General features: G+C 38.8%; 1 protein-coding gene across 1 annotated transcript; it reads right to left on the bottom strand.

The window, feature by feature from the left end:
* Positions 1 to 41,888: 41,888 nt before the first annotated feature.
* On the bottom strand, positions 41,889 to 66,713 carry NPEPL1 (aminopeptidase like 1). The gene is made up of 12 exons (XM_051976655.1): positions 66,406 to 66,713; positions 64,668 to 64,853; positions 63,164 to 63,331; positions 61,943 to 62,032; positions 60,811 to 60,892; positions 59,662 to 59,804; positions 58,957 to 59,034; positions 46,309 to 46,409; positions 44,982 to 45,105; positions 44,449 to 44,625; positions 43,533 to 43,643; positions 41,889 to 42,822 (listed from the first exon to the last, which is right to left on the bottom strand). The coding sequence occupies exons 1-12, from the start codon at positions 66,553 to 66,555 to the stop codon at positions 42,667 to 42,669; spliced, it is 1,566 nt and encodes a 521-aa protein (XP_051832615.1). The 5' UTR covers positions 66,556 to 66,713; the 3' UTR covers positions 41,889 to 42,666.
* Positions 66,714 to 72,089: the final 5,376 nt, after the last annotated feature.

The following is a 72,089-nucleotide window of genomic DNA, read 5'->3' as shown; positions in this document are numbered from 1 at the left end:
TAAAACAGATGATTCCAAGGGATATCTATCTTCTATAGGATCAAAAGACAGAAGTCTGGAGAAATGTGAGGAAGAAAATGGAAGCTTGCATGAACCAGGTAGATATACTGGCATCCACATGAGGGATTCTCTTTCTCATAGAAAGAGAAAAAAGATGCTTTAAGAAGAGGGTAGGTATCAGAGATAAATGTAAAGTCTGATATCCTAGGAGGTTTTCCTTCATAATTAGCTGGGCTATGTTAAATTTTACATTGACTCTCAGTACAAGTTTATGAAATACATATAATAGGGCTTTGTTACATAAATATTTGGAGCTTTGATTTGTTCTTCCCTCCTGCTTTTCTCTTCTACTTCACAGAAATTCTAATGCAGAGAATAATCAATATCATCAAATTTTCATGGGTCTTTGGCAAAGTGCTGCTGGAGGACACCACAGCAGCAGTGCACTCCCTGTACAAAGAAAGTTGGGAAATAGACACTGTGTTGAGGATGGAGCGGTGCATGCTACTGAGAAGGCTCAGTAAGGTAAAGACCCAGAGTCTCCAAAGAGGCGATTCTTGAATGATGGCAGGTTCTTTGAGTCATTCAGCTCAGACACATCATTTCACAGTCTGGCTAATGATTCATGTCTTTTGTGAGATCTCCAACAGGGTCATTGTCACTCCTCCACCTGCATGGATTTCTATATGTTCAGATCAAAAGCTTAACAAAAACCATTGCTCCCATCAGGTGCAACCAACAACCTCTGATAAGTGTCAGAGAGAAAAATGAGGTGTTCTCTTGGTGTCTTTAACTTAAATGGTCCTTTTCTTCAAGGAAAGGAATCCCCCCCCCACCCAAAGCAAATTGTTGGGACTTTTTGGATGCACTGTGAGTGTTCAAAGAGTTTGATTCAAAAAAAAACATTAAGTACTTACTAGTAAAAATCATTACATTTGATGCTAGGGACACAAAAACAAAAAAAAAATGAAACAAATTCATCCATTTAGAACTCAAAGGAACCTTCTATAGATTATCTAATTCAACCCCCTCAATTTTTCAGATAAAGATAATAATGAGTTTCAGAAGTTTTAGTTATTTGCCTGTGGTCACATAAGGCATTAAATAGAAGAGCTAAAATTAGGACCCAGATCCTTTGATCTTAAATCTAGCACCTGTTCAACCACATCACTTTAGTTAAACAAGAGTGCAGTCCCTTCCCTCAAAGAACATATAGTCTGTTAGTGCAAGGGGATTCAGGTAAGTAAAATAATGCAAAGAAAAGAGTGATGGGGTTAAAAGAAAGATCCAGATAAGGTACCCTGAGACATTATAGAAAGGATAGATTATTTTTGGTTGAGAAAATCAGGGGGGTTACATGTGGCAACTTGGTATTATAGTAGGGAAGGCACTAAACTGGAAATTAGGAAAACCTGATTAAGAATTCTGGCTCAGATATTAGCTGGTTAAGTCATTAACTTTCCTCTGCCACAGCTTCTTTCTTTGTAAAGCAAAAGAAATCTAGCATCTATCTCAAGAGTTTATGAGGATCAAATGAGATAATACATGTAAAGTACTTTTCAAATCTTAAAATACTATATACATTTTTAGCTACTATTCTTCTAATTGTTATAACATAGTTGGAAACTAGCCTTAAGAAGAGATTCTGAAGGGTGATGAGGAGGAGTTGGCATATTCATGACATAGAGAATGTCCTTTGGGAATACACCAATGTGGGAAATGGTATGTCTAATTCCTGTTAATGGAACCCAATCACCATGTTTTATTTGTAAAATGTCATTGTAGGGGGAAAAGGTTACCAAAGAGAATATTTTGAGATACTACCATTTAAAGCTTCAGGAGGAACAGAAAACCACACTTGTCAAAATAAAGGAAAGGAAGACAGGAGCAGAAGACCAGGGGTTACCTGAAGCTGGATTATCTGAGCACTATAAGGACAATGCACAGTTACCAAATGAGTCAGAAGAGGCAGTGATTCCTCCAGGAGATCATTGTAGAGATAAAGATACTTCAAGTCAACAATCACCAAGGGAAGAGTTTCAGTTACAGGTTGGAGAGGGAAAGGACCTTGCCAAGAATGACCTTGAGGGCCTGCCATCATCAATGGGGCATCCCCCAACTGGAGAAGACTTGCAATCATTTGAGGAGACCATAGTACTCAGGTGAAAAAGCTTTGATGACAGTTTAAAGTCTATTAAGGTCAAAATGTTACCTTGCAGTCAGAATAATGTTTTGATCAGCATATTTTTGCTGGAGTCATCACATTGACTCCTCAGCCAAAAAAATTTGGCTCAAATACATACAAAAATAATTTACCCTAATTTAACCTGAAACCTAGTTTTAAAAAAAAAAATTGATAGCCTGTTTTTACATTGCTTTAATTTCTGAATATATCCTTTCCCCTTCTCTTCCCAGAAAGTCATTCCATATGATGAAGAGGGGGGATGGGGAAATCAGCTCAACAAAATTAACCAATACCTCAAATAAGCTAAATAGCAATCAGTACTATAATCATGATCTTCCATCTCTGTAAAGATGGGGGCAGAGGGAGGGGGAAGTGTATTTTCTTATCTTTTCTCTGGGGTTATTTGTTTATTATCATTACATTTTCTTGTTTTTATTTCAATTTACACTGTAACCTGTCATCAGTTAAAAAAAAAACAAATTGATAATCCAAATTGATTTTAATCTGGTAATTGACAAGATTTAAATAAACTAAATTATTGGAAGGTAATTTTGTTAGTGAAAAATTATAGAAAATTCTTTATAACTTATCATAGAATATCAGAACTGGAAGGTCCTTAGAGATAGTTACCTCTAAATCCATCCTTTTACACCTGAAGGAACTGAGATCTCAAGGGAATATATGACTTGACTGTTGTCATACAATGTTTTGACTCTTAGACCCTCAATTTTCCTCCCACATTAATCAATCAACAACCATTCAGTAAATGATTATCACATGCCAAGTACTTTGACTACATCAAATTAACAAAAACCTGTCTACTAACATTTCTGGAAGACTTGCTTTAAAGAACAGAAAAAATATGGTTTATAAACAAATTGTTTAAATGAAAATGAATTCAGTTTTTACACTAACAATTTGTTCAATAAACCTTCTCTTCATAGGTAGAGCAAATATAAATCTCAGTTCAGCCCTAACCAAATGATTACAAATACCTAATGGGATTTTCTGATGCTTGAAATTTGTTCCATGTGAATTTAATATATTTATTTTAAAAAGTTTTGGTGTCTTGTGGGTTCTTTTTGGTGACATTTAGGGGACCTAGGGAACTCTTGGAGATGGATGATGACCATGCAAGTGATGATGAGGGAAATCTGAGTGAGAAAGATGACTATGAAGAGTCAGTTTCAGAACTTGTTTGTCAAGGAGCCAGCCTATCCTACAGCAGCTCAATGAGATCTCAGCAAAAAAGTTCCTTATCAGAAGGCAAAGAGTTGGTTACTGCCTCACTGGGGCAGAAGAAGAAAAGAGTCACCAGACCTATGAGAAAAACTCCATTCCCATTTTTAACAGCTGGAGAGCTACTCCTTAAAAGGCAAGAATACTTTCTTTCTTTCCTTCAATTTCCTTTTCCCGTTCCCTTCCTTTCTTTCCCTACTCCTCCTTCCTTTCTTTCTTGTTTCCCCTTCCATTGTGTGAAGTCCGGATTAGCACCCTGGATGCCTTAGAATCACCTGGAGTCAGAATAAGCAAAAGTCCTTTGGTCTTTATTCTTGGTCTTTAGGGGAGAAGTGAAGGGAATGGACACAAGTTCTCTACAACCTCCCTTCTCTTTGTCCACCACAAAAGTGACTCTGGCTTGTCTTACTCCACCCCCTAATCCCTCCTACAATTCTCTGTATATCCCAAAAGATGGAGCCAGCACAGAATAGTGGGAAGGGCCATTTTATAAACATATACTAATCGAGTATTGTCCAATAAGTAATTAGCGTTAAGTACTTAGTTGCCTGATTGCAGTGCACCTACTTAGAGTTTCAACCCTTTACACCTTCCTATTTTATTTTCTAAATAACAAGCGTTTATTTTCTCTTCTTTCTCTTTCCTTTTCATCTGCTGCCTCCAAAATGGAAAAACAAAACAAAACCTTTGTTAAAAATATATATAGTAAAGCAAAATAAAATTTCACATTGTTTATATCTGAAAATGGATATCTCATTCTCCATCTTGAATCCATCACTGCAATGTTGGGAGGTGGGGAGCGTACTTCATTTTCAGAACACTGCAATTATGGTTGGTTATAGCATGGAGCAGAGTTCTTAAGGAAAATGCAAGAGCTATTTATAATCCATTATCAATGAGATTATCTGCTCTTATTCAGTGAGGGCAGTCCAAACCACTCTATTTGGGTTAAAGAGGTAAACTATATGCCCCAAGAAACCAGAGGCAAGTAGTCTTTGTCAGGGACTGGAACTATGATTTCATTGGTTCAGACAACTCCCCAGTGAAGAAATTCTTACTACCATCAGAACTTTGAAAGATTAAGTTTCTGGCCTAAGGTTACTTATATGAGTATGTCAGAGACAGGATATGAATTCAGAATCCTGGCTTTAAGGCTTGTCATTTATCTGCTATGCTGCATCTCAAATAATCATTAAATATTAAATAAAATAGCATTTTGAGCAAATAGGGTTTTTTATAAATTATGCATTTTAAATGCCTTAAGGAAGCTGAAATGGATAATTACTTCTGGGTTATTATCTTTCTTCTTTAAAAAAAGATTTTTAGATCTTAGATCTTCTTAAATCAGGGCACATCTACATCTGCAGTTAGTATAAAAAATTTTAAATTAGAATTGAAAGGGATTTTCAAAATCATCTCGTTGGATAGCCTCATTTTACAGATGAGAGGAAATGCCTTATCCAATCTTTTATGGAGAACTCACACAGGGCAAGAGCTCACAAGATGGTCAGGAAAAGTCATATAAGGACACTCCCAAAGATCTCTCTTAAGAACTTTAGAATTGGTTATATGACATGGGAGACACTGGTACAGGAATGTCCATCATGACATCCCCTCATTAGAGAAGGTGCTGTGCTCTATAAGTAAAGTAGAATTGAATTAACTCAGAAGAAACAGAAAATGCACAAAGTTAGAGAAGCTACCCCAAATGTTCATGGGGACTATTTGTGTCTAACTAGTGAAAGAGAATTCCAAGCTCATATTGGTCTGATCCGCCACGGTCAGACACACTGCAACTCAACTAATATAGTGATGCCATTTTGGTTCACTTCGACAATGAAGGACAATAACCAACTTTGCAGTAAGTAGAAAAGTTAGAATTTGAATCTAGAGCTTTTTCCTGCTTCTCAATGAAAGCAGCTTATCTGTTACTTCCAGTTTTACATGTTCCTTATGACATCTCTATGAGGTAGGCAGTAACAGCATTATTATACCTATTTCATAGATGAAGCTTGAAAATATGGAGTCACCGAGCCAAGGTCATGCAGTAAGTATTATAGTCACAATTCAAACCTATGTGTTATAACTCCAAACCTGGTACCCTTTTCTACTGCTCTGTGTCTCCTCTCTAGCAGCTACCTAGGGAATGTTCTCATTTTGTTCCAACTGGATTGGTTCTTCCTTTCAGGGTTTTTTATGACAGTGAGCTTGAGGAGGCTGATAAGTTCTACAAGAATCTCCCCCGGATGGTGAAGTTGACTTTGGAGCTGTACAAACTGATCGAGTCCAAATCTGAAATGCTCTGTTACTTCATGATCATCCTAAACCACATGGTTTCAGCTTCCATTTTGACACTGGTGCTGCCCATTCTGTGCTTCTTGTGGGCTATGCTTTCTGTTCCAAGGCCTCCTAAACGTTTCTGGATGGCTGCTATCTTTTACACAGAGGTAGGATCAACAAAAGATAGCACTCACATGTTGTTCAGTTATTCCAGTTGTGTCCGACTCTTTGTAACCCTATTTGGAATTTTCTTGGCAAAGATATTGGTGTGGTTTCCATTTCCTTCTTCAACTCATTTTATAGATGAGAAACCTGACTTAAATGACTTGCTCAGACTCACATAGCTAGTAAGTGTGAGGTTATATTTGAATTCAAGTCCTTCTGACTCCAGATGTGGCACTCTATCCATTGTGTCAGCTAGCTGGCTAGCACTCACATACCATCAGACTATCACCTGCCATATATTTTTTTCTCTAACTTCTCTTTCAGACCTTACAAATAATTCATTAGCTTTTAAAAGTCAAAATCAAATCACAAATGAATTTTTCTAGAGGATAGCTTCCCAAAGAAGCATTGTGTCATAATTGATAGGACTTTCCCCTTTCCAATTATTTTCAAATACCTTATATGTGTCTCCATAGTAACATGTCGTCACTTCCACCAGAATGTTTGTTCCTTGAGAGCACTGACTCTGTGTGTGAGAGAGAGGGGGTATTTGTGATTTTTGTATCCGGGCTCTTAGCACAATCCTGGCTCACATTAAGCACTTAATTGTTGTTTGTCCTCCATTTTTGAAGAGGGCCGGTGACATCATGGGGTGATGTATTGACTTGAGTCATCTTCCCGAGTCATCAAAGTCCAGTGGCAAGGCAAAAAGTCAGGATGACTGACAATGGCTCTGCATGCAGTGGATGACCTTGGCATCTTTGATGTCTGACTGAGCTTCAAGCTTCCCACAGCTCCCTGCTTCAGCTGCCTTCACAGCCATTGGAACAAATTGTTCCCACCACCCATTCCACTGGAGAAATTTTTCACCAGCTTAGGGTAGATATCTCACTAATTCACCAATAGGTTTGAGGCCTGTTAATTAACTTCAATCTGGTTTAACTCATCTGATGAGTGTGGACACTGTGCATACTGTACCTTTGTGAAACCACATGAGGGAGTTGGATGAATAAGGTAGACACTCAAGATGGACTTCAACAGCCTTGAAAAGGGTTTGGCAAACCCTCACCCCAAAAGTCCTAATCTTCCTGAATATTTCATACACCCCAATAAATGCTTATTGACCAACTAAATGATTGAGTGATCTTGGAATTAAAAAGACCACAGTTCCAACTGGTACATATGGCTATATGACCCTAGATAATTCATTTAACCTCTCAGTCTTTCTTTTAAAAATTATTATAGCTTTTTATTTAGAAAACATATGCATGGGTAATTTTTCAACATTGACCCTTGCAAAACCTTCTATCCTGGAAAATTTCTAATACTAATAATAAGTCAAATAGTTTTTAATCTACATCAGCCGATATAATTCTCTCACTGGAAGTTTCCTACACCAATCAAATTAGTGGGCTGGATGCCCCCCAAAAGAAAATTATAGGATCAGCATAGAGGCTTATACATAATAGGCATTGACTAGATAGATGTTTGGTGAATTAGAGGTACTTGATAAAATTTTTATGGGAATAGAGACTAAATTTGTGATCTCATTGATATAAGCAACTTCCAGTGAGAAAACTCTCTCCACCAATGCATATTGACCTCCTTTTCTGCACTTTTAAGCCATGGAAAGCAGTCTGGGGCACTGTGAAATTAAGTGTGACTTACCCAAAGTCACACATCAAATATATATCAGAGGCACAACCTGAACGCAGGTCTTTCTAGCTTTTAATCCAGTTCTCTACTACCATTTAAACATTATATAGAATTTTAATATACCTTTTAGCTGTGACATTCTTTAAGATAAAAGTAGCATCTTTGGGACTACCAAAGCAGGAAGACAGAAGATAAATGATCCAGTCTCTAAAAGAGTACACAGTCTAGTGGGAATGATAAAGTCAGTATAGAAGTAAATGGAAATCAAGTTTGAATGGAATAAGTACCATAGTAGTTTAAAAGCTAGCGTGGTCACTTTTATCTTAGGGAGAATCAGGAAAGACTTTGAGGAGAAGGTGACATTAAAGAATGGGGCAAATTTCACAGGCAGAGATGAGAAGTAGAACTCCAGGGAGAGGAAGATGTCTAGTACAGTCAGGTTGTTTGAAAAAGTATGAAGGTGACCAGGGCTAGAGCTGTGGATGACAAAGCTATTTTAAAAGCATTTTCCATATAAAAAGAGGACAATTCCTTAGTATAACTACCACAAGGAAAGGTTTGGCTTTGGAGTAGTGGACTGAGAGAACATTAGAATTTGGCTACTATTTGGGAATTTGCCAATCAACTAACAGGCAATAAATACTAGAAGAAATTTGGAACCACAGATTTTTAGAGTCCAAGCCACACACACAAAAAGGAAAAGAATAAACATCTCAAAGAAATTTTAAAAGGTTGAATGAAAGATGTGGAGATGGCAGGATCATGAGAGATTATCTAGTCCATCCTGAACCTTTTACAGATGATGATGTTGAGTCAGATATAGGAAGAAACATGTCCATTCCTTTCTCTTTTATGGTACATCAGTAGTATTAGACAGTGGTATCTAGAGAGTTCAATATTATGTGGTGTCTCTCTCTCTCTCTCTCTTTCTCTCTCTCTCTCTTTCTCTCTTTCTCTCTTTCTCTGTGTGTGTGTGTGTGTCTGTCTGTCTCTGTCTTGCTTCTTATTTCTACAGATAATACCCATTAGAGAAATCTCTGGTCTAAGAAAGGCTAATTTTAGACTAAATAAGTACTTTCAGCTGATTTTGTATGTTCTCTACTTTCCTCTTTAGGCAACAGTAGTGGTCAAATATTTTTCACAGTTTGGATTCTTTCCCTGGACCACAAAGCTCTATGCAGGCATACATGGAGAAAAGCCATTTTCTCTGCCAAATGTAGTTGGGATTGAAAAGAAGAGTGGCTATGTCCACTATGACCTTGTGCAACTGTTGGCTTTGTTCTATCATAGGTCAATCTTGAAGGTAAGTGACCCCAGAAGAGAATGTATTCTTTGGAAATGATTTCATTCACTTTATCATTTTCTGGCAACTGTTGCTTTTTAGATCTTGTTTTTAATGAAAAAAATAATTTATTAGTTTAACTTCACAACTCAAATGTTGTGGGAAAGGCTCAAATCAATCTCCCTATATTCCAGCTGAAAAAGCTGAGACACAGAATTGGCTGCTTGCCCCATCCCCAAATCCTGGAGCCTGAGACTAAAATACCTTGGAATTTCTGGTTCCTGGTCAGAATGTCTAGCCTGATGGCATTGTTGTTGCATTGGTCTGTATTAAAGATTGATTTAAATTAGTTTTTAATTTTTATTTTTAACTGTGTCATATAATCCCATTGGGCTTGATGCCAGGAATCCTTAGGAAGCCAAATTTCTCCTAAAGCTCATTTCAATGAGATTTCTTCCCAATGAAGTGCTGAGTTCTTAGTTTGATAGGAAGTAAATACAAAGAAATCCTTCCCTCTCTCCTCTTTCCTTTATTTTTTTCAGTCATGTTTCAGAGCACACTCCCTCTTTCTTTTCTAGCCATAGACTTAACCAGGAATTTTTGTATCTGAAGCATGAATGACAAACATTGCTAGAGCAAGCAAGCCTCATGAAGAGTGTTCTCGGTTAGTGGAAGAGGTAGACTACCAAAGAAGGGATACCCTTTGAGGCCGCTGATGTGGAGGTTTCCCATCCCTCTAAAACTCCAGAGGAAACAAGCCATTTGGTAGTTTCCTATTTAAACTAATTATCTCTGTAATTGTGGTCTTCTAATTTTTGGAATTGATCTCTTAGCATGAAGATATGGGATCAAGTGTTGAGCTGGACACATCTTGACTGACCACGTAATCTTGGACAAGTCACTTAATGACTTAGTACTCTAAATAACTAAGATTACTAGTTGTAGACTAAGTCTGACCTGCATCTGCAGATGGAGTTTTTGAATCTGTAATTCCCCTATATCAATGAAATCACAGATCTACTTTCTCTCCCCTTTAAGTTCCTACATAGTCCATGTGAGGTAAGATTGCTCTCAATTTACAGATGTCCTTCTGATGAGGACCTGGGTCACTAGGAGGAGTTAGCAGAAAAAGCCTGAAGTACTGATAAAATTAATCCCTGAAGCAAGCAGCAAAGGGCACTGATGGGGATCAGCTCAGCCTTACAGGCCCACTATGAAGGTCTTGGGTAACTCTACCTTTTGAATAGATAAGTAAATGAATGTCCTTGAAAACTTCAGCCTTTCTGTGACAACCCTATCCAACGACCTAGAACCTCATCATTTCTATAAAGCTTATCCCCAAATTAGTTAATGCCTGGAAGAGAGGGGAAGATGGGAATGGGGTGGAAATGGGAGTGGGAGTGGGGATCAGACTTGTGATTTCAGTGGTATTGATAATGTTCTAGAATTAGTGTCCGAGCAGGGATAAGAACTCACTTCTTCTGACTTGTGAACCAATAGTCTTTGCCATGCTGCTGAAATTTAGCTGACTTTGAGGATTTAAGAGGAAAAGCTTTCAAGGGAAAAAAAACAGGTTTGACAATGGAAGAAACAAAGGCATTCCCAGGAAGGCATAAACTTCCATCAGAGTCTCAGGAACTAGATCCCTCTCCTGCCTTGCCTTACCCCAAAATGCTGCAACCCCATTTATGACTACTTTTCAAGGACATTGATTTACTTATCCATTCAATAAACTTCATTAAGTACTTGCTATGTGCTAGGTACTGTGCTGAGTTCTAGGGATACAAAAAGAAGCAAAGGTAGCCCCTGTCCTCAGGAATTTTATAATCCAACAGGGACACAAAATGCAAACAACTATATACAAAGCCAGTTATATACTGGAAAAATAGGAAATAATTAAAAGAGGGAAAGCACTGGAATTAAGAGAGTTGAGGAAGACTTCCCGTGGAAGATAGAATTTTAGTCCTAGCTTAAGGATAATAGTTTTAGTCTTTAAAGATAGTTTTAGTCCCCCCTTCCTTAAGTACTTTAAAGGAAGCCAGGAAGAGACTGTTCTGATAGATTCTATCAGACTCAGACTTGGGGAAGTACTTCCTTATCGCCTGAGCAGCCTGGCCTCCAAAGAGGCTCTCAGATATCACAACTTCCTTTTCTCCTAAGTGGATGGCATTCCATTATATTTTCAATCCAGCCCTGCCCTACATCTGGATTTCAGATATTCTGTATAACTCTATACATCCATTTTTAGGTAAGCAGAAGTGTATCACAGGGATGGAGCTAGGGGACAGGTGTGGTGAGAGGAGTACCACAGCTTCTATTCTGGGATTCATGGGTTATTTTCTCTAGGGATCTTTCTGCCTCTGTTTTCAGGTAATGTCATCTTGGTCTCTTCACCACTCATACACAGCTTGTCCCTTTGCTCTTAGGGATGGGTATCTATTTTGGACTTGGGTGAAGGAAGGGAGGGAGGGAAATGAGCAAAATATATCTCACATATTTTCCCTTTTCCCTCCAATTCAGAGTCTAGGACTATGGGATGAGCCATCCTCTGACCAGGCTAACTGCAAAGAAAAGAAAAAGATGAAAAAATCCAAGAATCAAGGACACAGCAGCAGAAAGCAGGGGGGCTTCCCTCAGGGTTGGCAGGCAGAGCCTCCCCCTCAGCCCATCCCCTCCCTGTGGGTTTTCTGGAGAAAGAAGCAAACACCTTTGGGCACAGGTACGCTTTGGAGTTACAAAAAGCTCAAGATTTATTTTTTATTTATAATTTCCCAAATTTATTCCTTGTAGGGACTTTGTTAGGAACCTTGGTCTGACTTCCTCTCTACTAACTCCTCAGTTTCCTCCCTTCCTTCTTCCACCTCCTCATCTTCTTTCTCTTCCTTCTTCCTCCTTAGCCTCTATGAGAAATATGTAATGGAAGGATATAGAGCCAAAAGACCTACATTTCTTAGTAGGAATGAGAGGGATCTTAGAGGCCATAGACTCCCAATCCCCTAATTATATAGATGAGGGATCTGAGGCCCAAGGAATCCCCAGGTTACATCACTGCTAAGTGTCTGAAGCAAAATCTGAGTTCAGGTTTCCGTAACTACAAATTCAGTGTCCTATTCATCACACTATGATGACTCAGATTATTTCATCTAACCTAATCCCTTTGTTTTATAATTTAAAAACTGACTCTGCAATGAAACTTTTCCATGCCTTAGTTTTCACCTTCTGGTAAATGAAGAGATTGGATTAGATTTGAGGTTCTTAACCTTTTATATGTGTATTAATAGACACCCCCCCCCATCAGATAAAGCCTATGGACCTCTTCTCAGAATAATGTTTTTAAATGAATAAAACATATAGGATTACAAAAAACAAAAACACAAAAACAATTATGTTGAATTATTGTTATCAAGGACGCAGCTTTTTTCAACAATGAAGTGATTCAGGCCAGTTCCAAAGGTCTTCTGATGAAGGAAGCCATCTGCACCCAGAGAAAGGACTATGGGAACTTGAGTGTAGATCACAACATAGTATTTTTACTCTTTTTGTTGTTTGCTTGCATTTTGTTTTCTTTTTCATTTTTTCCTTTTTGATCTGATTTTTCTTGTGCAGCACGATAATTTAAAAATATGTATAGAAGAATTACCCATGTTTAACATATATTGGATTATTTGCCATCTATGGGAGGGGATGGGGGAAAGGAAGGAAAAAATTTGGAACATAAAGTTTTGCAAGGGTAAGTGTTGAAACTATCTATGCATATGTTTTGAAAATAAAAAGCTTTCATAAGAAATTCACTAAAAAAAGAAATATCGTTATCAAAATAGGTTAAGAACCCCTAGATTAGATAGTTCTTTTTTCTTCGTTGTAAATCCCATGATTCTCTCTCCCTACCACCAACCCCTCATTTTCTTCCCATTTTCAGTATCTAATTGCAAAATAATAGATAGAGCCCCTCAGAAATGTTCCTTTGCACTAGAATTTGACCTAGAAGGTTAATCTGGCCAAGATCCCTGTTCTTCTGTCCTTATCCTTCACCCTTCTCCCATCCTCCCAACTTTACTCCTTAGTGTCCTGCCTTTGTTCTGAAAGGCCTCTAAAGAGCAAGGCTAGGGCTGAAAATGTGATTTTCATTTTTAAAAAAATTTAATAGCTTTTTATTTTTTCAAATACATATAAAGATAGTTTTCAACATCTACCCTTGCAAAACCTTGTGTTCCAAATTTTTCTCCCTCCCTCCTTCCCAGCCCCTCCCATAGATAGCAACCCAATATAATATAGGTTAAACATGTGCAATTCTTCTAAACATTTCCATGTTCATCATGTGAGAAAGGTAACACAGCTGCTATTCTGGGATTCATGGGCTATTTTCTCCAGGGATCCTTCAGCTTCTGTTTCTCAGAAATGTCATCTTGGTCTCTTCACCACTCATACACAGCTTGTCCCTTTGCTCTTAGGCAGATGGATATTTATTTTGAACTTGGGTGAGGGGAGGGAGGGAGATGAGCAAAATATATCTCAGATATTTTCCCTTTTCTGCACAATAAAAATCAAATCAAAAGGGAAAGAAAAAAAAACAAGAAAACAAACAACAATAAAAAGTGAAAATATTATACTTTGATCCACATTCAGTCTCCATAGTTTGTGACTTTCATTCTAAAGGATACGATAGTCCTATAAATCAGGCATGTGCATTTCCCTCCAGTGGAAAAACAGCTAGATTATTAAATTCAAGTAAGGTAGGATTTGTGGAGAGAGGGAGATTCCCAAAGAGATCTTAGAAGAAAGATTGTTGCTTTTATGTCTTTCTCAGGAGAGTCCAAGGACAGAAAAATCAAGAAGATAAGGAGCTGGTTCCGGAAATTCCCAATCAATACAAGGATGCTGAAGAAAAAGCTGGTGAAAGCCAGAAAGCTGGCAACTGAAACGTAATTGAGAAGAGTCTTGTTAGAGAAGGGGCTAGAAAGAAAAGGAGTCAAAGACCAGAAATGGGGACATGCGTTCAAATTCCTATGTTATCACAAATCAACTGACCCTTGGGTAGTGCCCCTGAGAAATAGGAGAAATAGAGAGGACTTGGTGATTGCTAAGATTTATTTCAGTTCTGACATTTTATGGTCTGAGTCCTTCTAGCTCTGGCACTGAATGGATGGATGAATGGATGGATGGATGAGTGGGTGAATGAGTGAAAAAAACATTTGTTAAGCACTTACTTTTTGCAAAGGATACAAATAGAAAATCAATTAGACTATGCCCACTAAGAATTCATATTCTAATGGGTACAATAAGATATATAAATGGTTGCAGCTTCAAGATGGAAAAATTCATATAGTTCTTAGGGTACAGCAGCAATGCAGTTGGTAAGACATCTTCCTTGATGTCATTTTAATGAATAAAACCATATCTCTTTCTGATGTTGAACCATTTGATGGTGCCACAGACTTTAGCAACATGAACTTTTGGGATCTTTTCTGGGTCTTTAGGAGCTGCAACTGCTAAAGATGGGGCTACAGTATTCTTGAAGTGGGACTTTGAGTCAGAAAGGCTTGTGTTTGAATCCTGCCTCAGGAAATTTCCCAATTGCATGATCCTGAACATCACTTCCATTTGTATCATTTTAGGGTACATAAGGTTAATAATAGCACTTAACTGATAGGAGTGTTAGAACAATCAAATGGGTTACCAGATGTGAAGCATTAAGCAGACTTGAGGAGCCCCACATAAATGCTAATGATTATTATTGTTTTTGTAAGTAGAAAACATTGGTTGTGTCATGAGGCCCTTTCCTACTTTGACAGTCTTTGAGGAGCTATAGTGTTCAGATACAGTCATCAGTGCCTTTATCTTTGACTTCCTAGTGCCCTCCATATCTACTGGACCATTAGACAGTTCTTCTACAACATCATCCATGCAGAATTCAGCCCCGTGTGTGATGTCTATGCCTTCATGTTCCTGGTTGAGAGCATCAACTTTCTCATCATCATCTGTGGATATTGGGCCTTTGGAGTAAGCACGGTCTATCTCTGTCACCTGTACAGCTCAGTACTCGGGCATCTTCTGGGGTTCCTCAGGATCTCAGAGCTGCCTCTACTACCATACTTTTAAGGAGGGTAAACTGGGCACATTGCAAGAAGAGTCTGGAACTTGACTTGCTGAATGACAGCAGAGAATCTATTTGTTTTTTTGCTTTAAATACCAAGTTTGCAGATCCCGTTATTGAAATGGCTATTGCTTTCTGTGCTATGTCCAAGACTTACATTAAGTTGATTTGCTGCTATTGTTAATTAAAGTGAAAGCTGGGCTGCAGAACAAGTGCCCACCTGGGCATTAATGATCACTTTCCACTGTCCTGGCAGGTGTGCTTGCTTATGAATTCTTTCTTCCCTGTTAGTGTCCTTCCTCTTCAGCTGTGTACATTGTCTGGTGAGAATAAGGAAAGGAAGGAAGGGGGAAGGAAAAGGAAGGAAATGAGGGAATGAAGGAAGGAGGAAAGAAAGGAGGGAAGGAAGGAAGGAAGGAAGGAAGAAAAGAAAGAAGAAAGGAAGAAAAGAAAGAAGGAAGAAAAAAGGTAGTATAATTTGTGGTTGTAGTAGTACAGACAATTCAAATCAATTTAATCTAGTGACTAATATTAAGCACTATATTCAAGGCATTCTACTAGTACTGAGTATGCACAGTTAAAAAAAAAAAGTAATAATCCCTCTCTCAAGGAGCTTATATTCCACAGTCCAGAAAATACTATAGGAGTTTAGAGAGACAGAATCATAGATGAAGTCCACCTCAGACTGGGAGAATTTAACATATATGGTAGTTCTTGAGCTGGGCCTGGAATGATGAGGAAATTTTCAATAGGGGGAGAGGGATAAATGGCATTTTAGGCTGAGGGAATAGTATAGACATAGGCATGGCAGTGAAGGCGAGGGGACTGTGAAGAGACAAATTTGGTAGAGAGCAGAGGCTTATGTTAGGTAATAGTGGACATAGATTTGAAGAGAAAGGTTGAGAAATGATTATGAAACAGTTTGAGCATATGAAGCAGTAGAAAGTCCATTGGATTTAAAAGATAAAACTAAGGTTCAAATCCCAGCTCTGACATTTACATCCTAAATGATCTTTGATAAGTCACTTCCTGGACCTCAGTTTTCTGTTCTATAAAATGAGGTGCTTGTACTTAATGACCTCCAAGGCCCTTTCTTACTCTAAAAATCATACAATTCTGTGGTTTTGGATACAAGCCTAATGAGTTTGATGCTTACTTATATAGGAACTAGAGAGCCATTAAAACTTTTTGAGCAAAAAATTATCAAACTGGGCATACCCTTTGATTCAGCAGTGTTACTACTGGGCTTATATTCTAAAGAGATTTTAACAAAGGGAAAGGGACCTGTATGTGCAAGAATTTTTGTGGCAGCCTTTTTTGTAGTGGCCAGAAACTGGAAACTGAGTAGATGCTCATCAATTGGAGAATGGCTGAATAAATTGTGGTATGTGAATGTTATGGAATATTATTGTTCTGTAAAAAATGACCAACAGGATGATTTTAGAAAAGCCTGGAGAGACTTACATGAACTGATGCTAAATTAAATGAGCAGAACCAGGAGATCATTATACATGATAACAATAAGACTATATGATGATCAATTCTGATGGACATGGCTCTCTTCAACAATGAGATGAACCAAATCAGTTCCAATAGAGCAGTGATGAACTGAACCAGCTAAACCCAGGGAAAGAACTCTGGGAGATGACTATGAACCATTACATAGAATTCCCAATCCCTCTATTTTTGTTAGCCTGCATTTTTTATTTCCTTCACAGGCTAATTGTACACTATTTCAAACTTTGATTCTTTTTATACAGCAAAATAACTATATGGACAGGTATACATATATTGTATTTAATTTATACTTTAACATATTTAAAATGTATTGGTCGACCTGCCATCTGGGGAAGGAGAAGAAAAGTTGGAACAAAATGCTGAAAAATTACTCATGCATATATTTTGTAAATAAAAAGCTATAATTAAAAAAAAACTTTTTGAGCAAGATTGTGACAGTGGTATCCAAGGAAGACAAGGTTGGGAGGATGGTTTATGCCAGTCATTCTATATATCCTGAAGATTATGTTTTCTTATTTCTTGTTAGAAATACTCAGCTGCTGACCTTTCTGAGACACTTTCTGAGGACCAGGTTCCAGAAGCTTTTTTGGCAATGATCCTTATACAGTTTGGCAGCATGATTGTAGATCGTGCCATCTACCTGAGAAAAAACATGTATGGCAAATGCGTGTTTCAGGTTGTCCTGGTCATTGGAGTTCACTTCTGGCTGTTCTTCATTCTTCCAGGAGTAACCAAAAGGTATTTCTGATGGGGGACAAGAAAATAATCATAGAAAAAAATCTTTCTTTTCATTTCCAAGGTACAGAAAATCCAAAGCACTCAGGGTCCCATATGGTTAAGTGGCATAGTATAGACAGTCTAACTCAATTTAATCTAATTGACTATTATTAAGCATTATATGCAAGGTACTCTGCTGGGTACTGAAGATGCATAGTAAGAACAAGGAGGAGGCAAGTTCATTGAGCCATACAAATTTTTCACTGAAACGAAGGAGGTACAACCTTCTTTTCTTGCTTAAAGGAGCCTGTAAAAAGGTCGATGTCAAGAGGCTGGTAGAAATCTTCTAGACAACAGAAGGACAGGGAAGATGTCTTAATTTTTTAGCTTTAATCCTCATTCAACTGATCAATGAGCATTTATTAAGGATTTACTATATATCAAATACCACATTGAGCTTTGGGGATACAAAGAAAGGGGGGAAGTCCCTTCCCTCAAGGAGCTTACATTGTAATGGGAGGGACAATATACAAAGTTCTAGACATACAAAACGTGTGTGTGTGTGTGTGTGTGTGTGTGTGTATAAAGCATTAGCCATGGAGAAATGGGATCAGACCTCTTGCAAAAATGGGATTTTAGTGGAGTCAGGAAGGCCAAGAGATAGGAGTAAAGAAAGAGCATTCCAGGCATGGTTGGGAAATTGCCTTCAGTGGATATTTGAAGACTTAAAATCTAATATTGGTGGTGGAATAAAGCTTTGTGGCAGGACTAAGATTTTGCTAATGCCTAGTGGTAAAGATTGCTGGAGGCTGGCCATTCTTTAAGCCCCACCATGCTTGTGCTGGGGAAACCATTGGCAGTGACTACAGTTGAAGTGGAACATATTTTTCTATTTTCCCCTAGTTTCTGCTGGGAAGTTGGTAAAGGATTAGATGGTCTTTAGTGATCCAGTTAACTAAGTCAGGGAAATAATAAACTTAGCATAGAAAGTGCTTACCTGGGGAAACTATTACCATTTACTACAAAACCTTCCCTGTGTTGAGCAGCCTTTGTCAGAAATAGAAAAGAGAAGTATTTAAAGAGTCTAATATAGAGTATCATAGATTAAAGTTTAATAGTTTAACATAGGGATTTCCACATCACCATACAAAGAAAAAACTATTATTTATTTATATTCTAAGAAAAAATCTATTATTTATCTCTCTAACATCTGTCTCTCCATCATCTGTCTCTATCATCTATCTCCGTCTCTATCACCTATCTATATATCCCCCCTCTCTCCCCCTTTCCTTTCCTCCCTTCCTCCCTCCTACCTCTCCAAAAAAAAAAAAAAAAAAAAAGGAGGGGTATTCAGTATTTTTGCTGATACTGAAAAAGACTTAATAGAAGAATTGGATGGAGGCATTTAGCCTAATGCTAAAAACAGTAGGCTTTTTTATTCAGCACCTTTAAGGGAAGGTGTAAAAGGGAAGGTCATGGAACTTAGCTATTCAAGGAAGCACAGAGAAGAGAGTTAGGACAACTAGGAAAGGGGTATTAGGGCAATTCTAAAGCTGGTCTGGAACAGGAGAGGGAAGGAAAAGAATTAGAGATGATGTCAAAGAGCTTTGGCTTTATGACCCTCAGACCAGGGCAGAAGGAGGAATCTACAAATGGTCTTGGACTCCTTAGTTCATCTTCATTCTATGTTTTAAGGCAGCTCCAAGATTAGGGAAGTTTTGCTAAGAGGATTACTTTGATATTTTATGGGGGAGTGGAAGAGGGGGAAGGGCATGCCATAAATATAATTGTTCTTCCCCCTTTCCCTCCCCCCCAGGAAAGAGAAATATCTATTAGCTAGGTTTCCCAGGATCAGGATAGGGCTAAAGAGAGGTTACCAGACAGGAGGAAGGAGCATGGTTTGGGCACAGAGAGTTTATTGGATGGAGAAACACTTAAGCCAGAAAAAAACTAAAAGTTTTTCCAGACTATAATAATAGAGTAGGAATTATTCTCTCCATGATACAGATGAAAAACTGAGTCTTCAGGAACTTAATATTAACAGATTTTTCTGTTTGCTTGCAGGAGATTCACTTTAAACTACGTGGCTCAGATTTGGTACCTGGTCAAATGTATTTACTTTGGCTTGTCAGCCTATCAGATAAAATGTGGCTACCCAAATCGTATCCTGGGCAACTTTCTGACAAAAAACTTCAATTTTCTTAATCTCTTCCTATTTAAAGGGTAAATAAGAAGACTTCATACCTTCTACAAAACATCGTATTATCATGAGTAATTACAGGAAAACTTCAAGAATAATTATGTCAACTAGAGACTCAGTTATCCCATGATCTTTCCAAAAGGCTATAGGGACTAGAATGAAATTTGGGGTATCCAAGTGTAAAATTGAGCAATATCTGTTGTTTTCTGTGATTCACAACTTACTTATGGGAGGAGACTAAGGCAGCCAAGGGAATGGTAGCAAGCCAGGCAGCAGTTCAGATATGAACAAAACCTAAGGGTTTCTATGAAATGCAAACTCAATTATGAGTCAACATTATGATGTGAAAGCCCAAATTGTACAAATGTGAGTTTTGGCTGCAGGAACAAAAGTATTCTGAACAGAAGCTGGGAATGTGGGAGGGGATAATCTTGCTGTCCTCTATCCTAATAGTCCAATAGCATCTAGGATATTAGGTTCAATTCTGGATATCATATTCTAAGGACTTTGACACACAGAGATAGCCAGAGGAGAACAACTAAGACAAAGATAAGCCTTGTCACACATATGAGTTTCATTTAAAAAGATTGGGCTGTTTCATCAGGAGTAGAAGATATTGGAAATAGAGTGAGGAACATGACAGTTTTATTTTCATTATTGATGGACTGCTATGAGATATAATAATTAGATGTGTTCTTCTTAATCCCAGAGGACTGAAATAAGAACAGTGCTGCAGAAGAACAGAATTTGGCTAGATGTAAAGCAATTGGAACTGTCCCAAAGTAGAATAGTTGCTTTGGGATGTAGTGAGTTTCACATAACCCAGAAGAGATTTCAGTTCTATATAAGTTAGACAAAGTGATCTCTGAAGTTCTTGCCAACTCTGAGATTTCTGTGAAATGATTTTAAAAATAACTTTATGCCATGTGCATTCTTCTTGTTGCCCCTTTCCTCTCTGTATTTTGCATTTCATAAACATTGTCTTGGGGTGTGATTTCATCCTCCAAATATTCTTCCTACTTCACATCTGGTTGGTTTACCTGCAAATACAAGTTCCCTTTTGAGGGGTTTCAGAAGAATATAGGAAGAATAGCAATGTAAACATGATAGAATAGTTTAGAAATATCTAGAATGGAGATCAATATCTGCTTTTAAGAGTGTCAACCCTCCTCCCTTCAAGCTCTGGATAAGAGTTCATTCCTCAGGACTTTGAGGACTGAGTTGGCAGATATGGAGCAAATAATTCTGGATTTTGTTTCCTCTTCCAGTTTTCGATTTTTGCCTTTCCTTTTGGAGCTGAGAGCAGTTATGGACTGGATATGGACTGATACTGCCCTCAGCCTATCTAGTTGGATCTGCCTGGAGGACCTATATGCTGGCGTTTTCATCATGAAATGCTGGAGGGAATCTGAAAAGGTGTATGATCACATTAATTTCATTCAGTTGTATCTAACTCTTGGTGATTCCAAATGTTTTTTTTTTTTTTTTTTTTTTTTTGACAAAGATACCAAAGTGGTTCGCCATTGCCTTTTTTCAGCTCATTTTACAGATGAGGAGGGTCAAGTGATTTGTCCAAGGTTACACAACTAGTAAATGTCTGAGGCTGTATTTGAGCTCAAGTCCTCTTCATTCAAGGGACAGTGCTCTATCCACTGCTCCACCTAGCTGCTCACAGTAATTTCCTTACATGAGAGTGATTGGCTGCTTCTCTGGTTTATAGCAGAACTTGATGTGGAATGGTTGGTTACCAATTCCACCTATTCCCATCAACTGCTGTCCATCAAGTGGAGAGGTATGTAGGAGTGGTAAGAGTGCTGGATTTAGAGTCAGATTACTTACTGAAACATATCTCCTCTGTGACGTTGAGTAAAGCACTTCTTCCCTCCTGCCTCAGTTTCTTTATATATAAAATGAAAGGGGTTAGATTTTGTGATCTCTGAAGTTCCTTCTAACTATAAGTTCTGTGATCCTAGAGTGATTCCCTTCTCTTTCACTCACCCTTTATTCCTCAACCCTGACATTGAACCCCTCCTATTCCTGTCACTGAGACGTCTGCTTAACACTCTGTTGAAGAATTTGATCATTCAGACTGAATCCTTACACACTTAACTAATAGCCAGTCCTGTGCTATCTTTGCTCTCATCTTGGACTTAACAAGGCCTCAGCCTTGGGCATCATTATTATTCCTAGGCTAATGGAATTAGGGGTTATGAATTCCCAACTTTACCTTTCCCTTCCTGCCCCCACAATTTTAAACTATTAGCTAGTCCTTTCATTTACAATCTGCTTTTGTCCATCCAAAGAGAGCAACCCTTCATCTTTCTAGTGATTGTAACTATGTTCTTCCGTTTCTGTTTCCTCTCTCATCCCTATTCTTTTCTGTAGAAATATCCCCATTCACCAGGGCAGCAGAAGAAAAAGATTGTGAAATACGGACAGGGTGGTGTCATTACTTTTGCTCTAATTTTCCTCATGTGGTTCCCACTGGTTTTTATGTCTCTGTTGAAGTCAGTGGGGGGAATAACCAACCAGCCCTTGGATGTCTCCATCAAAATTTCCATCAGTGGTTATGAGGTAAGGAAATGGCGGGGGGAAAGCAAGGAAAACGGTGGCAGTGGGGACTAGGATTTAGATTGGCTTTCACAGATCTCCATTATTTGTCTCCACCCAATCTTTCCACTTTCCAACTCTTTCTTCTATAAATCAAACCTTTTCTTCCAACTAAGTGCATTTTCTCACTGTGCTGCTGTATACATACATATATACATACATTCATATATACATATCTACTGGTCCAATATAGTTTATGCCATTTACCTTCTATACTTGCAATTCTTTCACCCTCCTTATGCTTCTAATAATACTATCTATTCTTTGGGACCCATATCCATCTCTTATTACTCTCGCACACACTGATAATCCTAGTCTCTCACCACCTATGGTTTGAACCACCTAATTTCACACAAATTCATATCCAAAGACATAGAAAAAGATAGTATGGTGTGGTGGAAATCAAATGAATTTTGGAGTCAAAGAGACTTGGGTTCTGGTCCAGATTTTAACATTTCATGGATCAGAGGGATTCTAAGTAAATGACAAAACTGCTCCGGTCTTCAGTTTCCTCATTCACAAAATGAGGATGGTCATGCTGTCATTACCCACCTCACCAGATTGTTGGAGAGGAAGCATGCTGTGAACTTTAAGGCATGAAAGAAATGTAATTTATTATTAGTTTATCTTTTTCTGTTACTTAACATTTGTGTGTGTGTGTATGTGTGTGTGTTGTGTGTGTGTGTGTGTGTGTGTGTGTTGTGTTGTCTCCTCTTGAGTCTTGATATTAGGATCCTTGTGGTGTGTGTAGCCCAATGGTAGATACACAATAAGTAGGTACTTATAAACACAGTGTCTCAAAAGTCTTATTGTGGTTTTAAGCTTTAATAGCTACTAAAATATGCTAATAGGTACTAAAGCTTTTCAAAGCTATTTAAAGTTATTAAATCTTAATATTAAATATAAATTTTAAAGCTGTTAATAACTATTACAACTTAACTTTTGGGACACCATGTATGCTTAATGAATGATCACTGCCAAATTCAATGTTATTTTCTTTTCCTCTTTTTCCCCTAGAGCCTTTTTACCATGAGTTCTCAGCAGCAAAATCTTATCCCATTCTCTCAGAAAGCATTTGACAACCTGACAGCTCAATATGCTTTCCATCCAGTAAGTGTCCTTTAAAGCACCAATAAATCAACTTGCTCATGAAGATTTGTTTCTCTTCTGTTCTTTTCTCCCTTATCTTAGTTCACTTAGTGGTGGGAGGACATAGGCAGTTAAGATATGTTAGTTAACTAGGCAGTTAAGTACCAAGAAGGTACCTCAGGTTTTTGTATATTCTTTTGGAGGGCTCTTAAGGATGTTTTTTTTTTTTTTTTTTTTTTTTTTTTTTTCTGAGGCAACTATTAAGTGTCTGACTTCAGGGCTGGTGCTCTATCTACTGAGCCACTTAGCTGTCCCCCATTAAGGATGCTTAAGGAGATTAAGACCTTGTATCTTTAGATTACAAGAGAGCACTTTTATGTTTTAATTTTTTATCTTTGATTCTTCATGTGACATGATGGGCTAGAAGATCTATGGGCTAAAAGGCAAGGGATTTAGGTTCTATTATCATCCTTGCTATTAACTTGGTAGGTTGATCTTGGGCAAAGTTCTTCTGTTCTTTGAGCCTCAATTATAGTATCATCATCATCATCATCATAAGTAACATATATGCCTGGAAGGTTTACTAGGTAATTTGCATATGTTCCCTCATTATCTCATTTAATCCTCACAACAACCTTGCTAGGGAGGAACTATTATGATCTCCCATTTTACAGATGAGGAAATTTAAACCCAAGGTCACATAGCTAGTTAAGTATCTGGGGCAGGATTCAAACTCAGGTTTTGCTGACTACAAATCCAACAGTTTATCCAACACGCCACTTCTCTTCCTCTATATAATAAAAGTCTTGATTTAGAGCAGGGGTTCTTAAATTTTTTTTTTGGTATCATGGCCCACACTGTCAGTCTGGGAAGCCTTTGGAGCCTTTCTCAGAATAATGTCTTTAAAGGCATAATATATAAAAAAAAGAATTACAAAGGAAACTGATTTTATTAAAATATATTTATTAAAATACCAAAAAAAAAATTTACAATCCCCTGTTAAGGAACACCTTGCCTGTATGGTCTTTATGGCCTAGGGTCCATGTTCTACAATTACCGGTTCACATTACCTATTCTTCTTTCCCTTTCTCTCTCTTTCCTCCCCAATCTTTTGCCAGGCTGCCATGCAGTTTATATCAAACTATCACCCGGAGGACATCATTGTGGCAAAGATCAAAAGCCATGCCAGCCTGCTCTGGAACATCAGCCCCGCCAACCGAGCAGCCATGATCACTGAGCTCTCCACCGCCACCGCAATTTATGTGACTTTGATGTGGACTATTCAGAGGTACCTGGGAATATAACCCCTCTAGGATACTTTCTCCATGTCTGAGCATCTGAAGACAGACATTTCAGTGGGGTTTTAAAATAGTTGAGACCATAAAGACCATCCACTCCTACCCCTTGATTTTGTAGATGAGGAGACTGAAGACCAGGTAGAGTGACTTGCTCAAGAATACACTAGCAATAGGGAGAAGTATCTGGATTAGAAGTTAGGTCTTCTCCCTAAATCCAAAGCTTTTACCATTAATGATTATACACACACATATACAATGAGTACTGCACACACAGCACTCTTTTAGCAGTGGGAATGGTTGCACACATCCCAGCAATCATAACATACAAAGCGGAGAGGCAGCTCATTGGATCAAAGATTTTGAGGTGGAAGAGACCCTTAGACATCACTGAGTCTAACTCCTCATTCATAGGTGATGAAACGGAGATGCATGAAGGCTAAATTATCCGGGTTCACCTGGCTCATGGCAAAGAAGGAATTTGAAGCCAGGTCTTCTGGTTTGTGGGGCAGCTAGGTGGTGCAGGAGAGAGAACACCAGGCCTGGAGGAAGGTCAGAATTTGAATCTGGCTTTAGACACCTACTAGCTATGTGACCCTGGACAAGTCATTTTACCCTGTTTGCCTCAGTTTCCTCATGTGTAAAATGAGCTGGAGAAGGAAATGGCAACCATTTCAGTATCTTTATCAAGAAAACCTCAAATGGGGTCAGGAAGAGTCAGACATGACTAAACAATAACAACAACAACTTCTAGTTTGCAAGCATTCATTTTACCCACAACACCATGTTATTTCTTTTTCTGATCAGATTTGTATGCATCATCATCATAATAATTTAAATTTATGTATAGATATCTGAAGATTTACAAAGTGCAAGTGCAAAGATCTACAAAATACAAAGATTATGGAATCATATAAATTGATTCTCATAAGCCAATGAAGTTAAACACAATTAATATTCCATTTTGTAGAGGAAGAAACTGAAGCTCAGCAAGGTAAAGTGACTTTCCTATAATCACACATCTAATGTATGAAGTAGGATTCAAGCCCAATTAATAGTTTCTAATTAACTGGGGTTAAGTTTCTGAAACAAAATGTTAGGGCTAAAAGAGCACTCAAGAGATCACCTAGTACCTTCCACTTTATTTAAAGTTGATTTTTGAGAGGTATTTGGAGTTAAATGATTTGCCTAGAGTGGTCACACAGCTAGGAAGTATTAAGTATCTGAGGATGCATTTGAACTCAGATCCTCCTGATTTCAGGGTTAGTGTTCTATTCATTGAGCCATGTAGCTGCTTTCCACTTATACAGAAGATGAGATTAAGACCAGGAGAGGCAAGTCAAGTTGGCCAAAGTGACACAAATAAATAGAAAGTGGCAGGACTTAAATCCTAGCTATCATCCACTGCCAGTGCCCTCTCCTCTCTCTATGGCGCTGCCTCCTCAAATGCATCTATCACACCCTAACTTTCATGATTTAAACACTATTGTTTCTGAGAACTTGGACTGTCCCATGACCCCCATTACCATTTGGTAAGGGAAGAGTATGCTTATTTATATCTGTTCTATTCCACTCCTGGTCATACCTAGCATGAACTTGCCATGTCTGTACTGATTGGTTTGCATCTCTGATAAATAAATATAATATCTGATAAATAAATATCTTTGGGTAGATATTTACCCAAATATCTTTTGGGTACCCAAAGAGTTGAGAGTCATTGATCATAAGCCCCCCAATTCTGATATCTCAGCTATGACCACGGGCAGGCCATCTCGTTTCCTCATCTGCAAAAATGGCAATAATGAGCCTTGTATGATTATTCACAGAACTATTCTAAGGATAGTCCAATATGGGAGGGGAAGACTTTCTAGGTTTCTGGCCAAAACAGAAACAATTACTATAACATTCACTCTGAGTCATTAGAACCTAAATAATGATCAAGTGAGGTTTGAGAAGACCTATTTTTGACCAATAAAGGAGAACCAGGGTGATTTGGGTTTAAGGCTTGTGGTAAATGTCGGTTATGATTAGTTTGGTACAAATTCATGCCCACTGTTTGGAGGAAGCCAAAGGAGCCCCTTGGTCCATACACAGCATCTGAAAACTAGAGTAAGATGATTGGGTTACTTCCCCAGCCACAAAAGGAACCTCAAATTTCCTTTGTTTTGCTGATGCCCAGGCTAACAAGAAAGAGAAAGGACTGTGTTTCTCCTGCTCCAAACCCTTAAAGTTTCTTCACATAGGAACATTTACTTGCTCTGTAAAACAAAACAAAAACTTTATTCTTTGAGAAAGTTTTTATATTTTATTTTTTCCAATTACATGTGAAAACAATTTTTTAAATATTCATTTTTCAAAAATTTGAGTTCCAAATTTTTGCCTTCCCTCCCTCAATTTTTAGGAAAGCATAGGAAGGGGTTTGACGTTTGTCCTCCTGAATCTTCTAAAAATATTTTTTTAGGGAAGATCAGTTAAGATTTTAAGTTTAAGAAAAGTTCTCTCTCTCTCTCTCTGTGTGTGTGTGTGTGTGTGTGTGTGTGTGTGTGTGCGTGTGTGTGTATGTTTGAGAGAATATGTGCTAGATTGTTGGGGTTATTGCTTGCAGATGGCTCTTTACAATTTTTCTTTTCTTTCTTCTGGTGCAGTGCACTGTTCTTTTTGTCCATAATCTTATCCTTGTCTGTCCACTCGTGGCTGAACAGTAGAGAATAGTCTCTTCTTTGTGATAGCTGTATTATGGGATACAGATTCCAGGGAAAATGTGGAAGTATCCCTGAGACCAACAGGTCTTGACAAGGCTGTAATTTCTCAAATAGCACTGGCTGCCAGATACCGATCTGTTGGTCTGTGATAACAGGATTTCTAAGACAAATGGTAGTACTCTTCTGTTGCCACCTCTAAATCACAAAATATTGAGGGGCATAATAAAAATGATTATATCAGCAACATGAAACACCAGATCCCTCTATCCTTTTCCTATAAATGTATCTTCTTGCTCCTAGTTCTTTGCTAGTCCATTTGGGATTAGCCTGCTGTTGCCAGTGTAATAAATCTTTCTCCCTTAATTTTAACGACAAACTGAGTTTGCGAATTCTTTCACCATACCTGCAATATCGGCCTGGAGACCCTGACTTTGTTGGGGTTCAAATCTAGGTCTTTTTTTTTTTTTTGCAAGGCAATTGAGGTTAAATGACTTGCTCAGGGTCATACAGCCAATAGAAGGGTTAAGTGTCTGAGGCCAGATTTGAACTCAAGTCCTCCTGACTCTTCACTGTGCCATCTGGCTGCATCTGAAGCTAGGTCTTATGATTATAAATTTAGTAGGTTTTTTCTCCATTATACCACTGCCTGATATGTAAAAGTTACTCTTAAGTAGCACCTTTATTCAAATGCCTATTTAATTTGTTCAGAAGCAATTAATTATTTCTATCCTGTATAGGATTTTAGGAATGATGTCAAAGGACTTCGGTTCAAATCCCAGCCCTGTTATTTATTGAGAACTTTATTAAGTCCCCCCAGTCTCCAAACTCAGTTTCTCTATGTGTAAAGTAAGAGGGTGGTAGGTTTGAACAAGATGATCCATAAAACCCCTTTCAGCAATAATCATATCTATGATCCAAGTGGGAGTGAGGTAGCAGAAGAACAGAATGGGGAAGAGAACAGGCTTCCACCGGCACCATCCCTCCTTCTCATGGGCCACTCTCCATCTCCTCTGGCTCATGTTTCCCCAGGCAGTTTGGGTGGGATGTCCCCAAGGATGTGCTTGAGCTAGAGCAGCTCATGTTTTGAGACCACAAGCAATTAAGATTTCATTTCCCTGGTTGTGGCAGCTGGGGCCAGGATGTTGGAAGCAAAATTTGAATCCGAGCTTGGGATGGGGCAGGAAGCATCCCTTTCTATCCTGTGGACTTTAGTTGGGCCTAGCTCAGCATTCCTCACTGAACTTCATCCTCCCTTTTCAGGAATGTCTCTATAGTCAAGAATGTTGAAGCATCTGGCAAGTACACGGTGTGTTACAAAGATAAGGAAATGAGAGATCAAATTGTCCAAATGCTTACCCACATCAGGAATGAGCCCATGTAGGTATTTTCACCTTCTTTTTGTAGCTTCTTTAAGCTGTGGCCTGTTTTCTGCTGAACATTACAGAATATGTGTGGGGACTACAGAAAGCAAAAGTTATTTTTTGAATTTCCATCATCTTTCAAACTCTTAAGGACACAAATTCTATGTCTTCTGACGTGGGTTTCCCTTTAGGATTTGTTGTTTATTTTTCATTTTCAAATTGGACCATGACATCAGGAAGGAGATATTATATCTTGCAAGTGAATTGGATTTAAGTGAGGGGTGTAAAGTCACCAAACTCTCTCTTCCATCTGAGTGCAGTGGCAATAAATAGATCATATTGACTGGAGATGGTCCTGGATACAGTGGAAGGCCTTAGCCTTTTTAAACCAAATTCTTTCCCAGGTCTCTCTGTTTGTCTAAGACAAACATTCAGAGATTAAGGCTAGGGAAGAAATGAGGCAAAGAATGGCCTCTTTTACCTAATCAGAAAAAAAATCAATATGAGAGGGGAAGACCTTCAAGGTTTTTGGACAAAACAGAAACAGTTACTTTTACATTCACTCTGAGTCATCAGAATCCAAACATTGACCAAGTTAGACTTGGGCTGGGACCTATTGTTGGCCAATCAATGAAAGCCAGAGTGATTTGGATTTAAGACTTGTCCTTAAAAAAGAAATCTATCCCATTAACCCCAAAATATCTTACTAGGTTTCAGTGATCAAACCTGATATTCTTTTGAGCAGAATACCTAAAAGTAATTCCCTATATGGATGGAGGGAGAAGAAGGAAGGAAAGAAAGAAGGAAGCAAAAAAGAAAGGAATTGTGCTGCCAAACTGGCCAGTTGGGTACCCAGTGGGACAGTAACTACTACTAGAATTTAAGGTCAGGAGCAAGGTTAGGAAAGTAGCAGAGATCCAGGTTTGGGACACATTAGTAATCAGAGCTGTCCCAAAGTAAATTATGTTCCCAATGACTGGAATTATTGAAGTGGAAGAGATGGATGACTGCTTGTTAGGAATGTTGCAGAGGGCATTCATTTAAGTATGGTTTGATCAAACTGATCTCTGTGCCAGGGGTCCTCAAACTTTTTAAATAGGGGGCCAGTTCACTGTCCCTCAGACTGTTGGAGTGCCGGACTATAGTAAAACCAAAAACTTTGTTTTGTGGGCCTTTAAATAAAGAAACTTCATGGCCCTGGGTGAGGGGGAAAAACGTCCTCAGCTGCTGCATCTGGCCCACAGGCCAGTTTGAGGACCCCTGCTATGTAGACCCTTATAATTGTAAGACTTGGTGATTATAGTAGATGCATCCATTTTTCTTTAAACCAGTGTTGCTTCTTGTCCTTATTCCCTTTAAAACACATAATGAAATTCTTGTTGTAGTACAAAACACACAATGAAATTCCTGTTGTAGTACATACTTGGGACTAGATCCTATGGCCTCTTCCTCTACTCTTTGAAAATTCCAATCTCTGGCATCATTCTATTCTACGATCATTTAAAAAAATCTTTTTTGAACTTCCATTTTCTCCCCTTTGGTTTCCAAAGAATAGCAGCCAACCAATCTCCATAAAATAATCACAATAATACTAGCACCACCAATCTCACTGGGTTGTTGCAAGGAAAGTGCAAATAATTGACAAGGATCCCATGTAAGGTGAGGATGGTGTGTGGCAAACTTGTCCCCACTGCTCAAAAACTCACCTTCTCTGGTGAGGTGTGAATCTGTTACAAGGTTGGACACTGAGGGAAGACATCAAATGATTTCATCAAGAACTTCTCTTAATATCTTTCTCTCTAACCTTTGATACTCTGATATTCTGCATAGATGAATTCCTCAAAGATTAGTATATTCTCTTATACTTGCCCCATCCCAGTGAGGCTTAACTCCTAGCTGTTTATGTAAAAACCCATTCCTTCACCCTCAAAGCTGCTCTCTTACAAACTCAACTCTACCCCAATGTCCCATTTCAGATCTTCCCGTATCTTCCACAGATGGAATACCTGCTCTGTAATTAACAACTTTTCTTCATCAAATCTTTTCCTTTCTTCTTCTTCCATTTTTCTGGAACTTACTGAAAACCAGCTCCCTTCTAATAATAACTCTGCCCTAATTCCTGTACTGCCTAGATTTTTCCTTATACCTCAGGTCACAGAGAGAGAAGCAGAGTGCTTCTTTCCCCCAATTGCCATTTCTAGACTCTACTCATTATATTATCCAAATTTACCATCCATTCCATAACTTAGTAGTCATTGTCTCTTTACTCCTAGAATATTCCCCTTCCTTCCTTAATGAATTCTGTGCCTGGCTCAAAGTCTTTTCTCTTTATATCCTACTCTTACTTTACAAATGCCCTCATTTCCTAGTTCTTAAGTCTACTCAATTCTCATGACTACTCCTTGACTTCACCCCAGCTACACAAAGAGATGATCATTCCCTTGATCTTGCCATCACCCAAGGGTATGGTTTTTCTTCCACATTCCCTTACCCCAGAATTCCTTTATCTGATTTCAATCTTGAAATTCTATCTTTTCTTATACCCTGAGACCCCTTATTTTGTTCTTCATACTTACCTGGACCTTCATTCCCTCTACTTCTCAACTCTCTTCCAGACTATTACCTTTACATTGGCTACATTCTGCTTCCTTCCCTATTTCAACACCTAGATCAACCAACTCAATTCTATAATATCATCTGATGTGATTTAGGAGAGCAATTTCTAGTTCCAAATGATGAGTTTGGGGTTTAGCACAAGAAGATGAGATTAATGTAGGCATCAAATGTTGGGATTTGGTTATGTCAGGAATCTACAATGACCATTCTCTTTGGGAAAAGGTAGGCTTATTTAGGAGAAGAGGTTACAGACAAAATGAAGAGATACAATAGACACCAGGAGTGGTAATGAAATAGAGTTGGGAGAGCATATAGTTAGCAAGGAAAGGAAGGGACTTTAACAATTAACAACGGAAAAGACAAGTTTCCTAATGGAACTCACAATAAACAGGAGAAAGAGAACATCCCATGAGGTTGGAATATGCACTTCGCAGGCCAAATCCATAGAGGTGTTTAGCACCCTAAAAGAGTTAGTTAGCTACAAGAAGGAGAAAGACACTATAAGGAATGATGGGATAATGATAGCAAAGATTCCACACGGCATGAGTGGGGGGGGGGGGCGAAGACACCACAAAGTAGGTGACATAGCAGACAACCCAAAGGGATTCAGCAAAGAGCCATGGACAGATTTATAAGAGAAATTTAACCTCAGGAGTTTAACATAAACTTGGATTTGTGGCTGGACACAGCAAAGTAGAGCTACCTGCAACTTCCACAGAAAGTAAAACTATAAGACTGAACTGATCCCCATCAATGCCCTTCTCTGCTTGCCTCAGAGAATAATTTTATCAGTACTTAAGGCTCTCTCTACTAACTCCAACTAGGGACCCAGAACCCATCATTATCTGATCTTAAATCTCTTACCATTTTGTTCTATTGCCGATAGCATCTTACCAAATTCCACTCCAGGATTACTCCTGCCATCCCTCCTTTTTTGCACCTATTCCCATTCTGGAATGGGAAAGAGCTGGCAGAAATCATGAAACCATGAACCAACTACACATTTGTCATCTAATCTCCAGAATCCTCAAGAAAATCATTCTACTCATCCCTAATTGTTCTACTATCTCATTTTCCACAGTAGCCATCCCAAACCTTCTCCTCTCTTCTCAAGCCTCCTATTACAGCTCCTCTTCCCACTCTTTTTGCTGAGAACCTTTTAAAAAGAAAAATGGAAGTCATTACCTAACAGCCTCCCTGCATCTATCATCACTCAGACAACCTCTTCCACAATCTTCTCCTTCAATTCAATCTTGGATGAAGAAGTGGCTTTTTCCCTTGCCAAAGTGAACTGTTCTACATGAACCTTTGATCCTATCTCCTGTCTTCTCCAGCAGATTGACCCCACTCACTCTTTTATATGTAGTCACTATCTACTGGCTTTTCCCTGATGCTTACAAAAATGCCTGTATCTTCTACATTCTTATAAAAACAAAGCAAAAGAAATCCTTTCATTTGCTCTGAGTATCTCAGATATATAATCATAATTATCATCCTATATTTCTCTGCCTCTTCTCAATTAAACTCCTTGATAGAAGTACCTATTCTTTTTGATAGATGACTATTTTCTTTACTCTCTCTTCTAAACCCTCAGAAATCTAGGTCCACAGTGGATAGAGCACTAGCCCTGAAGTCAGGAAGAGCTGTGTTCAAATCTGGTCTCAGACACTTAACACTTCCTAGCTGTGTGACCCTGGGCAAGTCACTTAACTCCAATTGCCACAGCAAATAATAATAATAATCATCATCATCATCGTCATCTAGGTCCAGACCTATTCAACTGAAACTAAAAGTTATTAATGGTTTCTTTATAGCCAAATCTAATGGCCTTTTTTCAGTCTTTATCCTTCTTGACTCCTTGCAGCCTTTGACATCACTGATCATCTCCTGGGTATTCTCTCTTATGGGGGAATTTCAAGACACTTCTCTCCAAGTTCTCCTATCTGTTCAAATGCTCCTTTTTAATCTCTTTGGCTGGTTGTTCATATATGTCACGCTGTGACCTGTGGCTCTTCCTAAGACCAATTTGCCCTTGTCTATTCTTGGAGAATATTAATATATACTTGGAAATCTCATAGATCTCATGGATTAATTATCAAATTATTCTCAGATCTACATATACAACTCCACTTTCTCTCCTGAATTGGTTTAACATTACTTTCCCTTCCCTACCTTATCTCAAACTGGATTCACACAGGCACCCCAAACTTACCACAGTTCAAAACAGAATTCATTATCTTCTCCCCCCATATCTTCCAATCTTTCTTATCATTGTTGTATGACTATCCTCCCAGTCACCCTGGCCTATAAACTTGGTGTTATCTTCAACTCCTCACTCTTAATCATCATCATATATATATATATATATAGTCCCATATATGTCAAGTCTTTTAATTTCCACCCCTACAACATCTTATACACATTCCTTCTCTCCATGCACTCAGCCATCACCCTATTTCTGACCCTCATCTCTTTACATCTAGGCTGTTGTAATTATTTTCCAATTGGTCTTCTGACCTTAACACTCTCTCCACTCCAATCTATCTTCTACAGCTGCCAAAGTGAGTTCCAAGAGAGAAGATCTGATGATTTATTTCTTCCCTACTCAACAAACTCCAGTGTTTCCATTTCACCTGTTCGACATTTAAAGCTTTTCATAACTTAGCCCCTTCCTACTTTCTAAATGTTTTATGGTTACAGAACTAGAACTACTCTGTTGTTTTGCAGCACTTGCTGCAAAAGACAAGTATCTCAGTCTGGTTTCAGACTGATGCAGGTGGCTTCTGGTCCTCCTAGCATATCAAAATCTATGAAGCTGAATTCCAGAAGTCTTCTATCTCATAATGAATCCAGTCACCAAATTCTTGGCTTCTAAATTAAAGGATCCCTGGTTATTTTTAAATTGATGTTTAAAATCAAGTGGAGGAGGAAGTGAGCAGAATTGAAATATAAGAAGACTTTAGAAAAATTTTATTTAAGTAGCCAACAGCATTACCATCAGCTTACCAGCATATTTTGTTATGATCATAATAAGTAAAACAAAATAATGAGTAATTTTTTTCCTTCTCCCACCCCCCATCAAAGAACTCTTCCTGGTCTGATTCCCAAAGCTCTGAGGACAACAGCTGGAACAGAAGCTAAGATTGCTCATCGCTTGGAAGTTGGTAAGGCATCTAGTCCAACGATCAGCCTCATATATGGCCCCAAACTTGTTCTTACTAAGATTAAGAGAACTTCTTTTCCCAGACTGCATTTGAACCATTTGAGACCTGCCCCTAACTGAACCTGATCATATTTGTGATTTCTCCCAGCTAAAGAAGATATTTTGCTTAAAATATAAGGAATAATTTGCTTTGGCACATAAAATGACTATAATCTTGAAGGCAGAGAATAGAATGGGTGGAAGGGGAGATCAAGGAACTAGTCTGCTAATTCTGTGAGGTCATAATGAAGGTAGTTAAAAGAAAAGATGGAGAAGCATTTGGATTTAAGTGGGATGAATCCTGGCTTTTTTATTTTTCATGTGATCTTAGATGTCACTTTAGCACCAACTGTCTTTGATACTTCTGTTTAATAGGTTTCTATGACACTGAATTCCCTGAATTCCCTTTAGTCTTCCTTTTCAGTCTGTGCTGTATCTTCAGATACATTATATGCTCCATGAGTGTCCATAGCCTTGAGTGTCCTTCAAGGTTTGGCTGGACCTTCTTTTTTTCTTCTTCTTTACCATATCACTTAGTGACAACTTCCCAGGGATTCAACTGTCTCTATGTAGATGATTCTCAGGTCTGCTTCTCTAGTGCTGATTTCTCTCCCAATTATTAGTCTCCAATCTCCAGCTACCAACTGGACATCTCGAAATGCATATTAGACATTCTAAACTCTGCATGCCCCAAATTGAACTCATTAGCTTTCCTCTCAAACCCTACCTTTTTCCTAACTTGCTTATATTATCACCCTCTCAGTCACTCAGCCTTTCAAGATTTTCAACTCTTCACCCTTATCCCTGTCCCATCCTGTCCCCCACCCATCCAATCGATTATTAAGTCCTGTACTTTTTACCTTCTCTTGTCTATGTTCTTTTTGCTCCTTTGACACTGTTACCACCCTGTTAAGAGGTCCTTATCACCTCACACCCAGACTAATAGACTACTTGTTGGTTGATCTCTGTTCTGTTCTTTGTTTTTCCTTCCACTTATAGACTCTAGTCTATTTTCCACTTGGCTGTCAAATTGATCTTCCTAAAGTACAGGTTTGAATACATCACCCAGTTTTGGATAAATTCTTGTGGCATCCAGTTATCTCTTGGATCAAATATCCTAACCCTATGTTTGGTTTTTAAAGCCTTCCTTAGACCTAACTCTCCCCCGTTACTCTGAAATCCAATGACACTGGCCTTCTTTTTATCCTTTGCATTCACTCCACCTCTTGACAGAGCATTTTCACTGGCTGAGCTCCATTCCTGGAATTCTCTTCTTAAATTTGTCTTATGGTTTTCCTGGTTCCTTTCATCTGCTGGTAATGTTCTACCTTGCAAGAAACCTTTCTCTGTCCTCTTTAATCTAAGTATCTTTCTTTGAGATTATCTATAATTTATTCTCTATTTTATTTGTACATAAGTTTTTTGTTTTTCATTTTTGGTGCTGTTTCTTCCATTAGACAGTAAGTTTTCTGAAAGCAGGGACTGGTTTTTTTTGGGGGGTGAAGGTGGTAGTGGTGGAGTACCTTTGTTTGTATCCCTAGTGCTTAACACAGTTCCTGGTATATGATAGCTGCTTAATGATTGTGATTTACCTATATTTCACAATAATTTACATTTTCATAATGATTTTGAGTATTATTAAATACTGTTAATAATTTGCAATTCTTTTGGGAACCCTTTGTTTATATCCTCTGACAATATCTATTGGGGAATGGCTTTGGTTTGTGTATTTCTATTAGTCATTTATGTATCTTGGATAGCCCATTTTTATTGGAGATATCTGATATAGAGTTGCTTTTTTCCCCCCCAAATCCAGTGATCTGGATTTCCTGATTTTAGATCATAGACTACAATTTAGAAAAGACCTTAGAGATCAAGTCTAGCCCATATACAGATGAAGAAACAGACTCAGATAAGTGACTTGCCTAGGGTCAAGTCACACCTAATAAGAACCTGAGCCAAGTTTCAGATACAGTATAGTTTTCCTGATTCCAAATGCAACATTCTATTCACCATGTCACATTGTTTCTCACCTTATGGGATTCACTTTATTTGCTGTTGCCTTTTCAAAGCATTTTCTAGGCCCTAAAATGCTTCTTATAGAAACGTGACTTATTCCAAGTGCCTTCCCATTTGTTCCTCTTTCAGTTCTCACCACAACTCTGAGAGACAAGGGTTTTAAACAGCCTGAATTATGAACCCAAACCATGCAGGTCGATTGTAAACTTTGGATAACAAGCTTGGAAGCAGTGATAGGGATGATGGGTCACCTTTCTCTATCTATCACCTTATAATATTCAAAGTGCCTTCTTACAGAAAGGGCACTTCTGAGTAGGGATTGTGTCTTTTGATTTTGTAGCACCTAGCACAGTGCCCAGCACATTAAAAATGCTTAATTGATTGAAGTAGGTAGTACACATTTTTGATTCTGGTTTTATAGAATAATATCCAGTAAACTGACTCTTCACAGGAAACTAAAACGATAGATGGACTTACTAAAAATAGTAAGCTATTTTCCTTAACATAATTAGAGTGGGGCCTCAAATCCATGCTGCCCAAATACTGCATTTGTTTTTAGTGAATCATAAAATGAAGCAAAGTGGTTCCCACCCAACCAAAACCGCTGACTGAGCCACTTTTAACTAGAATACTTTTAAACTATGAGGCTTACATAGTGCCTTGCACATAATATGTTTCTTGAATGGCTGACACCATCAAAAATATACTTTGAACCAAATTAGCATTTCATTCAAATTGAGTTCCTGCTGTGATATAAGGTCAGTGGACTATTTTACAAATGAGAAAATTTGGACTCAAAAGAGAAGTAATTTGTCTAGAACAAGAGGAATATTGGTTTGGAATTTAGGACACCCTGATTCTAGTTTTCATCATTACTGGTGGCCATTTGGTGCAATGCAAATAGTGTAGAAATTCTGATCAGGAAACTTATGTTTACCTTCTAGCTTTAACACTAGCTGTTATGGGCAAGTTAACCTCACCTGTGCATTTCCATTTCTTTGTAAGACAGAATCATACTTCTACCTACTTTGTAAGCCTGTTATAGGAAAACTGATTAACTCAAAGTACTATAGAAATCTGAATTGTAAACTCTGTATCTCAATTTCTTTCTGTAAATTACATGAGATTAAAATAGGGCATATGGAATGGTCTGATGATTTCACTACCACAGGAAACTCTCAGATGAGGAAATTCCCTTTTCTGACACATTTTGGTACTTTCTCTGCAATCTCTAGAGTTGAAGAGATGTTTAGTACACTGAATGCTTATACTAAATTATTTGCCCTGGGCCAAAAAGCCCAAACAGTAAGATTTGAACCTGGATTTTCCTAGCTCTAAGACCCTTTTTCATGGCTGCCATAGACCTTGGAAATCTGTGCATGATATATAGGTATAGTCTCAGGATTTTCTTCAGGTTTAAATGAGAAAGGAAGCATTGTCCTTTAAGGATTGACTTCTTATTCAGTAAGGAGAGGTCAGTAGTCTGCTTTTGAGTAGATCCCTTTTTTCTTTCAGTTCATTCTGAAAGACCCCAGGACATCGACAAGCTGGCTTTCTACAGAAACATCACCATCCGGCTGCAGCAACTGGAAGGCAATGCCTCGTCCTCAGGTTCTGGGACTACAGAGTGGTGGGTTATCCAGGAGTGGAAACCCAGCTGTGCAAAGAACCAAGGCTGTAGTCAGGACCTCGAAATTATTATCTACAATGACAAAGTCAGCCCCCAGAGTCTGGGCTTCCTTGCTGGATATGGGTAAGAAATCAAGTATTTCCTGGGGGGGACTTCCCTATTTGGAAAGACCCAGGTTGCCTTTAGGACGTCGCAAAAGGGCTCAGCTTCACTCTATAAGATAGGTAATAGTTCTGAGACATTGAGTCTAATTTCATCCACTTTATAGATGGGGTAGGGGGGAAACCCAGAGAAAGAGACTGACTTTTCTAGTTACACAAAGAGCTAACTGAAGTAGGAAGAACCAAGAAATAAAGTCTATGATCCTTAGAACTTTAAGTTTTCAAAGTTTAAAACTGTACAGAGCTTTATGAAGAGCTTCTATATTGCAGGTATAAGTACACTCCCTACGGGCACTGTCAAAAATGTTTACTAGTGGTTAGACCTTGAGTCAAATCCTTCCTGTTATACATGTTGGTTGAGTGACCCTGGGCAGGTCATTTAAATGCTCTACTCTATAACTTCCTAAGGTTTTAAGTAGCAGAGACGGTGCTGACCTCTAATGAGATTCCTCACTAAGGAATTTTCCTACTCCAAAGAAATCACAGATCTGAACAGGAAAAAAAAAGCATCTCCAGCAATGTGCCTACAAACATTGAGTGCCTGGTGAGCACTGGGCAATGAACACAAACACAACTCAGATTAGCAGGAAGCCAATATGTAAGTGTTCGTTGTCATCTAATGGAAGGAACCCTGGACTCCAGGCCTGACTATTCTACTTCCCTGCTGGATGACTTTGGGCAAATCATTATAACTTCTCAGGGCTTCAAAATATCCATCCATAAGATAAAAAAGAGGTCCATCCCTACCTTCTAAGGATTTCATGAGCAAAAATGAGAAGAGATAGATGGACTTTTCAGAAAGATATGACAAAATTGATATTGATCACAAAACTTAGCTTCAGTGGCAAGATAAGGATTTTGTTGGGTTTGTTTTTAGAAATAACCAGATTGCTTACATTTTGATTCTTCAGAAACTGAGGTGTTCCTAGATTCATTGCCATACAGCTTCACCTTTGTGGGCCTTGTTTATAGGTTAGATTGTTGCACTAGGGCAGCTTGGGATCATGGGAAGTACTGTGCAGTTTCCCAGATGCAATCAATCCATTCCTCTTTCTATCCAATTTGGGGCCCAATTTATTCTCTTTATCAGTGCCCTTTTCATCACTATCTGCCTCCCCCAATTTTGAGAAATAGCATTGTGTGGAAAAAACTGTTGGACTTGGGAGTCAGGAGAGACCTGGGTATAAATCCTGGTTCTGAATCTTGTGGACAAGTCCGTCAACAGAGGGAGTTGTCATATATCCGAAATAAAAATAATTGTAGCAAGAGCTACATTGTTCTCCATAACATAGTAAAGGACTTTTTTTGCTTTCTCCTCATGTATTTCACAGTATTGTCGGGTTGTATGTGTCTGTGGTCATGGTTATTGCTAAGTTCATCCGGGAACACTTCAATGGCATCTCCCGTTCCATCATGTACGAGGAGCTCCCCAACGTGGACCGCATCCTCAAGCTTTGCACCGACATCTTCCTGGTCAGGGAAATGGGGGACCTTGAGCTGGAAGAACAGCTCTTCTCCAAACTCATCTTTCTGTATCGCTCCCCAGAAACCATGATCAAGTGGACTCGAGAGGCCCAGTCCCCTGCCCAGCAGCCGGTGGATCAGTGATCTTGGTCCTGGCAATCATGCAAGACCACATGTGGATACCCTCTTCTCTGCCCCCTTGCATTCCTTCCTAAAGCCTAGCTCTCAGTGCACAAAGAATGAAATGGCAGGTCACCCTGAAATCTGCCAGGTATTGTGGCTCTGCTGTCCCGCTGGCAGGACTAACCCTGACCAAAAGTTTAACTGTTAGGAGGCGGCAGGTGAAGTAGACATTTAGGAGACCAGGCAAGTCTGGCTGCATGTACTAGTGGATGGCACTGCCAGACTCCACAACAGCAGCAACCATTCCTTTCTTGAAACCCAGTCTTGCAGGTTCCCACCATTTGGCATGGCAGCTAATCAGGTAGTATTGAAATTTCTTCTATTATTTGCCTTCATGTGGATACTAGCTCAATAAGACTGTAAGCTCTATAAGGGACAGGAACTTTTTATTTCTTACTACATTATGTTACAACTGAGCAAACAGTTGTTCAATAAATTGCATGATGAACAAAGGAAGAGTCACTTCTCTCTCAGAAAAGGTAACCACTAGGAGTATCAGAAGGGACATACCACTCTAGCTCCTATGCAGTGACTACACTGCCTTGGCTACGAGGTATACTTATAAGAGGTGGCTCATTGTTCAGATCCCAGTCTGTTAAGGAAGCCTGGTCTCTCCTCTTCCTTCCCTCAGTGAGCTAGGCTAGATTCGCGTTTTATCAGTCATCTTGCAGAAGAGCTACTGGAACAACTCCATATCTGTCTCAGCAACCTGAAGAAAGAGGCTGTTCCCAGGGGATGCTCACATCACAGCTGACCTCCTCACTACTCAAGCGAACTCTCCTTTACTGACCTTCCTCAGGTGACTCCATGACCAGCCATAAATCTGAATGAGAGGAGCCAGGCTTCCAGAAGCAGAAGGAATTCCATATTAAACTTCAGGCTTGTGCCCTGCAAGCCCAAATAAGGCTGAGAAGGCTTTTACATAGGCAAAGTAATTCATAGCTCACATTTACATAGGGCTTTAAGTTTTGCAAAGTGCTGCAGATTGACAGATGAAACACTGCCTCTTTTTATCCTTCTGATGCTCACAACACTTCTGTGTGGTTGGTGCTATTACTCCTCACACAAGGGCACTGAGGTTCAGAGAGTCACAGCCATAGATTCAGAGCTAGAAAAGCTCTTGGAAGCCATCTAATCCTTTATTTTACAGATGAAGAAATTGAGATCTGGAGAAGTTAAATGACTTGAAGAGTCCTAATTAATAGGTAACAGAAATAGGACTGGCCCCTAAGCTTTCTGCCTAAATCCAAGAGCTCCCTCTACTGTGCTATATCTTCTCTTCATGTCCAGGTTCTCCAGTTTAGTATCTGGTCATGATTCAAACCCAGGTCTTCGTGACTTCAAATTCAGAAGCCTCTTATGCTATGCTGCCTCTCAAAGGCCAAGCAGACTTAGGGCACAAGAAGACTCAAATAACAAATTTAGACTAACTTCATATTGGCAGGATTCCTGAATCCTGAAAGGGTTAACTGAGCTAGGGTCCAGGGGCTTTTTGTACCTGTAATCATTACTTAGTCTCACATAACTCAAAATGAACAAATAATGTCCTCCAGTGGAAACTTTGCCACTGAAAACTCTCTGAACCAGTTATTAGAATTCGTGTTGCGAAATGAAGCTAAACAGACTAGCCCAGAACTTTCATGTTTGTTCTCCATATGCAAACTGATTAGGAAGAATCAAAGAAAGCATTGTATCAGGACTGGAGACTTCAGGGAAATTGTTGTAAGCCACTTCTCTGGGCCCAGCCCTGGATCCCTAGTTGTAAAAGCACAGGTGAGGGGTTAATCCATCATTCTCACAAGGAAACAGGGAGCTGATAGAAGATACAAATTAATTCTGAGCACTTATTTTATGTAATCAAAGATATTCTCAGAGTCTCATTTTCCAAGAGGACCTAATTCTTCTAGGACTCTTAATACTTCCATCATATGTAACTTCAGCCACATGAGCTCTCCATTCATGCAGAGGTATAATCTGTCCATATTTAGTAAATGGTTCAGCTAGTAGAATTACTTTGGACAAAAAGTCTATTCTTGATGGGGATCCTTAGGAAGACTGGTATGACAGAAACTCCATTCACCACACTCGTACATTAAGCTTTTCCATTTTGGTAGGATTTGCCAGAGCTAGTTCTCTGATAATATACAATCTTGGAGAGCTCAAGGTCACCCATACACCAATATGATAAAAAGACAAAAGTCAAAAAATCAGTCAGAGAGGGATGATGCATTTGAATTTAATAAAATCTTAAGTAAATTATAAGTAGCCAGAGCAAAAGAATCCTTTCACTCTGTAGATGAAATTGATTCTCAAGTCTGGATCCATCATAGTTAATATTTTCTGTCCTTCCAAAGGGAAGCACTAGCTGAAGACGTGGCCTGGCCTAGGCTCTGTGCACCTTTTCTCTGGGCAGCAGGATAAAAGGATAGGTAGAGCACTTCACAGAAGGTGAGAGACCTGCAGCCAGCAGTGGAGGCTATGATGTGCTAGGCATTGGGACTGCTGATGCTAGAGATGCAACCAGGGTAGCTCCTTCCTTCTGTCTGCATTTTGAGAAGCAGAAGCTTTCTCAAGAACCTGAGTCAGATGACCTCATGGAAGTAAAGTGAATAACTCTTTGCTTGGTAGCTGCTTTGCAGAACCATAGACTCAGAGCACAGACAGGCTGAAGTGAGGTCACAGCGAAAGGTCATGCTCTCCTTCTTTTCTTGGGAGTTAGTGAAGTTTGCAAAAGCCAAGGGAGCCGAATTGTTAGGTAACTGTGTGAACCAGCAACTCACACAACAAGAAGCCCAAACAACCACTGACCCTCCCTTCCCTCCCTCCTAACCCCCCAAACCTCTTAAAAAGTAGGAAGGAGCAATTTCATCATCATGACTGTAAAAAATCCCAATCTCTAATGCGGAATCTTGCAGTTGCTTAAAATTAATCAGTGCAAAGTGAGGTAAGAGACCCTACAGGTGTCTGGGCCCTGGGGGTGGGCTAAGGTAGGAAAAGATCACACTAGGCGCCGCCTTTTGCAGTCTCTCTCCATGTCTCCCTGAGGATCTGCATCTTCACCTAAAGGAGATACCATGTTGAGGAGTGGATCTTCAGAGGCTCCACCAAAGAGAGACAGCAAGAGAGCCACACCGTAGCCTGTAGCTCGTTCCCCCTAAAAGCAAATCAGTTACATGACTGAGTCAAGAACATGAAGGTGTTATATAAATATCATAAAGACAGTGATTTTGCTGTTGCTACTGAGAATCAAGTCACAGTAAATCAATTTTAAGTTTTCTTTGGATAATCTATGACTATTTTTTGGGGGGGATAAAAATAGCTGTAACAGGTCTATGGCAAAAGGCTTCTTTCAAGAATGACCATCTTCTACTAGGCAAAGAAAAGTTGAACTCAGCTTGTCCACAGCACTGCCCTTTTTCCCCCATCCCTGGCTTTCTGCTGGGCCAGGAATGTAGCAGGAGTTAGGCCTCTAAAACACTGAAGATCATACACTGAGGCATCCCAGTGGAGGAGTACAGATCATGTGTCAATTGTTCTGTTCCAGGGAGACTCAACTCCAGTGGAAACCACTCACAGTAATGTTGCATTGCTTTGAATGAGTCTTAAAGATAAAATATGCTTTGAGTTAACTTGAATCACAGCCAAAGAGCCAAAAACCATCCCAAGAGGATGGAAGAAAAAAGCTTTGGCTGAAAGAAAAAGGGAGGTTTCTGCATGAAATGTAAATATAGGATAGTTGAAGAAACAATCTAAATACAAATCAAAAGACAGGAAGAGAAAGCAAAGTCAAATAAGCCTATAATGATGAGGCATAATTTAGGAAGAAAGGGTAGAGAACAAGGTAGAGAAATTTCAGATACTCACTGCATGCACTGGGGAAGCGATATCCAGGTGGACCCATATACCAGGCCAGTCAAAGCCAATGTGGGAGGCAATGAAGAGGCCAGCACAGGAGCTGGGGCTGTTGTCTCGGTCCTGGAAAGAGTTTAAGATATTACACTGTGCAGAGAAGTCTTACTGATCTGCAGAAGACAGGTGAGAATTTATAAAAGGCCTCATAATTCTTAAACCTGATCAGTTGCAACAAGTGAGTGACAGTTTTCTGGTGCTGTTAAAAAGCTCCAGAGCTTATATCTATCTTGCTCACTCCCAGGAAGCATGGATACCATTGTCTTGGGAAATTCACGCTACAGTAACCCAGATACAAAGCTCCTCTACGTTAAAAAAAAGTTTTACTTTTCACTTATAATTCTAAAATCACCAGGTTGGGGAGTGGGGAGAATGGGAACACAAAGATACCAGAGAGACAAAACATATGCAAAGACAAACAAATCTTCAATCCAAGATATACCACATACCACATGTATACTTAGGTTACATCAGCATCCCTATTTCCCTCACTCCCATTTCTCTCTGCTCCTGCTCTTCCCCTGAATCTGGAATATCTTTCCCTCCACTCCACTTATCTTTTAAAACAAGAAACCTTTATCTAATCACTATGCTTCCTGTCCACTCTAGTCAGCCCTACTGAAGAGCAACTATCCCTGCTCCCCTTATCCTTGTTCCCCTACAGTTCTTGGAACTATGATCCAATCATAGCATGTCTTTCTCAGGCATACATGTATGTATATTTGTGAACTTATAGTCCTCAAGGGTAAAGACAGCATCCTCCCTTTTCTGTGTATCTATTCCCTTATCAAACTCAGCTCAGACACCATGATAACCTTATTAGTCTCAGTCAATGATGCTAATTTGATTAAGATTCTGAAAATGAACTTACTGCCACTGAATTCTTCATATCTGCAACAGCCGAGGTAAATTCACTGAAGTGAAGTTCTGGGCAATAGACCAGGGGGTGCACCAAGTCCCCACAGTTCCTCCCAGCTTTCACACATGCTGCTTCCCACTCTTCACTATTGGTGAGGACAGCAGCGTGGTACTTCCCTGTGGCAATTCCCTAGAATGGGGGGGGTGGGGGGAGGAGGGGAGAATAGGAAGAAAGCAAAAGAAAGGCAGAGACAAAAAACCAAAGAAACATAGAAAGGGACACAGAAAGGGATAGAAAGAGAGAAGATGGCCTCATCTGTCTGTAGCAAACAACAGACTTGTTAACCACTTTAGCCTCAAACTGGTAAGATTTGAGACACAGAAAAAACAGCAGCTTCCCCCTCTCCCCCCACTAGACCCAAGAAATTCCAGTTTCAAAGGGATGCCCTTTAGGACACAGGAAGAAGTGAGTCATAGGACTGGCCACCCAAGCATTAGTAACATGGGGCTAGAGCCCTCTGGAGTAACCTGCCCTGCCTCCTCTACCTGAGCTCCAGTAAGTGTAGCCATATCTAGAATGATGTCAGCCCCTAGGTCCTTGCAGGCATAGGACACTCCATCAGCAAGCACCAGTCTGCCTTCAGCATCTGTGTTGTTGATTTCCACAGTCCTGGGGAGATAGAACTCATTCTAATTCTGTAATAACATTCTATGTCATTTACAGGCTCCCTGGGACCTAATGATAATCCCTTCTAGCTGCATGGAACAAATCTTAATAACAGGATCTCACATGATCTTTACCACAATCCCAGTGAGCAGATATTGTGATGCCCATTTTACAAATGAAGAAACCAAGTCTCTGAAAAGTTAGGGAGCTTGTCCAAGAGGAACAGAAGGTAAAACTGAGATCAGAGCCAATGGCTTCTGAATCTGAAACTCAGGGCTATATCCATGGCACCACACTACTTCTATTTAGCTTAATTTGAGAAGGGACCTCCCACCTCAAAAAGGTATCAAGTCAAGATTTTCTCAGTCTTGCTGCTGCCTGCCCCTAGACAAAATTTACCTGCACATAAATCAGTGCTTTAGAGCCAAAGTTATTTTTGATGGTCACTGTAAATGGAGATACCATAGCCATACAATCTTGAAAAATTCCTGAATCCAGAGTCCTGATTTCTAGTCTTCGGTCTGTGAGGACCTGTTCTGGTGCCCTGAGGTTTAACTGAGAGTATCTCAGTTATCTGCTATTATCTACATCTTAAGGAAAAAGTAAGCCGGCAAGAAAACACTTTGGCAATAAAAATGCCAGATCAGCATTTTCTAAACTATCCTATAAAATTCTGATATTTTGTGATGTGACTAAGGGTACTGTCAGAAAAATTTCAGTCCTAATGATTATTCCCTTCTAAAACATTAATTATACAATTATGAATGAATTTTTAAAATGCTTATTATGTGTTTCTATAGGCAGGCTGAATTTCTATTATTCCACTTTTCTTTGACCATCTTTTATCACTAGAACATTTCATAGCCCCAGCTTTATGATCCCTAGACAGCCACTGAAATGCTCTATGCTTTAATTTCTTCAGCTGACAGGGTAGGGACTTCAGGATCTACCAATTCTATCAATCTAACAGTACCTACAGAGTTAGTCAATAGGATGTAAAGTATCCAAAATAACTCACTACCAAATAAATTTACAGACACTGTGCTATGAAAATGCAGAGGATTATTAATGCTTATGATACCTCTGACAAAAACTGGTGATGAAAATATGCACTGGATAAAATGGGGAGAAAAAAAAAAGATTGAATGATGAATACAAAATTGTATGGGAAAGGTGCATTCAAGGAAAGTATGGAGACAACCTTACTTTCCTGAGTACAGCAGGTGAATGTCATCAGGTCTTGTTGCATTCGGCCCCACAGAGTTCTCCGCCAAGCAAAACACAGCATGAAGATTGTCTTTGAAGCCCTGAAAGAAGGTACATTTGATGGTTGGGAGTAACCAGAGCGAGATCGTTTACATCCTGACAGGACTTGGTTAGAACATCCATACATCAATCTCAAGCTTTATTTTCCTGCTGGTCTCCACAGTCCTTGCAGGGAACTTCAGAGGGAGCAAGGCAGTGGGTATGAAAATCAAATGGGATTTTTAAAGTCCAAACATTCATAAGAGACAACTTCCAAAAGAAGCTGACTACATGGAAGATTAAGCATCCAAAGTCAAAGAATTTTTCTGAAGCTGAAATGAAGGTGGGGAGTGAAAAGACATGAATTTTTAGCTTGGCTTTGCCTCTCAATCCATGTTTTTTCCTTAGTAAAGAAATTGGACTGAGAGCAAGCAAGAGTAGATTGGTCTACCACCTTACTAAGAGTGTTCTCTTAAAACACTGTCTTGAAGAAACCATTTCTCATCTACCTAGATTAGAAATTTGGCCCATGGCCCTGACAAAAGCAAAATGCTTAAAAAAAAAAAAAAAAAATCTGTGCCAGAATACCCTTGAAAAAGCCCATCTAACCACTTTTCATACTCTTCCTCATACTGAGCTAGGAGCAACCTCCATGTTCTTCCCAAACTCTGGAATGTTTTCCCCTAAACAAGAATCCTCTTGCCAGCTTCAAAAGGCTAGTATCGGACCAAAAGTTCCTCCTTGTACCCAGGGTTGACTGTTTGCTCAATTGCAGATGTGAAATGTAGCTACTAATCTCACAGGAATTCTCTGCTGCCTCAAACCATCATGAGATGCAGGTGGAACATATCCCATTTTACAGATGGGGAAATTGAATCTCAAAAGTTAAGGTGACTAGTCTAATAATGGAACAAGCAGAAGCTGAAACTAGAGTTAAGTTTTTTACAATGAAGTTGGAGGCTCTGGGAATGTGACCCATGGAACCAGCAAAGACATAACACATTTTAAAATATATCCTAGACCCCAATGATTAAGTGACCAAAGAATATGAAAAGTTCTCCAAAAAAGGACTAAAAACTATTAAAAATCATAAAAAGAAACACAAATCTAAAGAATTAAGATTTCACTTAATACCCCACAACTGCAAATTGGAAAAGATGACAAAAAATAGGAATAATCTTTTGATTGTGGAAAGAGAGATGTACAAATCAGTGCTGGTGGAACTGCAAATTGGTATAGCCATTCTGGAAAGCAATCTAGAAAAAAATGACCAAAATATTCATGCCTTTCAGTATGATTTTATGCATACATAGCCCAAGATCAGAAATACAAAGACAAGTTCCACATATACCAAAATATTTACAGCAGCACTGTTTGTAATACCAAAGAACTGAAGAAAAAAAATCGGTATTTATTGATTGGAAAATTCCTAAATAAATTAGGTCACACTAACATGACAACATTATTGTACCATGAGGAATAAATACCAAGATAATATGGGAAAAACTTAAGAGCTGATACAAAATGAAGAAATATAACCAGGAAAATAATGTACACAATGACCATAACAATATAAATGGAAAAAAGCAACAACAAAAGTCAAAATTGAATGGTGAAAAATTGTAATGACCAAGCTTGGTTCCTGAAGAAGAGATATAAAAATATACCTTCCGCCTTTCATTGCAGTGGTGGGGCACTGTGAAAGTGGGATAGAGAACATAAAGTCAGATCTGACTAACATATAGATTGGTTTTCTCAAATTGCTTCCCCTCTCCTTTCCAATTTTGTTCCAAAGACTAGCTCTTTGGGTGGGAGTGCAGGAAGCAAGACAATGAGAAGTGAAAAACAATGTAAAAACAAAAGACACCAGTAAAAGTTCAAAATAAAATTTATAGTGGCTCCATTGTGTCCTATTAGAAGACCTAAATAGATGTCTCCCTCCCCTTTACGAGGAGGCAGGAAAGGGTCAGCAGTTTCATAAAATGTTCTGGGATACATGGCTACCCTATAATGTGCTGATAAACATCATGATACTGAGCAAAAAACAAGTGGAATAATTTCCTTTTAAAGATAAATAAAAGCCCCAATGGATTTATTATAATATTATAAGGCATCTTTGTTATTCATTGAGATAAATTTAATCCAAGGCTTTCAAAGACAAATTTAATAAACAATAATTGAGTGTCAACAGTATGCAGAATACTTTGCTAAGCTCAAAAAGAAAGCTTATTTGAGACATCATTTCTGTCCTTATGAAATGTACAGTCGTGTGTGGGGTGGGGTGGGGTGGAGTGGGGTGGGGTGGGGAGGAAAGGTGTTGGAATAGAGGCAGAGAGTACTAAGAAAAAAACACATAAGTACATCAAAGAGGTCCAAATTGCATACATGAAATATGCCAGGAAAGGTCATCAATGAAGGAAATTTATGTTACTTGAAGTAGGTGGTATTTGAGTTGGGTTTTAAAGGATGAATAGTGCTTTCAATCCAAAAGATACTTAACGTTTCTACCATGTGGCACTGATATAAAGGTAAAACAAAAAACAATCTTTGATCTTAAGGACTAGAGATAAAAAGAAAAGCAGATACAAGATAATTTCAGGAGGAGGTAGAAAGAGCTAACAACTAAAGGCTAGTTTAGAAAGTTAGTTGGCTAGAGGATATATAGTCCCAGAATTAGGTCTTGAAGGATGTCAAATATTTTTAGAAGGAAAACTTTTAGAGGAAGACATACAGACCAGCTAGAGGCAAGGAATGGAATGCAGAGTTCTGGAGAAAGCCAGGAGGTTAATTTGGCCAGAATGCCCAACGTGGCTGATCTGGGCTGGAATCCTTGGAATGTAGACTAAAATCACACTAGCGCAGACAAGATGGCAAATTAAGGTCAGACACCCAGCTAACCTCTCCCAGCATTCCTCTCTAAACAACTTTAAAATAATGTCTCAAATCAAATTTTGGAGTGGCAGAGCCAACAACAGGTCAGATGAGACATTTTTCCAGCCTAAGAAAACTTAAGAGTTGACAGGAATAGTAAGAAAATTTAAGTGGCAGAAAGATTGGAGGCCTTTCTGGAACCCACATGTGTGGTGGCAGCAACAGCAGGTACAGTGGTAATGGCACTTTCAGAAGCTGTCAGCCCAGAGATGGTAAGAGGATCAGACAACTAACTGGTCAGAAAGAGATTACAGGGGACTCTTTGCTGACACTGGCTACAGCTGGATCTGACTGGTAACTCTATTGCTCATATACAGTTCTGGGTCACAATTCCAGGGTGGAGAGGAGGTCCAGGGTGGGGGTTGATTACAAGGGAGCAGGGGGATCTTTTCTGAATAAACAGAGCACAAACCAGAAAAGCAGTAACCATACTCTCCCAGAAGCATATCATCCTGGAAGGAACAAAAACTTGAGGACCCCAGAACTAGGTCTGAAAACAGAAATTTGGAAACCTGAAGTTTGGAAGAGAACTTTCCCACCCCAGGCAAGCAGAGTCCAATTTGAACATAAAGTACAAAATCAAAAAATAGAGGGGAAAATGAGTAAACAACAACAACAGTTACAAAAAAGAATCTAAACATAAAAAAAGTACTTTGGTGGTAAGGAAGCCCAATATACAATCTCAGAATAATATTTTTTAAAAAGTTAAAAGTTTCAAAGACAAATGTTAATTGGACCCAAACCTAATACGAATTCCTGAGTTAAAAAAAAATAACCATAGTAGAGGCAAAATTGGACAAAGAAATGAATTGAAAAGAAAATTAACAGCTTGATAAAAAGAGCACAAATAATACTAAATAAAAGAGTACCTTAAAGAAGAGAACTAACCAAATAGTAAAAGAGGGACAAAAACTCACAGAACAGAACTTCTTAAAAAGCAGAACTGGCCAAATGGAAAAGGGAGTATTAAAATTCACAGAAGAAAAGAAGTCCTTAAAAAACAAGGATTGACTAAATGGGAAGAGATACAAAATCTCCCTAGAAAAAAAATTCCTTAAAAATTAGAATTGGATTGGACAAATGGAAACCACAGACATAATGAGAAAAAGAACACCTTAAAAAAGGGAACTAACCAACTTGTAAAAGAGGGACAAAAATCCACAGAACAGAACTCCTTAAAAAGCAGAATTGGCCAAATGGAAAAGAGGGTATAAAAATTCACTGAAGAAAAGAACTCCTTGTGAACGAATCCAGCCATTCTGGCGAGCAATCTGGAATTATGCCCAAAAAATTATCAAACTGTGCATACCCTTTGATCCAGCAGTGTTTCTATTGGGCTTATACCCCAAAGAGATACTAAAAAAGGGAAAGGGACCTGTATGTGCCAAAATGTTTGTAGCAGCCCTATTTGTAGTGGCTAGAAACTGGAAAATGAATGGATGCCCATCAATTGGAGAATGGCTGGGTAAATTGTGGTATATGAATGTTATGGAATATTATTGCTCTGTAAGGAATGACCAGCAGGATGAATACAGAGAGGCTTGGAGAGACCTACACGGACTGATGCTAAGTGAGATGAGCAGAACCAGGAGATCATTATACACTTCGACAACGATATTGTATGAGGATGTATTCTGATGGAAGTGGATTTCTCTGACAAAGAGACTTAACTGAGCTTCATTGGATAAATGATGGACAGAAACAGCTACACCCAAAGAAGGAATACTGGGAAATGAATGTGAACTATTTGCATTTCTGATTTTCTTCCCGAGTTATTTTTACCTTCTGAATCCAATTCTCCCTGTGCAGTGGGAGAACTGTTCGGTTCTGCAAATATGTATTGTATCTAGGATATACTGCAACATATTTAACATATATAGGACTGCTTGTCATCTTGAGGGGGGGGGGGGAGGGAGGGAGGGGAAAAAACGAAACATAAGTGATTGCAAGGGATAATGTTGTGTAAAAATTATCCTGGCATGGATTCTGTCAATACAAAGTTATTATTAAATAAAATTTAAAAAAAATATTATAAAAAAAAATCATAAAAAAAAAAGAAAGAAAAGAAAAGAACTCCTTAAAAAACGAGAATTGACTAAATGGGAAGAAATACAAAATTACACTTGGAAAAAAATAATTCCTTAAAAACTGGAATTGGACAAATGAAAGCTATTGACTTTATGAGATAAAAAACAAACAAAAAATACTAAACAATGTAAAGTCAAAAGAATGAAAAAACAGAAAATGTGATGTCTCATTGCAAAAATGAGTCTGAAAAATAGATAGAATAGAAACAACTTAAGAATTATTAGATTACCTGAAAGTCATGATCTTAGCCTTCATATTTCAAGAAATTATCAAGGAAAACTTGATATTCTAGAACCACAGAGCAAAACAGAAATTGAAAGAATCTCCTAAATGTCACTTGAATGAGACCCTAAGATGAAAACTCCTAAGAATATGATAGCTAAATTTCAGAGCTCCTAGTGCAAACAGCCAGAAACAATTCACATATTGTGGAGCCACAGTTAGGATCATGCAACAATTTGCAGCTTCTACATTAAAGAAAGGGAGGGCTTGGAATATGATATTATAGGAGACAAAGGAGCTAAGACTATAACCAAGAATAACCTATCCAGCAAAACTGAACGCAATTCTTCCAGAAGAAATATAGATATTTAATGAAATAGTAGGCTTTCAAGTGTTCTTCATGAAAAGAGCAGAACTAAATAGAAAATCTAATATTCAAACAAGGGAAGTATAAAAAGGTAAACATGAAAGAGTAATTATAAAGGATTCAATAAAGTTAGACTGTTTCATTCTTACTTAGGAAGATGATGCATGTAACTCCTAAGAACTTTTATCATTATTAGGACAGTTAAAAGGAGTTCATATAGAGGAAGTGAGTGTGAGTTGAATATGTTGGAATAATTTCCCCCAAAAAATGAAAGGGTGAGAAAGAGATGCACTGGGAGATGGGGAGAGGATTGGTAGAATGGGGAAAATTTTCTCACAAAAAAGAGATGCTCAAGAAAGAGTTTTTACAATGGAAGGGAAAATGGGGGGGGGGGGGATAGAATAGGCAATATTTGAACCTCACTCTCATTGGAATTGGTTCAAAGAGGAAAGAATACACACACACACACACACACACTCTCTCTCTCAGTTGCATATAAAAATATAAGTTACCAATAAGAAAACAGGACAGGAAGGGAATAAGGGAACAAGAGGAGGGATTTTAAAAGGGAAGGGAATTAAGGAAAGCAGTGGTGAGAGGCAAAACAGACTTTTGGGAATGGATAGGATAAAAAGAGAGAAAAAGGAAGAAACAGAAGAAAATGGGATGGAGGGAAATACACAGTTAATTATCATAACAGTAAATGTAAACAGGATGCTCACCAATAAAATGAAAGTTAATAGCAGAATGGATTTGAAATCCTATGTTGTGTGGTTTCAAGAGACATACTTGAAAAAGAAAGATACAGAGTTAAAATAAAGAGTGGAACATTATCTAATATGTTTCAGCTGAAGTAGGCAGGGATGAAAATCATGATCTCAGACAAAGCAAAAGCAAAAATATACCTAAATAATCAAGGAAACTACATTAGGTAAAAGGTACCATGGATAATGAAGTAATATCTAAAATTTTACAGCAAGTTTCTCTGATAGAGGCCTTCTTTCTCAAATATATACTGAATATAGAAATGAGTCAAATATCTAAAAATAAGAACCATTCCCAAATTGATAAATGGTTAAAGGATATAAATAGGCAATTTTCAGAATCAGAGATCAAATCTATCTATAGTCATATGGAAAAAATATTCTAAATCACTACTGACAAAGCAAATTAAACAACTCTGAGGTACCACCTCAAATTTATCAGAAATGAAAAACACTGGAGGAGATGAAGTACAGTAATGAACTACTGGTGGACTAGTAAATAAGTCCAAATCATTGTGCAGAACAACTTGGAACTACATCCAAAGGGCTATAGAACTATGCATACCCAACTATACCACTACTAGATCTGTATTCCATAGAAATCAAAGAAAATGGACCTATATGTATAAAAACATCTGTAGCAGCTCTGTTTGTGGTGGCAAGAAATTGGAGATTGAGAAGATGCTCATCAGTTGGGGAACAGCTGAACAAGTTGCTGCATATGATTCCGACAAGGAGGCTGTTTTCAGAAAAATATAAGAAGACCTATGTGAAGTGATGCAAAGTGAAATAAGAAAAAAACGAAAGATCATTGTGTACACAGCAATACTATAATGATGATAAATTGTGAAAGACTTGGGAAATAATGATCTAAAATAAAGGACTCAGGATGAAAAAATGCTATCCACTTCCAAAGGAAGAACTAATGAAACTCTGAATGCAAACTAAAATATATTTTCTCGATTTATTTCTCTTGCTTTACTTTAAATATGACTGATATGGAAATATATTTTGCAAGATTTCATCTGTATAATTGATAGTATATTGTTTATCTTCTCAATAGGTGGGAATGGAAGTGAATTTGGAACTCAAAATTTAAAAAAGGAAGAATGCCTAAAATAAATAATAAAATAAAATGTTAAAAAAATTTTTTAAAGTCATACTGGGAAAGATTTTAAATAACAAACTGAGCTGTTTGCATTTTATCCTAGAGAGGATAGGAAGCTGTTTATGGTTCTTGAGTAAGAAAATTATATAATCAGACCTATCCTTTAGTAAAAGGATATTAATAGTCTTACTAAAGGTGACTAAAAATGACTAAGTTTACTAACGGTGACTAAGTTTACTATAGGTGGCTAGCTTATAGGGCCTGAATATTGAGAGTTCCACTTAAGAGGCTACTGAAATAGCCCAGGCAAAGGGCTAAAAGGATCTGTCATTTGATGGTGGCTGTATGAGTTAAAAGAGAATAAATATACAAATAAAAGGAACTGACTGGTTAGAGGAGTTAGGGAGAGGGAAGAATTGAAGATGATTATAACAGCATTAACTAGAATTACTCAAAGGATGATGGTAATATTGTCACTCATTTCATAATCCTGTTCACAATTCCTAAGCTTTTGGAGCTTTTTAAAAAAAAATCTGTAAAAATAACTTGTTTTGAGGAAAATATAAGTTGAGTTACTTTCAAAATCTTAATGCTGAAATAACCATCTTATTTTGTTTTGTTATATAGTTAATTTTAAAAAAGAGAGGTATAAAAAAAGAGAGGTATAACTGATCAGCGTAAAAATGATAACTGAACCTAGGAATATAGACAAGATCACTGAAGAAAGAGATGATGATCCAAGACAGAAATTGGAAAGGACACTTCAAGTTAAGGGGCAGGACATCGATAATGATCCATTAAAGGAGACTGAGTAGTCAGATGGGCAGGAGAAAGTAGTGAAAAATCAAGGAGGAGGACATAAAAAAGAGGGAGTTGTGAACAGAGAAGTCAAGGAGCATGAGAGTTTAGAAAAGGCCACAAAGTTTTGCAGTAGAAAGATCATGGGTAACTTTGAAGAGTGCAGTCAGAAGTCAAGACTAGAAGGCAGTTGAAGTATGAGAAGAAAGCAAATAAAAGAAAGAAATGTAGAATTTTGTTTCGTTTTAGATTTTTTTTCCTCTTTAAAAGGGAGGTAAGGACAAATAGCTTGAGCTGATGTAGGATAAAGGTGGCTCTGGCACATCTGTAGGTGGCAGTAGGGAAGATGTCAACAGACTAGGAGAAACAAAGTTGGGATAGAGGGAGAGGAGACATTCCAGAGTCCAGGTGAATGGATTATTTATTGTGGGCAAAATATAGGAAAAATATAGAAAAGAACAGAGGTGTTAAGAGGCACAGCTAAAAGATGGGGGAGATAAATAAAATAAAGTTGAAAACAGGTAGGTAGGCTGGTCAAGGATTGTACAGGGTTTTGAGTGAAGAGTAATTTGAATTTTCCTTGGTAGGTAATGTCACTGAATGTTTTTCTGTGGAGGAGTGACAGATCTATATATAAGGAAGATTATCTGATTTTTGGTAAAGAGAATGAATTGAAAAAAGGCAGAGAATAGAGGAAGCCTATGACGAGATTATATTAAAGAATCCAAAAAAGGACGGTTGAAATGAAAATAAGGAGAAGGGAATGTGTATGTGAGATGCTACAGAAGTAATAGGATTTGGCAACTGATTGTGTATTAAAGCTAAGGCAGATAGAAGAATCAAATAAAGACCTTGATACCCATATATTCAGTTCCCCATAAAGATTCTCTCCCTCAATGTCCAGTAAAAGGAACAAAATGATCTGATAAATTCATCCATCCTTTAAATAATGTTATCTTTTTCAGAGATTACTATATATGTAAAAAGAGATCATAAGGACAGAATGTAAGCTCTTTGAGAGAAGGAACTTCTATTTTTATATTTTTATCTCCAGGGCTCAGCATAGTAGACAACTGGTTTTGGTGGAACAATTGGGACAATTTAAGGGACTTGCCCAGGATCACACAGCTAGTAAGTGTTAGTTTCTGAGAATATTTTTAAACTAAGGTCTTCCTGATTCCAAGGCTTTATCCACTGTGTGATCTAGCTGCCCACTTTTTGTTTATTTTGTTTTGTTACACAATAGGCTCTTAATAGATGCTTATTGATTGATAGCAAATGGTTCAGATCAAAGAAATTAATCACTAATAGTGGGCTTTTAGAAATCAGCATCAAAGAACTTTTCCAGACTTCTTCATTTTGCTGATGCTAAATTCTGAAAATCCAGATTTCTATAAAAAAGGAAAATGCAAGTTAAATGGCTACTGGTTGTTGTGCCCTCCCAGATGAGTTACTCTCATTGAACTTCCACCGAACTGATATAATAAATGTCTCCTTCAACTTCCTCATCTTGGCCATATATCAGAAAGCCAAAGTTACTACTTTCCAAAGAAATATCACAGTGAACAGAGTCCATTCTAAGACCTTATTTTACTGAGAAACTTTTTGATAAGCTCACTAAATCAAAGAACCTTCACAAAATCATTGGGTAATTCACTGAAATGTGAGAGAAAGGAAGGAAAGATAAAAACTGTTAAGGCTCCATCCTTTACAGGGTTATCTCAGGTGCTTCCTTAGATGTCTGAAATTAGTTTCTTTTAGGTAGATAAAGCATCACAATTTTCACAAGGTAGAAGAATGCATTAATTGGATACGATCTTTGAAGCCAGCCAGTCAAATCCCTAATTTAATGGACAAGAAAACTGAATCCTATAGAGGGGAAGTCACTTGTCCAACATCATTACATACATCAGGTTCCATTTCTAAATGATCAAAACTTTAAATTGCTAACCATGGAATTAATGAGATCTAACTATATGTCTCATTACTCTTTTATTTATAACCTTCCATCCTGCAGTACCTTTTACAAATCAGTACTTATATATCTAATATAATAAATTACTCAATATCAGTATTTTTAAAATGTCTTATAAGCTTGCCTAGGAAGAAACACTTCCAAGCCCACAGGGGAAGTACAACTATCCATGCTCACCTTCATTTAAATGCAGCAGTCTCTTGGGGCTAGAACTCTGCATGTAATTTACAACTACTAGCGAGGGGAAATTCTATCACATTAATAACTGAACTAAGATATTCTCCAGTCCTCTCCAATCTGGTTTCAACTGTAGGTCTCTAATGAGTAATCCACAAGGTTTAGATTTTCTTTAACATCAAATGGGTCTGCTATGGTTTCAATACAAAGTGAAAAGCATAATTCAGGGCTGAGGAATTGGAATTTGGCTACTGGCCATATCCTGTGCAGATTTCCCACATTAATCCAGAAGGATGAAGGCTCTTTTGAGCCTCCAATACTTCTTGAAGGGAAATCACTGCTCAGTAAGTCTAAGTTATCTCTAATTTATAAGGGAGATAAGGGTCCCTTTGGCTGCATCAGAATGTTTTCCTTTGGAGTGGTTCCCAATTGCTATTTCTAGCAGCAGCTTTATGCTGATCTCTTTCCATTTGGCCAGGGGAAGAAATTGATAGTCAACCCACTGCTGAACCATGAAGTGCTGGCAAAGAAGTTCCTAGCCTGTGGGCTAACCCAGTTGCTCAGACAAGATCATTATCTACTTCTAAAAACCCCCTTCCATTTGAAACCAATAGTTTTTACATAAAATTTATTAATTTGGAGAGGAATTAAATAAATGCCAGGGTTGAAGGGAGCAGTCTACTTTGGTCCAAAAAGGTTTTTTAGGATTAAACTTAATATCCTCTAGATAATAGAAGACTCATTCTGAAGAATGAATTTTAAGTAAATTTTTTCCACCAGATTAATTTAGAAGCAAGTATGCTGATGTCCTTTTGACTGGGGAAGAAAATCATTAAAAACTGGTGACAAACACTATAAGCCCTCAAGGTACCTGTAACTTCAGTGCATATTATTGGATCCTCAGGAATGAAACTAAGAAGTGCTGTTTTTTCAACAAAACAGAGTCCTTGTTCCTTCCTATATTGTGTTTTAATAAAGGCTGGTGTTTGATTTGAGAGGACAGTGGAAATCTTTGGTGAATGACAGCTTAAGAATTTAGCAAGTGATGTTGATTAAAAATTCTCCATATTTAATTAGCTCTCAAAGCTAGGTATCATAATTGTTAATGAACTAGGCCTGTGTTTGATTTACATTCACAAGCTTGGTTTTTCTGGACCTATTGTCAAGTTACAAGTTAAAATGTTTCCTGGGTTTTCAGCTTAGAATTTTAAGCAGAATAACCTCCTCAGGTTTGCAATTTCCCTATCTGCAGGAGTAAGCTTTCTTTCTGTTGAACCAGATACCTATCATTGGATCCACAGTTTAATCTTCTAATAGTGATGTAGACTTAAAAGATAAGTTATCATTGCTGTTCACCACCTTGAGTCAATCTAAAGCAGTGGTTCTCAAACTTTTGTTCTCTGTATCTTCATGTTGTTAAAAAAACTATGGAGGATCTGTTCAAAGAGTTTTTATTCACATGGGTTATATTTATAGCTATTTACTATATAAGAAATAAAAAATAATTTTGAATTTGTAACCCTCTGAAAGGGTTTTAGAGACTCCAACAATTCTTTGGACTACACTTTGAGGCCCACTGATCTAAAGTCTACTGCTGGGGCCAGGAGCTACAAACATCCCAGCTCTGATACTTACTATTCATATGACCAAGGATGGATAAATCACTTCATTTCTATCAAACTGAGCTAATTCTTACATATTTCCTCATAACTGTTCATTAAAAGATGAATACTTTACAACCCTTGACAAGTTTAGTTCAATTTTGACAAAGACAAGAAAAGGAGGAAGTGATGCACAAGTGTCTGGAACAGAAATGGTTTCCAGGCTTAAGAAATAAATGAAAATTGAAAATCATCTGGTCCAAATGTTTCAACACAGGGTGTAAATGCAAGGACACTTATTGTAGAGTGGTTATATGGAAGCAGTACCAAGGCTACTAGCTGCATGTCATGGAGGAATTGTCCCACTTGCCTAGTCTCATTTCCCTCTGGAAGATAAGAAGACTGAATGAGATGCCTTCCTAAAGTTTCTTCCAGCTTTAAAGGTCCAAAATTGTGCCACTGTCATCACTTCCTGTCACTGTCACCAAGTGTCAGGGCTTAGATGTCTGGGTAGATAATAGTAGAGGTGCCTACAAAGCTTCCTCACTAGAGGATGGAGACATCTAGACCTCACTTACTTGTCTAATGGCAGCTCTAAAGGCTCCCAGGACAGCTGCTGCTCCTCCACAGTCACGCTTCATGCCAGGCATGGTGGTCTGTCAGCACAGAGGCAAGGAGAACAGGTGAAAAACTAGCCACAGTCCTAAAGCCCACGTAAGACCTCAAACACATAGTCACAGGTAAAGTCCTACCCTCACAGGGTCCTTTCCACCTCCCTCAGTTTTCATGTAATAATTCTGTGATCCCCAAACCAACTTTCTCTCTAATGACCTATAGAACTTAAGGTAGCAGCAACCTCACTGAGGTCCCAAGCAAAACTGGGAACAGAACTGGAAAAGGAAAAGGGGAGAGCATTGTTCTAAACTAGCAGCTTTGTTACCTCAAGCTCATTACTAGTTACACTTCTGTCTGGGCTATGGGGCACTTGGCATGAGCAGAGTACTGGGCTATGAAGAAGTTTCAGTGGGAGCCTACACTCAAAAGAAGATCCTCCCCAAACTATGAGACTGCTGTGTCAGAAACAGAAAACAATATTAAAACCATCAACTCCTCAGCATGGGCACTGACTCAATTGCTGATGCCCCTTATATTCTCTTCCCAATCCAGCTCCTCAGAAGCATGTTCCAGACTCCTGAGGCTCTAGAAGCAGGGGCACCTCAGACAAACATGCCCTAGAGATTCTTGCCCCAATATAGCTCTCAAGGCCAGTCATAGGATCTCACCTTCCCTTTAATGCTGAGTCCCCCGGTGTCATAGACAATGCCTTTACCAACCCACGCGATGGTCTGGGTGGCACCCTCAGGCATGTGACTGAGAACTGCCAGTGCAGGGGGGTGCACAGCAGCTTTGCCAACTCCATAAATACCTATTAGACAGCAGAGAGATCCATTTATGAAGCTACCACCAACACAGTCCTGACCACAGTCACTGGCTCACACTTATAGACATTCAGGTATGTGCATATTGTTTCTCTCAAAAGATTCTTGAGGACAGGAATTGCTTTTTTTCTGTCTTTGTAATCAAATATCTAGCACAGTATTTGGTTGTTAAACTATTAATGTTTAATAAATCCTTTGATCAAATGAGAGTCTAACAAAAATTCTCTCATGAGAGGATGAGAGCTACCTCTCAGGACCTCTGGACTCCCTTTTTCAACACACTAACAGTGTGGTTCAAGGGATGCAAACTCATATACAGAGGGAAATTCTGAAGTTACCTCCACCTGGTTTATTCCAGAAATTATAAAATATATCCCCAAATAGCATTCTACACCAGAGTGTCAAACTCTCAACCTATTGAGGACCAGGTTAAGAAATGTTTAATAAAATAAATAAAAACATGATGTTCATTTGAAATTTTCTAAGTCAACAAGTACCTGAAAAGATCCATTTTTTATTTGAGTTTGACATCACTGGGCTAGACTCTACTTACAGACCTCAAATGAGGTGAAACTCACTGCCTCCTGGGGATGTCCCTTTTGGATAACACTAAGTTACTTGATCCATATCTAATTCTGTCATCCTAAGCAAAGTACTTCCTGGGGCCAAATCTGCTGCAGATAAATTCTTTCCATTTTTGCACTTCTCCCTCCCCCCCCTTAAAAATGAAATGGAAAATAGAGATCTAAACAGGATTTTAATGCTCAATGGAACAAACAAACCTTCAGAAAGTGACTGCCTCTCTTCTCTTACAGGATTTGCTCCGGCTTACACCAGAGACAGGCATATATTTTCCTTCAGATCTGATGTGAAAGGTTGAATAAAATGCCTTTGTGACAACCTAACTGTGTGGCTGACATACCCAACTCAGTAGGGAGATGCAGTTAGATGCATTGAGGCTAGTCCTTGGCAAGAATTCAACATGGGACCTACCTCCAAAACCTCTCTGCTTTAGTTCTTCATCCCGGATGATGGTTGGAACTATCCCCAGGTCTTTTCCAACTTTTTTAATTTCCTAGAAGTTTTTGTGGAAAAAGAAAAAAAAAGCTAAAGATGGATTCAAATTTACTTCTCTGAACACAATGATCTCTTAAATGTTTTTTGAATGGTTGAGAGCACCTGCTCCTCCATGCCTAGCCAACAGTCACTAACAGTCACACAGAATCCAAGGACAGTGGGGCAGCTTCAAAAAGGAGGATGCTCATTTCTTTGAGTTGGGCCAAGAGTAAACACTAGAGGGAGATCATGATGCTTTTAATCCTACCAGGGGAATCATAAGAATGACTACCACTTCTAAAGGCCATGGCACCCAGAAACCAGGAGAGTAAAAGCTTTGGAACAAACTACAGACTCTATAGGTTTACCTGAATGAGAATGCTGATTCCCCTTTCCTTCCTAATCCTCCTTTCTGTGACTCCAAAGAGTCTCAATTGGGCCCTCTTGACTTCAGTTGTGTTCCTATGGATTATATCTCCCAACATCCCAACCAGACAGTAAGCCTTTCTAGAGCAGGGACTGTGTCTTCTTACATATATGGATGCTAGAGGTGGGAAGAACTTTAGAAGTCCTCCAGATGGGGAAATCAAGGCCCAGAGACTTGCCCCAGGACTCAGAAAATTGTCTTCTTAGGACTATGGATTGGAAAGCTGGAAGAGAGACCTTAAAGGTCATCTCAGCTGAACCCCTTTCCTCTGTAGGTGAAGAAAACAAGGCTACAAGAGCTTATGTTCCTAAATACTATGCCAGGAATTGACCCTGACTTCCGACCCAGTTCCCTCTCCAGGTGCCACAAGAGCTGGGCCAGAACTACCTACCACAAGGTCCCTACATGGCTGCACAAGTACATACTGAGTGTTCTCAGTAACCAAATCTAATTCCCTGTGCACAAGAGGTGCTTAATAACCATTGCTGATGATTATGACTATTCTGAGGATGAAAAAAGTTTAGTCAGCCAGGAAGCTTTTGGTAAAGTTGCCTTATTAAGGTACCCTTCTCTTACTCTCACTCCATCAAATTGTTTCTCTTCCTTCCCTGCAGCCCAGTGTGCCATGATGGCATTACAAACCTCAAGAAAGTTATCCGTGTTCATTTCATTACAGGGTGTGTCAACAATTCGGGCAGCCAGCCTCACACCTTCAGTTGCACTGGTCAAACACTGGAAACACAGCAGAGCCACAAGGATAGTCAAGCAGAGGATAGCTGAACACACACAACAGCTGAGGAACAAACCTCAAAGTGAACATGTCACAAGACAGATTATTGTTGATTAGACTCCTTGAGGAAAGAGATAGATGTTTCGAGTTCTCCCCGCCCACCACAGATTCCCATCTCTTTGTAACCCCTGATATTACGCTGGCTACAGCATACTGAATTGTTAACACAACTTAAACAACAGGGAAAAATATGTGTTTTATAAAAGATGGAATTCAGTGGAACAGTATATCTGAAGAGGAACAATCACCTTTTCCTGAAGAAAGAGGGAAAGGAAACAAACTTTCTTTGCTCTATGCTGATTTGGAAGAAGTTAATGTTAAAAGGAAAAAGAATAGGGGAATGACTCTATGACTTCTGATGAAAGACAGGAGGAAAATGTGGAAACTGGTGAGTTTCCCATCAATTTTTGTGTCCTCTTCCTGGGAAGCATGGCAGATCATGCATTGGTAAGACTCAATCAACCCCATGCCCATTCTCCAATTTACTAACAAATTTGATGAATTAGTCTCAATTCATACTGAGTTAATTTTTTTTTTTAATGAAAGGCTTATTTGCATTTTACAATTTAAATATGAAAAATGTCTATGTGACCTTTTCACCCCTGCCAAAATGCCCTCAATACCTTTCAATTCAAATACTTTTTAAGGAAAATGAGTGAGTTCCTTTAGTGTATGGTAAATAGTAGAAACTATCTACATGTTGAAATCATAGATGTTATTATGAGAACTATCCTAGCTCATTACTCATTTGACTCTGTTATAACAAGCCAACAGTATATAATGCATTAACATCACAAAAGTCATCTCAAAGGTAACAAGAGACATTTTCTCTCTGAAGGCCACTGGTAGTAACACCCTAGCTAGAAAAGAGCAGATGTGACAATTCTTTTTTTATTAGAAAACCAAAGGCCCAAGAAAGTCTAGGAAGCTGTACTCTGAAAAGGCCTTTTTGATTTCCTTAGCTCTTCCTAGAGAAAATGAGAACAATTATTTCCAAGCCATGAAAAGTTCTAATAATGATTATCTGTGCCTGAACTGAGATCAAAATGAAATAATTAGAATCCAATACCCACTTTTAGAGTAGTCACTTCCACAGGGCCATTGTTTTGTCCAACCAGGAAGAACTCCACAGTGACAGTCTTCTCTGTGCGTCTTGAGGCACTAGATCGGTGTGTGAAAAGGGGGAAAGCTCGGGCCAGGGCACAAGCAGAAGCAAATACTTCTGATCGTTCACAGATCATCTGCAACACAAAAATGTGGAAGTGAGAGAGGAGGGAAGAAGTCAGAATGTGATTGACTAATTCCAGGGATGATGAATCTAAGATTTTTCTTTTTTTGTATTTTGGCTTTTATGTATGAATCACATTCCTACCCCACTGGCCAAAGCTCTTTGAGGCCAAAAGCTGTTATTTTTTTTTAAGTGAAAAAAAAGATTTATTAAGCACATATTATGTGCACAGAACTATATTAAGTGCAAGGGATACAAATAGCAAAGGTAGACTGTCTTATTTACCTTTTTATTTTGCTCAGTACTTACAACAACAAAGTTGACCAAAGCAGAGACTTAATAGATGCTTGCTGAATTATAAGGGGGAAATCTTCATTTAAGATATGAGAACGTAGCCCTGACAAGAATTTCCATTATAGGAATGTAAGTGAATTTTGTTAACTGTGGTGAAGAAAACCAAAACCAGCTATTCCAATCCATGTCTTGATGAGCCAGATGAAAAAAGAAAATCTAGAATACAAGAAAATGCAACATTTCCTACTAAAAGTGAATTCTCTTACTAGTATTCCCTTGGAGAATTAATGGAAAAGAATTTCATTTTTAATTAAATTATTATTTTTTTCTTTCTGAAAAAAGTGACATGAAGAATAAATCACAGAATTACAAAATTGTGGACCCTGAAAGCCATCTAATTCAACTGAATGACAGTGTAGTGAAATTAGCAGAGCCAGGATGCTTGGCACATAAACATTAAACATTATCTAATAAACAAAAAATTTAATCTAATAATTTACAAGATGGCCATGATAATGTAAAAGAAAAGAACTTTGAAAGACTACAGAACTCTGATGCTTTGACCAATCATGATTTCAAAGGAGAGGTGATCTTTCCTCTTGGCTGAGAATTGAATAATAAAGTGCAGAATGAAATATATATTTTCAGCCATGGCCAATCTGCTGATTTAGTCTGAGGGGGAAGGAGAGCAAATGTTTAATTAATGCAAAATGACATAAAAATGGAAAAAAAAGAAAGCCAATAAAAGATGAAAAAGACGCCAAAGAAAAATTTTTTAAAGTCCAGAATGTGACAGAACAATTTTGATACTCTTGTTAAATTTAATAAATATTTTTTAAAAACACCTATATAACAGAAGGTCACAGTATCCTATATCATTCTTTTTACTTTTGTTCTTTGAACATGGGAAATGTTTATGCTCATTATTGATTGTTACTCAATGAACAAATCAGTAATAAAAAAAAAAAGTGAAACTTCTCAAGGGAAAAAAACAAGCAAAAAACAAAAATCTGCCCATGCCTAATTATTCCTTCAATTTTCTAGGATTTACTTACCAAAATGCATCTGTTGGTCCCCCCTGGAAGGCAATTTCTTACAAGACGGGTGATGAACTGGGCTGCTGAGGGACTATTGTGCCGACTCACTCGGGAAGGAAGTGCTGCCACTGTGGCATAGTTCAAGTAGAGAGGACAGCTGTCTGTAGGGTTGGGATTGAGTGTGCCTAAAGCAGTCTGCCAAATCTGTTAGGAGGGTGGGACAGAGAAAAAGAGAGTACAGACATGAAAAAATCAGAATGCCAAGAGTAAGAGACATTCCTGTATGTGAGACTGTGCTCTTCTAAAAGGCCATGCATTTTCACAGTTTCCCCATGGCAGCCACTGTCTGGCAATTAGAGAGATATATCACATCTTGCTGGAGTTAAGTTTCTTTCCCCATCAAGTTCTTTCTCATCGTGGGATTTAAGCAGATGCCTCTGGTCAAAATTAAAAGGCCAAGATGAGGTCTAGTTTCTAAATTTTTCTAAATTACAAATGGTTTGAATCATGTTAACTGATGTCTTTGGATGGAAGGAGCCAATGGCTCCATTCCAAAAATACAAGTTGAAAGCCAGATCCTGAAGACTCCAAAATGCAAAATCAGATAGCAGAAAAACTTCAAAGCTGGGCCTCTGCTAACAGAACAGGAAAATCCAAACCCTTTAGAAACTCAATTCTTGGAGAGACTCAAATCTCAAGCTTTTTTCTCCCTCCTTTTTTCCAAGTGACATTAAAAGAAGAAGAAGGGGAGGAGTCGGTCTGGGTGACATCACTCACATCCTCAAAGAACCTCAGGACTACAGATACCCTGGAGAGCAGCTTACCCAAGCAGAAGGCAAAACCAGAAAAAGAAGGGGGAGGGGAAACTATGTTTTGGGTTCAGGGTTGTCCTGTTCTGAGCACCCAACTCAAGATTCCACAGAGATGTAAAATTGGGTGGGGGCTGAGCTTCCCCAAAAAAAAAAGAAAAGAAAAGAAAAGAAAGAAGGAAAGAAAAGGAAAGAATCAAAAAGAAAGAGAAATGGCTCCTTATGTAAAAGGTCAGGGTATCGAGTAGAAAGAACATAGGGCAAAGAAACAGAAAATAAGGCTTGTGGGCCCAGATCTCTTTGGCCTAAGTTTCTTCGTCTGTAAAAGGAAGATAAGACTTAGTGCTCTTCCTATCAAATAGGGTTAAAGAGAGCATGTGTCTGGAAAGGAGGGCTCCAAAGCTGTATACAAAAGTAAGGGGTTCCAGCGTTTAGGGGAATGAACATTTCTTTCAAATCACTTCATCCCATACACAGAGCCAGAGCAGAGGGTAGATGTCCGGCTTGGACCCTAGGCCTGTAAAGAGGGCTGCAGATAAATCTTAATCATCAGAGGGGCTAGGGTTACGAGGGCCCACTTCCAAGGGCCATAGCAGAACCCTCTTTTCTCCTCCTCGGGTCTGGGCCTTCCCTTGCACCTCCAACCCCGGGCGGTCCAGACCCTTGGCCTGGATGGGGTTGTAAGATTGGGGAGAGTGTGGATATTGATGGGGGGCAGTCCCTGTGGCCCCAGAGTCGATGGGTCGGTGAGACTTGGAGGGGGATGCATAGTGGCCCTTAGCTACAGTGACAGCCTCCCCCCGGAGAGCTCCAGATGGAAGGAGGGGAGTCCATGGGCCCAGGGTAAGACGCGGAGGGAGGGAGGGACAGGCGGAACTTGGTGCACGGTTCGAGGAGGGTAGCGCGTAGCCCCGCCCGGCCCGGCCAGGACCCGGGCCCCAGCTCACCTCCTCGGTGACCCGGGGCTGCAGCTTCCCGCGGAGGTGACTCCAGGGCACGCGGTGCAGGTTCTGCAGCTGGCCCAGCAGCAGGACCGGCCGGCTCTGCGGGTCGGCGTCCCCGGCACTCGCCACGAACTGCAGTCCCACGTTCGCCATCTTCGGAGCCCCGGCCCGCCCGGGCCCCACCGCGGCTCCAGCGCCGCCCCGTCCCTCGGTGCCCGCCGGCCGTGCTCCGCCTTCCCCTAGTTCCCCCACCGGCCGGGGTTCTCACGCTCGCGAGAACTCGGGCCCCGGCCGGTGAGGAAGGGGACCCGGTGGGATGGGTTCTGGTTGAGGGGCGGGGCGAAGGAACGGGGCGGGCTTCTCCAGGAGAAAGGGCGGGGCGAATGGATGGGGCGGGTTCTGTCTTAGGGGGCGGGACGAATAACGTGGGAGGCGGGGCGAGGGAACTGGGCGGGATATTAGGAAGTGGGGCAGGGCGAAAGAGGGAGTCTTCTGCGGAGGAAAAGTGGGAAAACCCCCTTTTGTGAGGGCAGAGCAGGGTGCAAAGCGGTATGGGAAGGCTCTCTTGGTAGATGGGCCCTGAGGAGGAGTCCGCGGAGCGGGTAAATGAGGCTAGGCCTGCGCTTTCCTTTGCTAGGTGTTCTGGTAGATTTTGCAATTACATCTAAAGGGGGCAGGGTAATATACCAGCTCTGGTGGGGTCAGGTTGTCAGGGGTGGAGGTTTTTCCGAAGAAGGATATGAGATGCAAGAGGCTGACTTAATCTACTGAGTAGTTTTATAGAGAGAAGAAAAGTGTATGAAACGTAGTCTTGTCTGCAGTTGGGCTTTCAGTAACGGCTTCTCGACAACGCCAAGGCACCAATTCCAGGAGTCTGGAAAGGACAGAAACTGGAGAGAATAAGCCCTTTCTTTAGTTTTCAAAGCCAGATGTGGACTCCCTTCTTCTCATCCCTCTTGGAATATTTGGGGAAACCGTAGCCTCAGGTTTTTTCCAAGGGCAGCCCCAATTCCTGACCTCCCATGTCTCCCATATTTCACTTTTTGAGTTGGAAAGGTGGACAGATTGAAACAGATTTTGATCTAGAGTAAATGAAGAGTAGATAAAAATTATTCGCTCCCTACCTCCACCCCCTCGGCCCCTTTACCTTCCTTGCAATACTTTCTAGTTCCATAACCCAGCTGCTACATTTTTTCTTTGCCTCTACCTATCACATTCTCTAGCTTCACTTCAAATGTTTAAAGCACCTGGTTTTCTCCAAATAAAAGTAAACTACAGTATCATAAGGGTAGAAGCTGGATGTGTTTTTATAGGCCAGAAAGCTAGTATTCGAAAAAAGGCACTTTGATAGGCTGGAGACTCCAAGGCACTCTGTCCTTGGAGTCAGAAACAGACATCTGCTTCTAAAATACACTGACTGTGGGTATCCACATATGTGGATATATTGTTTCCTTCCCCTTAACTTTGTATCACTAGAGGTAGGGATGTAGTAGCAGTTCAATGATTACCTCTCAGGGCTTCATTTTATATACGTAAGTTTCCCTTTTCCTGTTAACATTATAGGTCTGGGGGGAAAACCCATCTGTAGACAATCTTTTTTTCACAATATAGTTCTTCCCTGTTTAAGTCAATTAACTACTTTTTAGAAAGGATTAAGGTTTTATTTCTATGTCCTTAAAACCACACTGACTGTGGCATTGAATAAACCTTACAAAATTAAAATTACATAGTTTCAAAGTACTTTTGAATCAATATTTACTGAAATTTTAAGAAATAAAATGTCTTGTCCTAGTTTTGGGATTATCTGGCTTTGCTATTTAATATTTGCTTGATTTCCTGAAAGTCGGTTATTTAACTTCTTTGGCTCATAAAATAAAAGGAGGTTAGGAAAGATAGTCTCTTAAGGTCGGTTCCAGCTTTAAATCCTGTGGTATGTTAAGCCAGCTGGGAACAGAAAAGAAGTGTTCTATGGATCCTAGTTTGCTGGGCCTCCATTTTGAAAGAATTGTCTAGAAGGCCTCTAAGAGTCCTTTCAGTTTTAAGTCTATTGATCATGACTGCAAGAAGTTTATAACTTTAGGGGTAGTTCTTTTTATACACAATGGACAAGAACTAAGGTGAACTCTGAGAAAATGGAAGAGTTTTATGTCCCATCCTTGAAAGGATTTTTACAATGTTTAAAAATGCACCAGTTAAAAAGAAATAAGGAGAATAATCTGTGGGTTCTTCTACCAAGTCCTTGAATGCAAAGGATTGGTGAAAAGGCTGCTGAAATAAATAGTAATCAGAGCCTTTGTTTCCTATTGTCCAGTGAAACTTGGGACACAATTCTTTTACGCCATGAGAATGGTCATTTGATATGTTTATGAGACTTGTCACCAGGCCCTTACCTGAAGTAGTGTAACATATAACTTAATGGCAGTGAGTATTGTAGAACTTTATAGTCCAAGACTGATTTCAGAACATGCATCTCAGATGTATCTAGAGTAAGTACTCAAAATGTGACAGGAACAATAACTTCTTTGAGTTGAACTAAAAATTCAAGTATTCTTTTCTAAGTGGAGTATCATTACTCTGTCAAGTAATTGCATGTAAGTAAGAGTAATTATAAGAAAAAAATACATTAGTATTAGTATTAGGTAACTGCTCTCTCAGCATTAGTAGCAAGGAAAAACACTGCCTTAAGATTGTTTCCCAGATATCTCCAGAGGATTAATACTTCCATTTACTCTTCTTGTAATATGTATTTCTATGTTGGGTAGCCCAAGTTCTGGAACTTACTCTCCCAGCTTACAGCCAGATTAGAAGGCTGAATCCTCAGAGAGGCAGCTGCTACATCTTCCCACAGAGTTCAAGGGCTGGAGTCTGTCTACTGCTATAGTTTATAATCCCCCATAAGTAGGCTTTCCTGAATGATTAGTTGATTTCAGTCAGTCAGACTTAGCTTTTAGAAAATTGGCATTTACTAAAGTGCTACATTAAGAAAAGTTGGTATAAACCATCCCCTCAGACTCAGGGCATACTCTCCTATAGAGGTCATAAAATAGGCACAGTAAAACTCCTAGCTCTTAGAAGTCCTTTTGCTAGAGTACTCAAGACATCCCCTTCAGATATGGGGCAGCTCTCTATTTGATTCTTCTTTGTGGTCAGTCAGCTAGGCTTCAGGGTGAACAGGGTGCTAGACCTGGAATAAGTAAAACCTGGCTTCAAATCAAGCTTCAGATACTAACTCTGCAAACCTGGGCAATTGTATCCCACAGTTTCCCTCAATGTCAAATAGAGATGATGATATCTACCTCCTAAAGTTGTGAGGATCAAATGAGATATTTGTAAAGTGATTAACAAGATGCCTGGTACATAATAAACACTTAAAAATAAGTGCTTGTTTTCTTTCCTCTTTGTTGAAACTACCTTCCTCCATATGTGTGGTTTGTCCTCAGCTCCTAATGGAAATAGAAATACGGTCACTGCTCACTGCTCTTCTGGAGAGTTCTGCTAGACCACCATGAGAAGTCCAAATTCACTGATCTGAAGTTCACAAGCTCCTCCTCTGGCTGGGAGCAAGGAAGGAGAGAGAAAGGATGAGAATGCTTTTTTGACTTTCAAATATTTTTCTCACAAAGTCTTATATTGCTCTCTTCTCTATGCTGTTAGGTTCCTTGGATCCTTGGGTCCCAACTATTTTATAAAAGGCTCTTATGGCATAACCTCAACCAAAAAGATCATTTCCTAAATGTTCTTAACACATTTGAAGGATTGAAGAGAGGTTCTCACCTGGAAGAGTCAGTCACTGAGGTTGATTCAGTTAGGATGGCTAGCCCTTGTTCATACTTGCTTTATACTTCTAATTGACTCAAGAATCTAGTGACTGCCATTCTTATATTTAGCTTGTAGTCTTTTCTGAGATCTTTATCAATTAAAAAGCACGTATTCAACTTTTACTAAGTTAGGATTTGGGGGAGCAATGATAAAATAAAACAATCTTTGTAGTCCTTAATTAGTTTACATTCTATCAACGAAGAAAAGATTTGGTTCATAGAGAATAAATAAATATTTAAGGGGGGAAGGGGAGCACCAACAATTTTAGAGAATCATGAAAAGCTTCACGAAGAAGGTAATGCTTAAGCAGTCTTTAAAGAAGAAAAGATTATGTAAATCAGAAGTGAGGAAGAAGTGAATTTCAGGTTTAGGGCTGACTCGGTGTAAAACAGCGAAGATGAAATATCAAGAGGGAACTACAAGGTGGGAGAAGTAGATTCCAATCAGATTATCAAGGACTCTAAAAACAACACAATTTATATCTGATCCTAAAACTAATAGGGAACTCTTGGAATTTATTTAGTAGAGAATGACATGGTCCTACAAAATTCTAAGGTATGGGGGGGGGAGGGGGAAGGAAGATTACCTACCACGGAGTCAGATGACTTGAATATCACTCATGACTCAACCGTTTACTTAGCTGTATGGTCTTATGTAAATCATTTAATTTTTTAGAGCTTCAATTTATTCATTTATAAAATGGGGAAATACCAGTGAATTGTTGATAGTTTTCTAAAACACAAATATAAAAATGTGAGTTATTTTATGTAAAGAACTCTATATTCTTATTTAATTTTGCATCTTAAGGATTATTTTGGTCTTTTAAAAAATTGTAATTAACAAACATTTATTGTTTCTCACACTCATTTTCCCCTTAAATGAATTTAGAGCAAAAAACAAAATCAGATGCAACACAACCCTTGCAATAAATATATATAATCAAGCAAAATAAATTGGGGATGACCAAAAATGCACATTTTATTCTGCATCTTAGTTCATCATCTCTGTGTAGGGTGGGCTGCATCCTCCATTACTGGTTCTCTGGAATTGTAGGCAGACATTGCATTGATCAGTATTTTTAAGTCTTTCACTTATACTTTATAGTGTTGTTTCACTCTGCATCAGTTCATAAGATTTGTCCTAGGTTTCTTTGAAATTATTCCTTTTGCCATTTCTTATAGCACTAATGTTCTATTAAATTTATCCAGCCATTTCTTAATAGGCAACCCTTAATTTTCAGTTCTTAGCCACTACAAAGAAATTTGCTATATTTTTTGTTCACAAAGGTTATTTTCCTCTTTCCTTGATCTCAAGTATAAGCCTAATAGTGATTTTAATGAGTCAAAGGGAGTGTACACAATTTAGTGATGTTTGGAGCATAATTTCAAATTACATTCTAGAACGAGCAGATCATTTCACAGCTGTCATCCTCCTCATATAAAAGATTCACAAATAAAATCTTTTCTCCTTACAACAACCCTGAAATATAGGTTTTTTTGTTTTGTTTTTTACCCATCTTACATTTAAGGAATCTGAGGCAGACAGGGGTTGTTACTTGCTCAGGATTATCTAGCAAGTGTCTGAGTATAGATTTTAATTCAGGTCTTTTTGACTCCAGTCTAACCTAGAATCCTGCAGGAATATTTCACAAATATTTCTCAGCAGCCTCTCCAAAAAAAATTGTTAATTGAACATTACCTGTTAATATCCTTTGAACCGGTATTAATTAGTGAATGAACCTTGGTACTTTCAAAAGTATTCATGTCACTATTAACCCAGGACTGGACGTCAAATATGTTATATGTGCTTGCATATGACACTTTCCCCCTCCCCCCCCAACTATTGTCATTCATTTTAAGAAAACTACA

Source organism: Antechinus flavipes, chromosome 2, assembly GCF_016432865.1.
Source record: "Antechinus flavipes isolate AdamAnt ecotype Samford, QLD, Australia chromosome 2, AdamAnt_v2, whole genome shotgun sequence".
Lineage (NCBI taxonomy): Eukaryota > Metazoa > Chordata > Mammalia > Dasyuromorphia > Dasyuridae > Antechinus > Antechinus flavipes.
Note: the sequence above shows the minus strand (reverse complement) of the source record. Positions and strands in the feature narration are given on the sequence as shown.

Excerpts from the sequence above, each read along its gene's own strand:
- NPEPL1 (XM_051976655.1), bottom strand. The coding sequence starts at position 66,555 with ATGGCGAACGTGGGACTGCAGTTCGTGGCGAGTGCCGGGGACGCCGAC. Across the intron at positions 59,035-59,661 it reads GACTCAGCATTAAAGGGAAG|ACCACCATGCCTGGCATGAA; the intron begins GTGAGATCCTAT and ends CTGTGCTGACAG. Across the intron at positions 45,106-46,308 it reads CACCTGCTGTACTCAGGAAA|GACTGTGGAAATCAACAACA; the intron begins GTAAGGTTGTCT and ends CTATCTCCCCAG.